The 72089-nt window shown below is 37.6% G+C and overlaps 1 long non-coding RNA gene across 2 annotated transcripts; it reads right to left on the bottom strand.

The window, feature by feature from the left end:
- Window positions 1–8380: 8380 nt before the first annotated feature.
- Window positions 8381–50052, bottom strand: LOC134484611 (uncharacterized). 2 transcript variants are annotated; one of them, NR_190880.1, is given in 4 exon segments: window positions 8381–8526; window positions 8718–8805; window positions 11298–11355; window positions 49841–50052. It is a non-coding gene; the product is annotated as an uncharacterized LOC134484611 (long non-coding RNA).
- Between the last annotated feature and the right edge of the window lie 22037 nt (window positions 50053–72089).

The following is a 72089-nucleotide window of genomic DNA, read 5'->3' on the forward strand; positions in this document are numbered from 1 at the left end:
GACATTTGAAATGTAAGCAAATAAATAGATTATTTTACATATATAATGTATATAATTAATATTTTTTAACAGCAGAGATATTCCCATCTGTCTCCTTAAGGACTGTATATTGCATTATCTGTACTATAGCTTTATTGATAGTTGAAATCCATAAGTACTGTGAGTTTCTTATTATTGAAATTTCACATAGAAACACCCAATCAATGTTTTATCTTCTGTCCTTATAGCTTTAAATCTTTAGTTTGACAAAAAACATAATTAAATAAAAAAATAGTTTTTATTTCTGTTGCATATGGTTTTCATTCAATGCCTCAAACGTCTCCCAATTTAACTGTACATCTCTGCATTCCCTCCATTGTCATACTCTTCCCACTCTTTTCACATTTGACATTCCTGTACCTGACAGTGTTCCTCTGCAATCCATAAGTACATTTGTACATCACAAAGTGAGGATAGTCTGGACCACATCCCTTGACTTTTACACTAAACTAATCAAACTGATACAGTGTGGAGAATTAATATTCAGATTAAAGTGAAAATATATCCCATTTTTCTCTTAGGTCCGGATTATCTCATCTATGATGACTTTCACATGATCCATTCATTATCCTGAAAATTACATGCTTTCCTTTTCAATCTGTAAAAGCACCACATTTTCTTTATGCATTCATTTGTTAAAAAACAACGTGAATATTTCTAAATATTCAAGAGTCTCTATACTAGCATGAATCAACATTTGGATATATTTTCCTCTTGTTATATCTTTAGGTGCATACATTTCCATGTTCCTGAAGAAACATCATACTGATTTCCAAAGTTGCTGTTGAAGTTTGCATTCCCACCAGAAGAATATCATTGTTCCCCTCTCCCCATAACACAGCAAACATAAGTTGACTCATGTGTTATAAAACTAAAATTTCTGAAAGGGAGGAAAAAAATATCAGAATAATTTTGATTTGCATTTCTGTATTGTATAAGGATGATAAATATTTCACTTTCAATTCTTAGTCACTTGAGTTTCTTCACTTTTGAATATTTTGCTTAGACATGTAGCCAAATTTAATTATGTTTTCTTGATATATAGTGTTTTAGTTTTTTCTATTATTATTATTTATAGAAGCCCGTTTTTGAACATGTACATGGAAATAATGCTTACTATTTTTGAAAATAGCCACTTTAAACTTATTAAGATCAAATTACATAATGCACATATTCAACTCACAGAATTGGCAGATCTGTTTTAACCAAGCGAAATCATAAGGTCGCTTCATGAAGTATCCCTATATAATAAAATATTTTCTATGTACATAACATTGAGGAATAGAGTTCATATATTTTATTCTTTGAGAATTTCCGCCAATGAATTTTGATGATAATCTTTCAATTTATTTTACCCACTCACTCTATTTCTTTGAATCCTAAATTTGTATATCTTCTACATTAAAGTACTGTTTAATAACTCTGTTATAAACCCTTACAAATAATTTTTTATGTACAGCAGTTTTTAGGCCTTTTCACTGCATTCGTGACTGTTGACTGGCTTGAAGCTTTGCAGGAAACCACAGCTGCTATGTGACATGAGGGCAGCACCTCTTGTATCAAGAAGACGCTTTATGTCTGATCCCATCCACAATTTTGGGGACCTATAGTCTCTTTGCATCTTGTTTCAGGATGGCTTTTTAGCCTTGGGGAAGGGGTATAGCATGTATATCCAACTCATCATGGCTGAAATCAATAAAATGTAGACAAATGTAGACAATATAATGAATGAAAGGAAGGGGTCACTCTTGGAAAGTATTAACAGGATCGTCATAACCTCTGGCCATGTTAGGTAATGAAAGGTTTGAATTAATAAAATGAAAGAGAAAATCGGAAACATGGAGAAAACACAGATTATTTATATTTACAGTCCAAAATCTAGAATTTTTTTAAAGCATTCGGATTTACTGTGGGGAGCGGGTATAGCGGCAATCCCAAAATGGAGCCCGGGACTGCTGCCGCGTCTCATTAATAGCACCTGAAATTAAGCCATTCCCCATCGTGAGAGCTGCGCAGGCGCACCATGACGATATATCAGACCATGTGACGTGGACCTAGGAATGGAGGTCACGCAGACTGGACGGTTGAGGTGATTGAGGGAGGATACAAGGGAGTGGGCTCGGGGGCTGGATGGAGGCATTGTTCCTGCTTGCAGACAAAAGGGTTCCTGAAAAAACTGCTTTGAGAAGAATGTGTGGTGTCTCTCCTTTCCTGCTGGTCGGGGTTGGAAGTGACAGTAAATACTAGATGTATTTATATACCAATATTAAATCAGCTCATTTTGCATAATTTAAAAAGCTCTATACTAAACAATTACAAAGAATCAGGTTTTTAATTTCTCCCACCTGAAATATCATAGGACCACATGTATTCAGTTGAAAAGAAATGAATATACATTTAAATAGCATTTAAAGTGTCTAAGACTATTCAATAAAGTAGACAAAAGGATTGAATACATTAAAATTGTATTTTGAATCTGGTATTATCTAACAATGACAGACAAAATAAGGAGAGAGAATGAGACATGGGGACAATGAGGCAAAAGGGAAGGTTATGAGAGAGGGAGAAAGAGTTACAAACGACTGACACAAAGAGAGGAAGAGAGAGAATTACACACTAATTTACACATATACACACATATTCTCAATAAAATACTTGTGAACAGATTCAAGTCAACATTAAAAATAATCTTCTACCAGATAAGCTTTCTTCAAATCCCAACATAAAAGTTTGATTCGTCCTGGGGAAGCTGTAGATATGGAGGATATAGTTCAACATATAAAGGCAAGGTACAAGAAGCCCAGCACAAGCATCGTGCTAAAGAGAGAAAAATTCAAAGCAGTTCCACTACAAGCAGGAAGAAGACAAGAATAAACACTGGTTTCACAACTATGTATTACAGTATGTGTAATTTTAGCTAGAGCAATATGACAACCGAAGAAGATCCAGGGAATAAAATGAAAAATGAAGAAATGAAAGTGTTCTCATTTGCAGATGTCATGATACCATTTTAAAAACTCTAAAAATATGTCAGTCTCTTAAGACTGAAAAATACAGTCATAATAGCAGAATATCATACGAACACACAACATTCCTTAGCCTCCTTTATGCCAATCCAAACCATACTGTGAGGAAATATGGGTGAAATTTCCCTCACAATACTCTGAAAATACAAAACAAAATATTGTGGACGAAAGTATTTAAAATGCAAAGAGCACTATGAATTAGCTAGACGTGATCCTGAATAGAGACAATTTTTCTTTAAAAGATTAAGTTTCTTAAAGCTGAAAATGCATTCATGAAATAGTAGAATTCAAAGTGAACACTCAAAACACGTTATCTTTTTGTTTTCCAATTTCAAACTATGGGCGAGTCATCAGGGAAATATTCCACTTAAACACTCTTAAAATATATATCAAATACCCTGAATTCGCATTGTTAGAAAGAACACAGTGAGTTAGAAGACATATGAAGTAACCATGATACATCCAGATTATACATAAGAACGTTCCAGCTGATGTTCTGAAGGACCTTAAAGCCTTGAATGAATCAAATCTTTTATAGTTTTAAGGAAAACTAGATAGTATAATAATGTCAATTTTTGATTAATTAATAAAGTTAATGCAATAAATATTGATTAGAATATTTTACTACTACAAATCACCCACTTTTATGAAAATCAAAAATTTGACTATACTATTTCTATGGGACATAAGATAACTTAAAACGACAAAGTGCTAACATGTTTAGGGAGATAATTTTAAAGAGAAAAATGTGGGAGGAAAAATATGAGATTAAAAAAGTAAGTTACATACACAGTGTGATTTTGTTGGCAGAGTGAATATGTCAAAAGTTTGGAGTGACTTGGATTTATTTATTAATTTAAAAGGGTAGGTTACATGCCAGCAGGAGGATGGACTATCAGATCAGATCTCAAGAAAATGCCAAATGTTCCAGTTAGTATGACTATGTTATAGTAAACATAAAAATGCCAGTGTGGGAAATTGAAGGTTTAATTCACCTCACAAGTTCCAGTTCATAATCAATGGAATCCAAGAAAAGAACACAAGGCAGCAGCATGAAAATAAAGAGGAACTCTGCTTACTAATCTGCTCAGCTACCTTTTCTCTGTAACCTCCTCAGCTTACTAGTGCTGTTACCATCCACAGTGGGCTAAGTCACCTTACATAAACTAACCATCAAGAAAATGCAAAATACTGATGCCCGCAAGCCATTGTTATGGAGTCAGTTGCTCAATAATGCATTATTTAGACAGTCACAATAAGCAATCACAGCAAGCCATAAAAGCAAAATAGAAAACTTAGCCAACGAAAGATAAGAGTACCCCTTCATGAATGGAATTTGAGGTCAAAGTGAAGTTCTATGTGAGGAAGAAATTAGAAGGAATTATGCCAGATATCACACTTTATTTAAAATAAAAAGTGAAAAAAAGACAAAGCCACAATTAAAATATTGTTATGTTTGACACTTTGAAACCTCTTCTGGATTGCAGGGTAGAGTCAGGACTTGGTTTTTGGCTGGCAGCTCAATTGATAGTCCAGTATTTTGGTGGAGGATTTTGCATCAGAAGCCTTAGCTTTACCACAGAGGCTAGATCCAAGTTAAAAATCATGGTCAGTCAACAGTTTGCCAGATCTTGTGCTCCAAAGAAAGGAGCAGTTCATTTAGTGATGATTTGGTGATGACTCTAATTCATTTCAGAGTCATAGATATTGCCAGCATATAGAAAACCACAAGACCCATTGTCAAACACCAATATTCTCTGCATTGCCCACAGTCACCATAGTAATATCAGTGTTGAGCTCTACAGTATGATTTTTTTTCTCTTTCCTGTTGTTGCAGCTTATAAACCTTGTTTCTTTGACCCACAGAGAAGTTTCAAATAAAATAATGACAAACTTTTGCATTGAAAGCTATTGGTGACTTGTAGTTGTAGTTAAAAATGAGGACCTCAAGCAATCTTCACTCAGTCCTCTTCTTTTAGGATTGGGTTGATTAGCTATTGCTTTTGCTTTTGGTTTCATTTTGGTGATTTTTTGTTTTATTTTGTTTTCTTTTTCTTTTTGTTCTTTTCTACATGCAGAGATCAAGAGTGGTTAGAAGAATTTCAAGTACAAATTCAGATGGCTGGAAAGAGACCAGTCTTTCTAACAGGTCCACATTGTTTGCTGTACTAGGGATTTTTCTCTTGCCTTTAATGTTGTCCATTTCCACTTTTTGGATCCTTTTATCCTGGCATAATTAATACTACATATATATTATAATTATTTAAATTTCAACTCTGAATCAAAGTGCTCTATCTCCCTCCCAAAACCAGAGACATGGATTGAGTCTTGTTTGCTATTGTTTTGATTCGTAGATCGGGAATCATCCTGCGAACACTGAAGGTCCTGTTCCCAAATTGATTCTCTATAGTTCAATAAAGATGCTCTTGGCCAATCAGTTGTGTGGATTTCTACCAACAGGCTAGTAGACACAAGGGTGGAGAAAGGATTTAGGGTGGAGCAAGAGTTACCAGTCATGTGAGATCTAGTATGGAGTGGCCATTGGTGTAGCAGGCAGGATGTTAAAAACACAGTAAGATGAGTGCATATTTGGGGTGCTGAGCTATGACTAATGTCAATTGAGAAATTGAGTAGGGCAGATTTAGAGGTGTTGAGAAGGGGGTAAAAAGGACAGCTTGCTATTTGGTAGAGGCTTAAAAAAACCTGACAATAGAGCTAAAGCACATCAAAAGTTCCTAAGCATATGTGGCTTTCAAGTGCATTGTAAGGGAACTTGAACAGCTCTTGTAGCTTGGAATTCCTGGAGCTTAAAGTGAGGCAGTAGGAACAACCTTCTGCAGAGTATTATGAGAGCAATCCATGACCATAAGGAGCATGTGCAAAGTCATCTTGACCATGAGAGTTAGACTGTCCCACATGTATCTTTTGATTATAACCATTTCTTCTTTGTGATCTTTTAGTGTTCCATTTGCTTAAAACTATTACTGAAAAGGGTAAAATGATTCTAAAAGCTACTCTTCATTGTCAACTATTCATTGGAGATTAATTAAACCCCAACGATAGAGGGAATATGTGAAGAATTTCTGCATAATATAAGGTCAATGTCAAATGAACTTCTTATATGTATCTTTGTGGCAGGATGTTTCAACTTTAACCTAGATCTTTATCAAGAAATATTCTTTCTATTATTTTTTCAGGCATCTGCAGATACATCCTTTTGAGGAATGAATTCTTCTTACTGGAGACTATAGAGGGGACCTGCATTTCAGTGATAATTAAACGTCACTTCAAGACACCAAAGCAAAATATCAAAGTGAGAATGGAATAAATTTATTAAGACAGTGTTTTGCAAACAACTTCTTTCACAAACATCTTTGGCAGGAGAATTCTGAAATTTTGCATTTCCTATTTGACTTTGCTGGTACTCTGACAGAATCAACTCTCAATTGTTTGGGACTTTACGGGGAATTAAACACTACAAACAGAGATGAATGCATCATATGCTCTGCCATCTGTGTTAATATGGCTTCAGTGAAGAACAACTATGCTACAGCTATTCTTCTGTTTTTTCAAATATTATCCTCATACAAAGTGTGGAATCTAAGGGTTGCTGGATGGATAGGTCGAGAACACTGGCTGAGAGCTACAAATGCAGAAGTGGGATGGTACATGCTTGGGGCGTAAAAAGCCTGTGTGTAGATCATAAACAACTTCAAAATATTCATTGCTTTAATAATTACTTGGAAGTGGACTTCTGTAAAATGACTTCAGCAGACCAGCATGGTAGAGAAACAATAACTGATTCCCTGGAGATTTAAATGCACTGGATTGTGAAACATGGACTTTGAGGTAGAGACAAGTCAGTGAATGAAGACTGGATTATCAATCCTCTGTTGTCTCTTAAGTTTCCCTGCCCCATGGTTTGAGGCCTACAGCAACAGATTTTTTTGGAATGAGGAATAGAACGAAAGCCACTTTGTTGAAAATCCCAGTCATAAGAAAATACTGACATCATCTGTGACAAACATCAAGTCTCAGCATGGCTTCAGCATGTCTGAATGTCTGCTGTCAGCATGGGCTTTTACTGCCATCCCTTTAATAAATGCAGAGCTCCAATCTGCTTCAGCCACATCATCATCTCTTCATTCTGTTGCAGGTAGATTAGATCACTGTGTCTGCCTATGCAGTCTTTCTCTACATATAAGGACCCAAGGAACAATTCTCACTCCAGGGAGCTGTTGAAAGTAATCTTGAATTGCATTGGTGTTGTTAGTAGATGTAATGTCTTCAAATCCCAGAAGACCATGTTTGCAAAGGAGTTGATTGAGGAAGTCTTGGGTATTTCAGTATTAGGGGCAGGTTGGATCGATGAACAGGACCGCCTTCCCAGACTAGATCTTGCAGTTCACATACACGTGAGCCATGCTGACAGGGTGCAGCTTCCAAGAAAAGAATGTTTAGTTGAAGATATTGGTCTGTTTGAGAATGGCAAACCCAATGTATTCTAAACCATGCATTCTATTTGAATCCCCGTAGAAAACATGGAAGAAAGAAGCCTTTACTTTTCCATTTTTGCACTCACAGTGATACCAAATCCTCATAGACATTAGAATCTGCATACTGAATATTTATCCATATGTCAATGACCAGATAAGACATCTTGCCTTTTGGACTAATAAACTAATGGATTCTAGGACTTTAAAAATAGTCAGTCATTGTTAAATTATGTGTTCCATAGTCTGTGATCATTGTGACTAGTCCGATTTCTCTGTACAGAGAGATTCATCCTTTACTGTCTGTTGGGGAACACCAACTACTGCACCAGATATCTAGAGAAGACCTTTTATGGCATTTTGTCTCTAGTAAGAGTTTCAGGTCAGTTACAAATTTCCAATGGCCACATTACCTTAGTCGGATTTTCATATGATGCTTTGATACAGTCCTTCTTTTTTTCTATAGTTCTTGGCAACATAATTAAAATAGCAATTGTAACCTATTAAAGAAATGCACAGTAATCTATTTGCATGAATGCAGCAGAGAGGATTATAGGATAAACAAGAATTGGAAAGCAAGATATCCTTCCTTCCTAGGACCAAGACCAGGAAATCTTAACTACATAAAAATCTGAGACAAGTTGTCTGAAGTTTGTTCTTTTCTTCAATCATGGGGATCCTAGTGAAGGAGCTCAAGTCTGAAGAGTTGGCAAAAATTACCTTCATTTCTGATCCAGGTCAACTGCTGAATACCTCATTCATGGACCTGAAGAAACTCTGTATCCATCCTTCTATAATGTGTATATATCAATGTATCATTCATAGAATGGACACTTTACTGTTGGTTTGAAAGCAACAATTTGTCCCTGGAGAGACACAGATTTCTTCTTTCGCACATTATTTGACAGGCTGATGGTGGGTCTCATAAGTTCATTCCGGGATTTGCTTTACAATAATCATTCAGTTATCTGGAAGAAACACTTTTTAATGTAGTGAGATCTACTAGAACAATATCAACCATCATCTTCCATTCCCAGTTTAATGCTGAATCATTCTCCACTAATTGTCTGTGGTCTCTGATGACAGCAGCATCTCCACAGACTAGTCTGAATATTGCTCTTAGCACTGCATTTAGGATACATCAATGTGATTTCCTTACCACTTTCATTCCCAGGAGAGTTTTTCAATTCATTTCATCTGATGCGTCTAATCTACATTGTCAGCCAGGATGAGTTTTGAGAGTTTTTCTAAAAAAATAAAGAAAAAATGGAAGAAATGAAAGAAAGGAATCCGGCAAGTATATCTCACCAATTGACTCAGAAATCTAAAGTGTTAGTCAGTGGAAATACTAGTGGAAAGTCTGAGATCATGAAGTCTCTACTAGAAGCGCTTCTCTCTCCAAGGTATTAGTGTAAGAGAGAAACTGCACTATTGGTATCCAAAGCATGGAGAAGTTTACTCTGAGCAGAGGACACAATACTTGCCTTTTATTTCTTACTTAGGACCTTTTTATAATTGACAAAAAGAATAAATGCAATGAGCTCTCAGTAAAACATCTGTTACCTTCAAAATTCTTGGCATTTGGAATAAAGAAATGAATGATATAAAAACTCTGACTTCCAGGAGCCATAAGAACTGCGAAGTCCAGCTGAGAGGCTCGCAGCTCTAGATTCCCATATGCAGAAGGCTCAGAACAAGTCTATCTCTTCAGTGATTCTACTCAACTCCTACAAGGACACACTGAGCTTTCCGAAGTACCATGTATTTCATCCTTTTTTTATAACAAGACAGAAGACCACCTTCCTTCTTCCCATCTCTGATCTCATCATCCTCTTCCTTCTCACTCCACAATGACTGTTTACTCTCGATTAGAGTTAAATTAGTAAACACTAGAGGTACTGAGGGGATATCTGAAGGGAGTTGCAGTCACGACAACACTTGTGACATCACAGAAGAAGCTAGTCCTCTCCAGGTTTCAATAGATGTTTCAGGGAGGGCCTACTGATTATGTCATTGTGATGTGCCATGGCTTACCTGTAAAACATCTTTCCTTACATTGACCAGATTCAAGGGTGCCCATTCCACGTATGTCTCATGTGACACAGTAGAAACCATTATGTACTCCATCTCTCTAAAGCTAGAGACTTCTCTTTGCTTTATTAGCAGTTACAAACTTGGGATGGAGAAAGGTAGTCAGTGGCTTGGCATGGGTAGAAAAGATTTTGGAACATCTAGTGTAGAAGATTCTTCTAGATAATATTTTTATTCTCAGGTTCATTCCTGAGATATAGAGTTCAATTTTCTTGGTTATCTATGTATCACAAAGGCCAGTATTTTCCCTACAGACCTTTAATTAAATGAATATTGTATATCACTTTCTTATTGTACTTTCCTTGACAGGGGACTTCATAAATATTCCTGAATGTGTACTGAAAAATTCTTTCTTCCTATTCCATTATCTGCAACAAAGTGATTTTGGCAACAAAGTGTGCCCAGCTATAGAGTGAGCATAACAGTGTGAGTACTGTGTACTCACTTCAATTAATAAACTCCTAAAAGCTTCTTTTATGTAAAAATTACCAGGCATCAGAAAAGCAAAGGGCAACATGGACTACAGAATTCGGTTCTCTAGTCCCATTCGATATCAAACCTGCACTACCTATCTTCCTGTGTTCCCATGGCCAGAATTAAGGGTTTTGGATGTTTTATCATTATTCGTCCTTAAGTAGCAACCTTAGATACAGGAGGATAGGCAGGGAGAAGAATGACATGTTTATCAGTCAAACCTCAAACTCAATATGTTCATAATACAGGAGGGAGTCTATTTGACATTGTCATTTCTGAATTCTACATTCTTGACCTAGTTTGGCAGATTCTATGTTAATATTCCAACGAACCACCTAGCTGTAGGAGCCACCAAAAGTGTATGTGTATATATATATATATATATATATATATATATATATATATATATATATATATATATATATATATATATATACACACACACATCTGGCACCAAATGATATAAAATCGATGAGCCTAAGAACTGCAATCGGCCAGGAATCATATATAGACATTTCCTGAGAGACACTGCTAAAGTATGTGAAATACAGAGGTAAATGATAGTGGCAAACCCATGAACTGAAAATGGACTTCTTGTTGGTAAATGTTGAGAAAGGATTACAAGATCTGAATGGGGCTTTAATCCCCACAAGGACAATGCCAATACACGAAACCTTTCTGGTACTAAATCAATATTCAAAGACTGCTCATGGGCAGACCAATGTCTCCAACTGCAAATGTAGCAGAAGATGGCCTTCGTGACACCAATGAAAAAAGAGGCCCTTGGTCCTCCCTAGATTTGATTCCCAGTTCAATGGACTGTCAAGAGGCAGTAAGGGGGGTTATTGAAAAAGGGGAGGGGGACAGGTTAGGGCTCTTATGGACAGGAAACTGAGAAAGGAAATTACATTTGAAATGTAAATATAGAAGTATCCAATTAGAAACGCAATAAAAATTCCTAAAGAAATGATAGAGTTAAAAGAAAAGAAAACTGTCAATGAATCACACATATTGATACAGAAATCTAAAGGGTAACTGTCATGGAATGGTAATCAGAGAAATACTAGTGGAAAGACTGAGATGATGATGTCTGAACTAGATGCACATCTCTGTCCCAGATATCTGTGTCAGAAACAAAGTGCACTATAGGAATCCAAATCAAGGAGGAGTTTACCTTGAGATGACATGACGATACAATACTTGTTGTCCCTCCTTCCTCAGGACTATTTTTCCTGGGGAAAAAGAATGAAAGCCATTAGCTCTCAGAAAAACAACTGTAAACTTCCGAATACCTGACTTTTGGAATAAAGAAATTAATGATAAACAACCTCTGACTTCCAGGAACCATAACAAGCAATGAAATCCAGATGCTACCTAGAGGCTCCCAACTCCTGAATCCCATATTGGGAAGGCTCAGATCAAGGCTATGTGTTCAGTGAACCCTCACAACCCCTACACAGCACTCCTTGTGCTTTCCCATGTACCACATATTTCTTCGTTTTTTGAACTAAAACTTCCTAGGCCAACTTCCTTCTCCCCATCTCTGATATCTACATCTTCTTTGATCTTCCTCACAAATAGCTGTTTACACTGAAATAAAGGCCAATTAATAAACCCTAGAGGTACTGAATGAATGTCTGAGAGGCAGTTGCAGTCTGGAAAACACTGTGACATCACAGGAGAAGCTAGGGATCTCCAGTATACAAGAGATTTTTCAGGGCCAGCCTAATGATGATGTCACTGAGAACTGCCATGGCCTACCTGCTAAAGAGCTTTCTTTATATTGACCAGATTCTAAGGTGACCTTTCCAGGTGTGTCTCCTTTGACACAGTGGACACATTTATGTAGAACATCACTCTAAAGCTAGACAGTTCTCTTTGCTTTATTAGTGGTTACATGCTCTGAATGGAGAAAGTTATTACGGGTTTTGCATGTGTAGAAAAGATCTAGGAACATGGGATGTAGGACAATCTTCTGGATTATAATTTTATTCCCAGTTCCATTCCTGTGACAAACAGTTCAATTTCCTAAGTTCTATCTGTTTCCCAAAGGCCATTGTTTCCCTACAGATATTTAATTGAGTGGATTTTGTATTTCATTTTCTAATTGTTCATTCCTTGATAGGGCACATTATAGATATTCCTGAATATGTACTCAAAAATTCTGTTTTGCAATTCTAGTTTTTTGCAATGATTTTCGCAACAAAGCTGCTCAAGCTAAAGAGTGAATGTAATAGTGTAAATATTGTGTTCCTACTTCAAGTGATAAACTCCCAAATTTTTATTTTATGCAAAAATTACCAGACATCAGTAAATCAAAGGACAGCATGGACTATAGCATGCGGTTCTGTAGTCCCATTAGGTATCATTTCTGGAAAATCTACCTTCCTGTGTTCCAAGGCTGAGACTTCAGGCTTTTAGATATTTTACCATGATTCTTTATTCAGGCCATACAAAAGATACAGGATGATGGGAAGGGAGAGGAATGCCTTGAGGCCCAGTAAAAGTTCAACTTCGATAGGCGCATAAGAACAGGAGGGAGTATATTTGGTATTGGCATTTGTGGATTCTCCATTCTTGACCTAGGACCTCAGAATCCATGTTAAAATTTCAACTAATTTCATAGATGTATAAGCCATCAAATATATGTACATATATATAAAAATAGATATAGATAAATAGATATAGATATATAGAGATAGAAAAGAGATAGAGCTAGAGACAGAGGCAGAGATAGATAGATAAATATATGCATAGATAGATAGATAGATAGATAGATAGATAGATAGATAGATAGATAGATAGATGGATAGATAAATAAATAGATCAGACACCAAAACTAGATACGATTCAGATTAATAAAGCTAAGAAGTGCATGCTGCCAGTAACAGTTTATAGATCTTCCCTGAGAGACACAACTAGAGCATGTCAGTTACCGAAGTGAATGCTAGTGGCAAACCAGAGAATTGTAAACGGACCTCTTGTTGATAAATTTTCAGAAAGGATTACAAGAGCTGAAGAGGCTATCAACCCCATCAGAACAATGAACAAGAACTTTCTGGTACTATACAGATAATCAAAGACTGTACATGGACAGGCCTATTGCTCCAACTGCATATGTAGCAGAGGATGGCATTGGTGGACACCAAAGGAAGGTCCTCCCTAGGTTTGACTCCCAGTTCAAGGATATGTCAAGGGAGAGTAAGGGTGGTTTAAATGTCAAGGAATGGAAACATTTAGGTCTCTTATGGAGAGGTAACTGGGAAAGGAAATAACATTTAAATGTAGATATAGAAATATCCAAAAAATATTAAAATTAGCTTAAATTAAAAAAAAATTATGAAAGAGATAAAAGTAAATAAAACTGCAAGGTAATCAGACATATTGATTCAGAAATCTAGAGGGACACTGTTAGGGAATGGTAGTCAGCATAACACTAGTGGAAAGACTGATATGATTAAGTCTGAACTAGAAGCATTTCTCCCTCCCAGATATCAGTGTCAGACACAAACTACAGTGTAGAAATCATGTACACGAAGGAGTTTACTCTGAGCTGAGGATACAATACTTGTCTTTCCCTTCCTCCTCAGGACGTTTTCCTTCTGGAAGAAAAAATAGAAGCCATGTGCTCTCAAAAAAAAAAAAAAAAAAAAAAAAAAAAAAAAAAAAAAAAGCTGTACCCATCCCAACACCTGACTTTTGGAATAATGAAATTAATGATAAAAAAAAAAAACCTCTGACTTTCAGGAACCATAACGAGCAAGGAAATCCAGTTGCTACTAAGAGGCTCCCACTTCCTGAATCCCATATGTGGAAGGCTCATGTGTTCAGTGAACCCTCACAAACCCTACACAGCACTCACTGCACTTTCCCATGTACCACATATTTTTTTCATTTTTTTCAAACTAAAACAGAAAGCCAACTTTCTTCTACTCATTTTTGTTATATACATCCTCTTTGTTCTCTTTTCCAAATGGCTGTTTGCACTGAAATAGAGGCCACTTAGTAATCCCTAGAGGTACTGCAGGAATATATGTGATGCAGTTTTTTGTGACATCACAAAATTAGGGCTCTCCTGGGTACAAGAAATTTTTCAGGGAGGGTCAAATGATGATGTCAGTGAGAACTGCCATGGCCTACCTCCTAAATAGCTTTCCTTACATTGACCAGATTCGAGTTTGCATTTTCCAGGAATGTCTACTGTGACACATTGGTAACATTTATGTACTACATCTCTCTACAGCTGGAAACTTCACTTTGCTTCATCAGTGGTTACAGGCTCTACATGGAGAAACTCAGTTAGGGGCTTGTATTGAGTAGAAAAGATCTAGGAACATGGGATGTAGGAGATTCTTTTGGATAATAATTCTATTCCCAGTTCCATTCCTCTGACAAACAGATCAATTTCCTATTTTTTCCCTGTTTCCCACAGGCCATTTTTTCTTTACAGATGTTTAATTGAGTGAATATTGTATTTCATTTTCTAATTGTTCATTCCTTGAAAGGGGTCTTTATAGATATTCCTGAATGTGTACTCAAGTATTCTGTTTTCAAATTCCAGTTTTTTGGCAATGATTTTGGCAACAAACGTGGCTAAGCTATGAAGTGAATTTAACAGTGTAAATATTGTGTACCTACTTAAAATGATAAACTCCCAAATTTTTATTTTGTGCAAAGAAATAACTGCCTGAGTAAATCAAAGGACAGTGTGGACTATGTAGTCCCATTAGATATGATCTCTGTAATATCAACCTTGTCGTGTTCCAAGGGTGAGATTTCAGGGTTTTGGATGTTATAAAATGATTCTTTCTTCACGCCAAAGATAAGATACAGGAGGATTGGCAGGGAGGGAAGAACTAGAGGTCCAATGAAACCTCAACTTCATTAGGGTCATAAGAATAGGAGCGAGTCTATTTGGCATTGCCGTTTGTGGATTCTACCTTCTTGACATACCTGCTCAGAATCCATGTTAAAATTGCACGTAATCTCATAGTTGTAGGAACCACCGATATATATATATATAATCAGCCACCAAAACTAGATAACTAGATAAGATTGATGAACCTAAGAAGCACATTCTGTCAGGAACCAGATATAGATCTTCCCTAAGTGACACAAAAAGAGTTTGTCAAATACAGAAGTGAATGTGTTGTTGCAAAAATATAAAAATAAAAAAGTTGTCTTATATCCCGCTATCTCTGGCACTGTAGTTTCCCAAGTCTCTGCTAGATATCTTGGTTGAATACATCACCACTCCTCAGCTGCCCAGTGTCTCTTATTGCCACACATGTTTTTACACTCAAAACCTCACATGAAAGAACACACAACACAATAATCTTTGACCCAATTGATAAGATATAGTAGCCCACATAAGCATACAAAGCCTGGTACGATCCATACCTTAGGGACAATAATAACAACCAGTAAATACACAGAGCAGTATCTTAAATTCACCTGCCATGGCTTCTCACCCTCTCCTATTCCTGTCTCTCCTTTTTCCTCTAGTCTCTTCTACCTCCTTCAAACTTCATTCCTGCCCATACTTCCTTCTCTTCCAATGATAGGCCTGCTTCTATCCTGTACCTGCCCCTCACCTGTACTTCACAAATTTAATGTGAAAGCTGTTCTGTAGAATTCACCTGAGTTCTGAGTACAGGACAAGGCAGCTGTCCTTGGAGCAGTGGATTAGCATCAAAATACAGATAACTTTAGTGTAAACAACGTTTCCCCCTTTTTGTCCAGTTAAACAGACATTTCATTTATATATATCAATTGAGTAAGATTATTACTATTCTACAATTTATAAAGCATTTGATATACTCAAAACCCAGTCTGTCACTATATCAGTTAGAAAGAGCATTTAGTTCTTCATTCCAGCTTCAGAAAGGCTTAAAATCTATATTATGTCTTGGCTAGCTTGTATACTATCTGATAACTATCCAGTAAAATATGTATATTCAGAGTTATACAGCCTGATAAGCAATGAGGCTATAATCCGTCTCCTACTCCGTCAGAAATCTGAGAGTGACAAAATATCTATACACATAGGATGTCTTAGAGGGCTTCTAGAACTGAGAGGTTGTAGAGACAAATCTCCAATAGCACAATCCCCTGTTAGCAACATGTGAGCTTAAGTCTTCAGCCTCCTGACACAAGATCAACTGACAGCCTATTGAAAGGCAGACTTGGAAGGGCTGATTACCCTGTATTGGCAGGGTTTAACCCTCAAATCCTCTGCATAATTTGTCCTTTTCTGGATAGTATTAATCTGCATATGAAACAGGCATTTTTTCCAGTGACTGCCTAACCACAAAGTATTGCCTCATTTGGAGGTAGAGATGTTCAAATTCTTCATTAAATTTGCCAAAGGGGAACAGTTAGGAGAAGATATGACTCAACAAAAGATACGTAATAACTTTAAATCTCAAATTTTGTGGATTTCTTACATTTTTGAAAAGCATCTATCTATCTAAGACAATCTGGACTGTTGTCTTTATATCTTAATTTTTTCTTGATAGTACTCTTACAAAGTCAGATGCATGACTTTAATATTTCAATCTTGACTCACAGGTTTAATCAACTCAGAAGTGTGTAATGACAAAAATAATAGAACTGGCTCTTGTAATTTTAAATTTTTTTCCAATTATTTCTATACCCAAACAAAGATAAGATTAAGCTTAGTTACCAAATACGATTATGACTGTATAACTAAATCTAGCTTATTCCTCCCTGCTAAATTTCAACCAATTTTCAAATCTTTATAAAAACATCTTTAGAATAACCACTTCCAGCCCCACCCCACAAATTCCAGGTAATTGAGACAATGGATCCACCATAACTTCTTCAAGTTGTACATGGGCGTTGAGATATCCTTAGGTGTAGGGGTTAGGAAAAATGAAACAAATGCGATAGCCGATATGTCCTGACTGGACCCAGCTGAAATTCACTGAAACCAGGATTCCAAGTAGGTACACTCTACAAAATACAACTCTCAGGAAAAAGGTTAAGAATCGATATATCTTTTGTTTGATTCTCCCGAATATATATTTGATAGCCGTCTACTGATATCAAACCTGATCAGTATGACTCTGTGAGGTTTCCAGAATCCTAATCACAATTTTTAAAAACACAAGGACAAAATCTTTCTTCCAAAATACTCTGTTTCTTAATCTGAAACCAGAGAAGCTTGTATCTTGCACTCTCTCCCAGAGTAATAATATAAGCATAAAACTCAAAGTCACACCCATCCTGAAGATTAAACAATTTTTTAAAAAAGGAATTTATGTATAAAATGAGCCTGATATAACTCAGTACTTGGTGATATCAGGAAATAAACCCAAAGTTACCATGGAGCCCACGTTAAGAGAATTTGAACTTGCTATTGTCGTAAATATCAAAAGTAACCACAAATCATCGCTAAGCGTCATCAACGAGCCATATAGTGGGATAATTCATAAAACTAATCGAATACCGTCTATCAATTCTAATATCAATAAGAAAACTTCAAACCAGGACTTTTGCCCAAAATATCTCAGTCTGTTAAGCTCTCTACCTGAAGCCACAGATTTTTCTTTATCATTAATAACTTCTACAATATATGTCTGCATTCACTTTCCCTGTTGTTACAGACATTTCATCAAAACTCTCTACTTGGTAGTGCCTAATTTTTCCCTAAGTTCTGAGCAGTAGATGAAAATCCCCACCTGATTCAGGTAATCTCTCTACTCTCTTCTTTCTTTTTTTTTTTTTTATTAACTTGAGTATTTCTTATATACATTTCAAGTGTTATTCCCTTTCCCGGTTTCCGGACAAACATCACCCTCCCCCCTCCCCTTCCTTATGGGTGTTCCCCTCCCAAACCTCCCCCAATTGCCACCCTCCCCGCATAGTCTAGTTCACTGGGGGTTCAGTCTTAGCAGGACCCAGGGCTTCCCCTTCCACTGGTGCTCTTACTAGGATATTCATTGCTACCTATGGGGACAGAGTCCAGGGTCAGTCCATGTATAGTCTTTAGGTAGTGGCTTAGTCCCTGGGAGCTCTGGTTGCTTGACATTGTTGTACTTTTGGGGTCTCGAGCACCTTCAAGCTCTTCCAGTTCTTTCTCTGATTCCTTCAACGGGGGACCTAGTCTCAGTTCAGTGGTTTGCTGCTGGCATTCGCCTCTGTATTTGCTGTATTCTGGCTGTGTCTCTCAGGAGCGATCTACATCCGGCTCCTGTTGGTCTGCACTTCTTTGCTTCATCCATCTTGTCTAATTGGGTGGCTGTATATGTATGGGCCACCTGTGGGGCACGCTCTGAATGGGTGTTCCTTCAGTCTCTGTTTTAATCTTTGCCTCTCCCTTCCCTGCCAAGGGTATTCTTTTTCCTCATTTAAAGAAGGAGTGAAGCATTCACATTTTGATCATCCGTCTTGAGTTTCCTTTGTTCTAGGGATCTAGGGTAATTCAAGCATTTGGGCTAATAGCCACTTATCAATGAGTGCATACCATGTATGTCTTTCTGTGAGTGGGTTAGCTCACTCAGGATGATATTTTCCAGTTCCAACCATTTGCCTACGAATTTCATAAACTCGTTGTTTTTGATAGCTGAGTAATATTCCATTGTGTAGATGTACCACATTTTCTGTATCCATTCCTCTGTTGAAGGGCATCTGGGTTCTTTCCAGTTTCTGGCTATTATAAATAAGGCTGCGATGAACATAGTGGAGCACGTGTCTCTTTTATATGTTGAGGCATCTTTTGGGTATATGCCCAAGAGGGGTATGGCTGGATCCTCAGGCAGTTCAATGTCCAATTTTCTGAGGAACCTCCAGACTGATTTCCAGAATGGTTTTACCAGTCTGCAATCCCACCAACAATGGAGGAGTGTTCCTCTTTCTCCACATCCTCGCCAGCATCTGTTGTCACCTGAGTTTTTGATCTTAGCCATTTTCACTGGTGTGAGGTGAAATCTCAGGGTTGTTTTGATTTGCATTTCCCTTATGACTAAAGATGTTGAACATTTCTTTAGGTGTTTCTCAGCCATTCGGCATTCCTCAGCTGTGAATTCTTTGTTTAGCTCTGAACCCCATTTTTTAATAGGGTTATTTGTTTCCCTGCGGTCTAACTTCTTGAGTTCTTTGTATATTTTGGATATAAGGCCTCTATCTGTTATAGGATTGGTAAAGATCTTTTCCCAATCTGTTGGTTGCCGTTTTGTCCTAACCACAGTGTCCTTTGCCTTACAGAAGCTTTGCAGTTTTATGAGATCCCATTTGTCGATTCTTGATCTTAGAGCATAAGCCATTGGTGTTTTGTTCAGGAAATTTTTTCCAGTGCCCATGTGTTCCAGATGCTTCCCTAGTTTTTCTTCTATTAGTTTGAGTGTGTCTGGTTTGATGTGGAGGTCCTTGATCCACTTGGACTTAAGCTTTGTACAGGGTGATAAGCATGGATCGATCTGCATTGTTCTACATGTTGCCCTCCAGTTGAACCAGCACCATTTGCTGAAAATGCTATCTTTTTTCCATTGGATGGTTTTGGCTCCTTTGTCAAAAATCAAGTGACCATAGGTGTGTGGGTTCATTTCTGGGTCTTCAATTCTATTCCATTGGTCTATCTGTCTGTCTCTGTACCAATACCATGCAGTTTTTATCACTATTGCTCTGTAATACTGCTTGAGTTCAGGGATAGTGATTCCCCCTGAAGTCCTCTTATTGTTGAGGATAGTTTTAGCTATCCTGGGTTTTTTGTTATTCCAGATGAATTTGCAAATTGTTCTGTCTAACTCTTTGAAGAATTGGTTTGGTATTTTTATGGGGATTGCATTGAATCTGTAGATTGCTTTTGGTAAAATGGCCATTTTTACTATATTAATCCTGCCAATCCATGAGCATGGGAGATCTTTCCATCTTCTGAGGTCTTCTTCAATTTCTTTCCTCAGTGTCTTGAAGTTCTTATTGTACAGATCTTTTACTTGCTTGGTTAAAGTCACAGCGAGGTACTTTATATTATTTGGGTCTATTATGAAGGGTGTCGTTTCCCTAATTTCTTTCTCGACTTGTTTCTCTTTTGTATAGATGAAGGCAACTGATTTATTTGAGTTAATTTTATACCCAGCCACTTTGCTGAAGTTGTTTATCAGCTTTAGTAGTTCTATGGTGGAACTTTTGGGATCACTTAAATATACTATCATGTCGTCTGCAAATAGTGATATTTTGACCTCTTCTTTTCCGATCTGTATCCCCTTGATCTCCTTTTGTTGTCTGATTGCTCTGGCTAGAACTTCAAGAACTATATTGAATAAGTAGGGAGAGAGTGGGCAGCCTTGTCTAGTCCCTGATTTTAGTGGGATTGCTTCAAGTTTCTCTCCATTTAGTTTAATGTTAGCAACTGGTTTGCTGTATATGGCTTTTACTATGTTTAGGTATGGGCCTTGAATACCTATTCTTTCCAGGACTTTTATCATGAAGGGGTGTTGAATTTTGTCAAATGCTTTCTCAGCATCTAATGAAATGATCATGTGGTTCTGTTCTTTCAGTTTGTTTATATGATGGATCACGTTGATGGTTTTCCTTATATTAAACCATCCCTGCATGCCTGGGATGAAGCCTACTTGATCATGGTGGATGATTGTTTTGATGTGCTCTTGAATTCTGTTTGCCAGAATTTTATTGAGTATTTTTGCGTCGATATTCATAAGGGAAATTGGTCTGAAGTTCTCTTTCTTTGTTGGGTCTTTGTGTGGTTTAGGTATAAGAGTAATTGTGGCTTCATAGAAGGAATTCGGTAGGGCTCCGTCTGTTTCAATTTTGTGGAATAGTTTGGATAATGTTGGTATAAGGTCTTCTATGAAGGTTTGATAGAATTCTGCACTAAACCCGTCTGGACCTGGGCTCTTTTTGGTTGGGAGACCTTTAATGACTGCTTCTATTTCCTTAGGAGTTATGGGGTTGTTTAACTGGTTTTTCTGTTCCTGATTTAACTTCGATACCTGGTATCTGTCTAGGAAATTGTCCATTTCCTGAAGATTTTCAAGTTTTGTTGAATATAGGTTTTTATAGTAAGATCTGATGATTTTTTGAATTTCCTCTGAATCTGTAGTTATGTCTCCCTTTTCATTTCTGATTTTGTTAATTTGGACGCACTCTCTGTGTCCTCTCGTTAGTCTGGCTAAGGGTTTGTCTATCTTGTTGATTTTCTCAAAGAACCAACTTTTGGTTCTGTTGATTCTTTCTATGGTCCTTTTTGTTTCTACTTGGTTGATTTCAGCTCTGAGTTTGATTATTTCCTGCCTTCTACTCCTCCTGGGTGTATTTGCTTCTTTTTGTTCTAGAGCTTTTAGGTGTGCTGTCAAGCTGCTGACATATGCTCTTTCCTGTTTCTTTCTGCAGGCACTCAGCGCTATGAGTTTTCCTCTTAGCACAGCTTTCATTGTGTCCCATAAGTTTGGGTATGTTGTACCTTCATTTTCATTAAATTCTAAAAAGTTTTTAATTTCTTTCTTTATTTCTTCCTTGACCAGGTTATCATTGAGTAGAGCATTGTTCAATTTCCACGTATATGTGGGCATTCTTCCCTTATTGTTATTGAAGACCAGCTTTAGGCCGTGGTGGTCCGATAGCACGCATGGGATTATTTCTATCTTTCTGTACCTGTTGAGGCCCGTTTTTTGACCAATTATATGGTCAATTTTGGAGAAAGTACCATGAGGAGCTGAGAAGAAAGTATATCCTTTTGCTTTAGGATAGAATGTTCTATAAATATCCGTTAAGTCCATTTGGCTCATGACTTCTCTTGGTCTGTCTACATCTCTGTTTAATTTCTGTTTCCATGATCTGTCCATTGATGAGAGTGGGGTGTTGAAATACTCTCTTCTTTCTTAAATAAAACTTAATCACTTGTTAATAATACCTTAATAGAAGAAGTATCTTGTGTAACTAGGATTTCCACACAAAATTCCCCTGTGGAGCCTATGTTAAAAAGAAAATGTGTATCCTGAAAGACTTACTAAACAACTCTCATTAAAAAGCAGCTTTAATCTCTTAACTCTCTGAACTGCCATTACTTATCACACAGCAGGGGACCAACAGCCTGTCAGCCCTTGCTTCTTCCCCATTTTTGTTTTATATTCTGCTCTTAAGTTATCAAGAATTAATATGGCACAGGTGTCCTCTTACTTAGAAAATAAAAAGGTTCTCTCAACTTTTTGATTACTAGTGGATTCTTGCCCATCACCTTGTTTTGCCATCTGTTGTTGTAAAAAAAAAAGAAAACTTGTCTTTTACCATGCTATCACTAGCACCATAGTGTCCTAATATAATAGGTAGATATCTTGGTGAAAACACATCCCTATTCCCTGTCAGCCCAGTGTCCCTTGCTGCCACACAATTTCCTATACTCAATCCCTCACATAGAAAACACACATCACAAAAATTTTGACCCAATTGCTAAGATATAATTGCGCACTTAAATATACAAAGCCCTTTACCATCCATCCCTTAGGAACATTAATAATAACCTGTAAATACACAGACCATAATTGTAACCTCACCTGCCATGACTTCTCACCCTCTCCTCTTCCTATCTCCCCTTTTTCCTCCAGTCTCCTCCTCTTTCTTCAAACATCTCTCTCACCCATTCTTCCTTCTCCTCCAATGACCTCCTTCTTTACATGGTAAAGAAAAGTTCTTTACATAGTACAAGTAAAGAAAACAAATTACTCCCAAAGCATCCTTCTATCATGTACCTGCCCCACACCTGTACTTTACAAATTCAATAGGGAGGTGATTTTGGTGAAGTCACCTGAGTTCTGAGTACATGAGTAGGCAGCTGTCCTTGGGGCAGTGGAATTAGCATCAAAATACAGATAACTTCAGGGCAAACCACAGCAAATAGCTTTGATATCCTAGTGAAATCTTTCAAGCCAAGTAAAACTGCAAATGTGATAATGTTCTAGTTTCTTCTCATGCTTGATGCTGAAAAGAGTGATAGTGTATGAGAAGAAATATTACATAGTACACGTAAAATAAACAAATTACTCCCAAGGCCAACAAGGCTCATAAGTAAGCAATTTGTTATAGAGTAACAAAGAGTAAGCAAAGTAGTTTTCTCATTCGGTTTCCCTTCACTGTAGGCAGCATTTTGAATTTACAGAGAAATGGTTGATATTGTATCATTTATCTTTAAAAGTACTCTAATAAGAATCTTTTAAAAAGCACAAATCTAAATATGTGTATAAAAATGTCATATCTACTTTAAATGATCAGAATGCACACCTGTGATTGTCAATCCTTATTAAATCCTATCAGAGAGCTGAGGGTACAACTGGGACAGAAATCAGTCCTCAACAGTCCAGCATGTGTGACAGTCACACCATTAGCCTGTGCCACCATTGTTCTTGATCCCTGGCCTTAAAAAGTCCCTGTCTTTTCGAACTTCAAATTGTTCCCTAATTTTTTTTTTACATCAGAGGCAGTAGTTAAAACATGTTAGCCAGCTTAACAAACAATTTTATTTTTCCAAATGCTTTTTAAGGGTGCTGGTCGTCACTAATTATTCTACATTTCCTTTGGTGATGGTGGAAGCACTGGTCTTCCACAGAGGAAATTCCTAAAAGACCTCGACCACTATTATTGCAAATGCCAATGATGTTGCTCCCTGAGTGGTGGTAAGCTCCAGGAGGATTTTTATGTACTTCTTAGAATTAGAGAGATATGAGGGGAACAACCGAGCGAAACGCTGCATGAAGTTCTCAGTACAGTTGGTCCTTGGGGCTATGACTCACCAAAGAGCAATGAGGCTGTTCTAAAGAGTGGGCCATACCCCAGGATTTTTAAAATGTTGTGCCATTCCTCCTTCACAGCACTTGGCAATACTCCATGTCAGAACCAAATTTGAACCATGCTTTTACCCTGGATAGAATTTCAAATACTATACTGAATAGGGAGAGTGGGCAGCCTTACCTTGTCCTTCACTTTAATGAATTGTTTTAAGTTTCTTTATATTTAGCTTGACGGTCATTACAGGTTTCCTCTCCCTTGCTTTTACTATGTTTCTCCATAGGACTTGTCTCCCTTATCACTCACCGTCTTTTATCATGAAGTGGGGCTGGAATTGCTTTTTCTGCATCTAATGAGATTATCATGTAATTTTTCCTTCAGTTTCACTTATAGTGGATTATAGTGATGGATTTTCAGAATTTGAACCATCCCAACCTCCGACTAGAAATTAAAAATTACACAGCATAACCTACGGAAGTACTCGCCTGCATGCTCTAACAACCCCCCCCCCGAAAAAAACAAAAACAACATGCAAACAAAAAAAAATCATTCACCCTACAGAACAGATTTTATACTAACATACACACTCAAACATCCCACCCAAAAAAAACAAAAAACCAAAATACATGCAAGCAAGAAAACCCTGCACCCACAACATCAAAATAGCATGAAGTTAATATCACTGGTCATTAATACCGTTAAGCATTAGTGGCCTCTATTCAACAACAAAAGGACAGAGGTTAAAATAATGGATGTAAAAACAGGATCTGTCATTCTGTTGCATTCAAGAAGCACACTCCAGCAATTGAGATAGACATAACCTTAGACTAAGGTGTTGGAACATATTTTCCAAGAAATAAAACAAGAAACAAGATGGTGTAGCCACTCTAACATCCAGCAATCAGACTTCCAAACAAAAGTAATCAAAAGAGAAGGGGAAGGACACTTCATATTTATTAGAGGAAAAACCCACCAAAATGGCATCTCAATTCTGGATGTCTATATCCCAAAGACAAAAGTAGCAACATTGGTGAGAGAAATATTGCTGAAGCTCAAATATCACATCGAACCTCACACATTAATAGTGGGGGATATCAATGTCCCATCTCACCAAGGGCAGGCCATTGAGACAGAAACTAAAAATAAAACAATAAAAATAGAATATATAACTGCCAGGGGTTTCAATTAATCTGACCTCATTCATATCTACAGAATATTTCACATGAACACAAAAGTACACACTTTCTTTTCTGTACCTCATGGAACATTATCCTGAACTGATCATGTTCACCCTCAATAAACAAGTCACAACAGACACAGAAAGACTGTGCTAACCATTGGATCTTCTCAGATCACCATGGATTTAAACTGGACTTCAACAATAACAAAAAGTCTATAAACTCATGGATATTCAATAGCTTGCAACTGAAGAACCACAAGTTCAGAGAAGACTTGAAATAAAAAGTTCCTAGAATTCAATGATAATGATGGCATATTGTCTCCAAACTTAAGGTACATAAGGAAAGCAGTGTAAGAGGAACGTGCACATGCAGCACAGAGCAATTTTATAAAGAAACTGGAGAGACCCCATACTAGCAGCTTCCCAGCACACATGAAATCTCTAGAATAAAAAGAAGCAAACACATATTAAAGGAGGGGATAGAAAGAAATGATCAGACTCAGGGTGAGAGTGATCCACCAGAAACAAAAAGAATACTAATATTAACAAAAACAAGAGCTAGTTCCTTGGGAAAATCAACCAGACAGAAAAACCCTTAAATAGATAATGTAATACGAGGTAAGACAGCATCCAAATAACAAAATCAGAAATGAACAGGGAGACACATCGATAGACAAAGATGAAAGTCACAGAATCCTTAGGTCTCACTTCAAAAACCTGCTTTCTACAAAATTAGAATCTCTGAATTAAATGGATGTTTGTGTAGATGGATAACACTGACCACAGGTAAACTAAGGTAAGATAAACTATGTAAATAGCTGTACAACCCCTAAAAAGACACAAACAGTAATTGAAAGTTTAACCACTGAAAAATTCTCAGGGCCAGTTTCATTGAGCGCAGACTTCTACCAGATTTTCAAAGAATTCTCAACCTACTCCAAAACACAGAAACAGAAGGAAAATCACCAAACAGATTCCACGACACCACTGTCGCCTTGACACCGAAATCACAAAATGACTCAACAAAGAAAGAATTTCAGACGAATTTTCTTTACAGACAATGGTGGAAAAAATACTAGGTAAAATGCTCAAAAACAAAATGAAAAGCATTTCAAACTGCCATTCAGTGCAATCATGTAAGCTTTCTCCTGAGGATGCAGGAGTGGATCAATCTATGAAAACCCATTAAAGTGATTCACCATATTAACAAACTTAACTGAAAAAAAATTGTGCCCTCTGCACTTCAAATTAACGTGGGAGCTCCCCTTGGATTTAACTTTTTGGTAGTTGCATATCATAATATATATTTTTTTAATAAAATACATATATATTTTAATAAAGTAACATTAAATTGTTATATCCTAACATCATAATATATAACTAATATTAATATACTATGTTAATATTAACATGTATTTATACATTAAATTATTATATTAATAAGGTAAATATAATTAATATTAATATATTTTTTACTATATTAAATTAATATATATTGATATAATAATGTAACTGATATATTACATTAATATATCAAAAATAATATATTAATTATTAACATATTTAATATGATTTATTAATATTCACTATTACTCAATGGTGTGAAGGAGCAGAATTAAAGAAAGAAGGAAAAAATGCAAGACTATCTCTTAAATGCTGAAAATGCTTTTGACAAAATCCATCGTCGTTCCATATTTAAGGTCTCAGGGAGACCAGGGATGTCAGGCACATACCTAATGTAATAAAATACTAAAATAAATACAAAAAATATTACATAAAATGCAATATAGCAAGCCAACAGTTAATATCTAAATAAGGGGTAGGGAAGCAAAAGGCAATTCTACTAAATTGGAGAATGAGAACAGACTGCACACCTCGCAGCATCCTTTCAGTAAAGTCCTTAAATTCCCAGCTAGAGCAATAAGACAACCAAAGGAGGTCAAGGGGATGATATCGCAAAAGGAGAACTCAGTGTATCACCATTCACACATCATATAATAGTGAACATATGTGATCCAAAAGTTTTACCAGAAATGACCTACATATGAAAAACACCTTCAGCCAAGTGGATGGATGAAAAATTAAATGAAAATAATATGCCATGCAAATGACAGAGAGGCTGAGAAGAAATTATGGAAGACATGCCAATCACAATGGATATATATATATATATATATATATATATATATATATATATATATATTATGAAATATAAATTAACTCTAACCTAGCACATCAGAAGCATTTCTGGTGTGAACTCCAAGTCTCTGAAAAGAGACACTGAGGAAGGTAGCAGAAGACAGAAAGACCTCCCATGCTCACAGACGGGTAGGATTAAGAGAGTTAAAGAGGCCATCTTAGTTTTGGGTGTAGATTCAAAGTTCCTATCTTGCAGTCAGGATGACATGGTTGCCAAGGTGCATGCAGGAGAAGAGGCAATCTTGCAGTCACATGTGGAGTCAAAGATGACATCATCTTGCTGTTTGGGTGTCATATGGTTGCTCATTGTGCACATGTGACATCATTGGCTGTGGAAGCAGGGTCAACCTGAAACATCTCTGGCTTTCTACCATGCAGATGGTGTTACAATTTCTAAATCACATCAATCACCAAAAATAACCAGGGTAAAAACCTGTGACAGAGGGATGGCAGCCATTACTGGAGAAGGAAATGGCTTTGATGTCCCTAAGAAAAAACTGCTCATGCCATGGCCATTCAGGCCAAGCAAGCATAATGGGATGAGGAGATCTAGATTTAGAGACTGAATGTTTAATGTTTTCTTGTGAAATTTTAGCCTACTCATGACGGTTCACTGTTATCAGAAAATTTTTAAAGTGGAATAATATGCAGGTATGAGCAATAAGGACATTGTGAAGCTGCAGTTAACTAAGTGGAACAAGTTGAGAAACCTGAAACTCCTCTGGGTGAGATCATTGAAAACCTTGAGAAAAAGGAACACTGGGCATGGATCACTGAAGAAACAGATATCCACAGAAAATACAAGAGACATGACTGAGGAAGAAACAGCTGTATCTACTGGACTATGGAGCAATAGTTAGAGCCCCTACAAGGGGTGATCTCTATTAACAGAAAATTTGATTCAGAAATACTGTTGAGGAAAGCTTGTTGGAATTTCCAAACCCAATGACCCATAAAGAAAACACACAATTTGGTTATTATAATTATAATCTATAAACGTGTATTGGGTAGATCCAACGTTATCATAACTTATACTCCAACCATAAAACCCCTGCTACATGTGCATTCTTCAGGCCACATGGATTGTTTCCATCATTACTTCCTCCTCTTTTTCTTCAGTCCTCTCCCTTCCCCTCTTACCCTCTTCTGCCTCTCTACCAAACCCCACTGTCATACCTTCGGTACCAACTTTCCCCTCCGGCTATCTGTAATAGGCTCTAGCATTTACTGACCGGTTAAAATGGGAAGAAGTTTCATATGTGATCACCAGTGTCCATGATAGAGGGCTAGTTGGTGGGGGGAGACCTCCTTTGAGGAAGCAAATAAATATCAGGATACAAATTGCATTTGCTTGGGAAGAGCAAATCTGTATAATGCTATCAATATCTGTCCAGTGGATTGTGAGAAAATGGGGAATATTCTTCCTAAAGACCCAGCTATACTACACCTGGTCTTATATCTGAAAAGACCTCTGCCATGCAGAGAGTACATGTGCTCCATCATGTTCCTAGTGGATTTCTTCATAATGAACAGAAAATAGAAATAAGCCAGATGCCCCTCAACCAAACAGTGGCTACAGATAATTTAGTTCATTTACACTATGAAATACTATACACATATGAAAAATAAGGACCCCAGCTCTGAAAAAAAGAAAAAAAAAGAAAGAAAAATAAGGACATTGAGAAGCTGCGGTCAAGAAGATGGAGTGAGAAAGTATTGTCCTGAATGAAGTAATTGAGACCCAAAATAACATGTATATATTCATTAAAAGAGGGTATTAGCCATTAAGTACAGAATTCACACACTAAGTTCTATGGAACCAAAGAGGATAAACAATAAGAAAGGGCCAAGAAAAATGTTTGAATTTCACTCAGAAGGAGGAACAAAGTAATGAGAAGAGGCAGTTGGAAGGAAAGGATTGGGTGACTGAGGGGATGGGAAGGTAAATAGGGTTTGAGAATCATTTCTTGGGAGAGATGAGCAAGAGGGACAGAGCGCCAAGAGAATAAACTGAAATCAGTGACTGTCCAGGGTTGGTACTATCTCTATGATTTGCCAGCAATCTGGAATGGGTGAGGATACCCTGGCGTCCATGAGGGTGACTTTAGCTGAGACTCATAACAGTGGGGATACGGACACCGAAATGGTCAATTTCTGTAGCCACAGAGGACCCAAGGTGGAAGGATAAGGAACCAAACACATCCCCAAAATTTTGACCCAGAAATTGCCCCCTCTATAAGAGACACACGGAGAGAGATGGAAGAGGAAATGAGGAAATGGCCAAAGGAAAAGTGGCCGGATGTGAGACTTATCCTATGGGCAGACGGCAAACACTGACATTATTAATGGTCCTTTCTTATGTTTGCAGACGGCAGTGTAGCATTATTGTCCTCTGCAAGGCTCCAACGAGCAGCCGACTGATACAGATGCACAGGCACAGGGCTTGATATCAGACAGTGCTCAGTGAGTCTCACTAAAGAGCTGAGGGAAGGACTGAGAGAGGTAGAGGAGCACAATGGTTCTCACATGAGTTCAGTAAACCCGTCGCCTGTCTGTGGATCCTGTTCTCCTACCCGGGCTGCGTTTTCAGGACCTAGTGGGAGACGATGAGTCTAGTCCTGCAGAGACTTTATGTGCCAGGAGACGGGGTGTACCCAGAGGGGTCCTCTACTCAATAAGAGTAGAAGGGGAGAGGATAGGAGGAAGAACTGTAAATGGTGGGTGCCTGGAGGAGTCTGGTGACAGGGCAGAATTCAGAATGTTACCTGGTGAATATATACAACCATTCTAACAAGGGGCCAAGGCATGACATCATGGGGGTGGGGCATGACATCATAGGGGTGGGGGAATGACATCATAGTGGTCGAGGCATGATATCCTGAAGCCAAAGAGAAAATAGATGAAACTAGAAAAAAAAATCAGCCCAAGAGGGAAATGAGACCTAGAGACACAAACATGGCAGGCGTTTACCTATGAATGGTATCGGCTGTGAGATAAATCATATTCCATCTACAATCCACAAATGCAGAGAGGACAAAGGAAAGGAGAAGGCACCTTGAGAAGAAAAGCATCGACCTATCTGAAAGGAAAAACTGGAACAGGTTCTGTGAGTGAGTGAGTGCGACTGAGGACAGGAGCAGAAGTTCAGAGGGGAAGATGGAGGGATAGCGGGGTGTAGAGAGAACCGGCCAGAAATAGAGGACATACGGGTTAATGCAGAAACTCGATGGAAGCACTGGTTAATTCATGATGTCTAGAGGGCCACGTTCCTGAGGATTTATTCTGACAGAGAATGCAGAACATGAACCTGCAATCCTTTGAAATCGAGCAAGTAGGACCTCAGGGTTGGGTATGGGGCACATTCAGTGGAGTCGATTTCTGAGTAGGTAAAATGGAGATCACTGAACAACAGACCGATGCTGGGTCAGAGATTATAAAGATATAGCAATAGAGGACTTCCTGGTACCTTAAGCCTGCAACTGATGTAAGTGCACACAAAAATCCCTTCCTGCTCTCCAAGGTTCGTTTAGCCCTTTTGACCCTGAGTAAATTATATGCACACAACCATAGCGTGTCCCTGAATACCTTCTAACAGAGCTGTGACACTGAAATCCTTGGAAGACACCAAAATTCACTTGCACGCAGACCAATATTCTGCTGACTAACTGTTTCCTGGGTCCACTTCATCCTTTCACACGTTTTATGCACCTGGACACTCTAGGTAGGAGACAAGAGATGAGTGTGTGTGTGTGTGTGTGTGTGTGTGTGTGTGTGTGTGTGTGTGTGTGTGTGTGTGTACATAAGTGTGTTTGTGTGTGTGTGTGTCTGTCTGTGTCTGTGTGTGTATCTGTATATTGGTTATCGTCTCTGTGTCTGTGCTTCTGAATATGTGTGTGTGTCTGTGTGTTTGTGTCTGTTTATGTGTGTCTGTGTCTGTGTGTTTGTCTGTTACTGTCAGTCTCTCTGTGTGAATGTCTGTTTGTCTAACTGTCTATGTCTCTTTCTGTGTGTCTCTGTGTATCTGTGTGTGTGTACATACATATGTGTCGGTGTGTGCGTTTGTGTGTTTGTGTATATGTTGTGTGTGTTAGCCATGCATAAGCTAACCATCCTCACACAGAATATCTGGATTGCTTTTCTTTATAGAATGTTGGCGAATCTTTCTCTTGTCCTAAAAGACCACTCTGGTTCTCAACTCTCTCTGTGAAGCCATGACAGTTTGAGTGATTTTCATGTGAGAGGAGTCTGTCCTATTGAAAATTGCTTTCCTGGATACAATATCACTTAAAAAAACACATCTCAACATTTATTTTCCTTATAACGTGATCCCTCGAGGGGATTTTTCCATCATCATCATCATCATCATCATCATCATCATCATCACTATTATTATTATTACAGGACTATTCCATTATATTGTTATCTGTGTTGTTACCAGTGTGCTAAAGTTCATTGATGGCACAAAGAAAGATATTGTTTCATGTGGGTCTTGGACAGCCACGATTTTGTTCTTGAAACTGAAAGATTTATTTGCATGCTCCCATGAGTAAATACATGCAAGTACAGAAAGTTCCTTGGTCTTCTACATGAGAGTGACATCCTCACATAGTCCTCAGATCTACATGAGAAACAGAGAATTTAGATGGGCAATGAAAAGTAGGGTGATCAAAAACCAAGTTGGGGAGAAATAAGACAGTTTTCCACAATGTTTCAGGCTTTGGGGATTGGTAGACATTACATAACCATCTTATTATTCATAGCAGAAATAGTCAAAATTAATAAAGGCAGAAATTTTAACAACATATTTATGCTGGCTAATTTAAATTCCCATATTTCATCTGTGGAACATTATATATTCTCTTTCAGGTTCTTCTTGAAATTATTTGAAGAAGTGAAAACTGGTATGTGTTTATCTATTCACATTCATAAAGCATCACCGTTGCTCTAGTGATGAACAGACTGCACAACTGTCAAGAGACAGACTGACTTTCTTGCCAAAGAAAAAAATCTTCACCTTCATGGAGGCAGTTTCATTCTTAGGTGCAGAAGTTTAAAATCCCCTGAGAATGCTTCCTACAGGTACCATTTCCTGTATATTGTAATATCCTAGAAAATGGGTTTCTTTTTGCATTTTATTTCAAGTGTTAAGATCTACAAACAAGTTTTGAGTGCGTGTACTATTTGTAGATGTAGTCTTTTTTCTTTCCTATAGATGGATTCTGGTTTGTGGACTCTCAGGCATTTTCTGATCCATCTCTCACAGCAGGGGCTGCAAATGAGATGAGTCTTAATCAGGAATAAAGGAAAGAAGAAAGGTAAGGTAATAGATGATGCCCTTATGTATTTAACACCTCTGAGTCTGAGATGGCTGTTGTCATCAACCTGTATATCTAAACGTTAATTTGAAACAAAGTACACTCACATGAGTTTAAGCCTTTGTACTTTTCATTGTGTAAATATATGCAATAAAGAGAGCTTTCAAAGTAATAAAGTTGTGTGATGTGTGTTACTCATTTAACAGATGCCCTTGTATAACTTAAAAGAATATATAAATGGTTTTCCTTCATGTTGAAGGTAATGAAGACAGTGTCTCTTCTAACAGTATATGTAGTAATTTTGACAACTATTAAATTAAATATGTTCATATCTTGACAAAACATCAACCACAATTGCTTATGGGATACTTCCTATACTTTCTCAGTGTTTTTTCCTAAATATTGACTTTAAAATGCAGTTAGCAGAATTGATATTGAGGAGAATGGCAGGAGAGAGGAAACTGAATGAGAGGGGAGGTTGGGAAGGGAGTGGCCTTTGCAGGAATTAGGTATAGGGAAAGCAGGGAAATGAGAATGGAAGATAACCTCATACTAATACTGTCCAAACTCTTCCACAAAATTGAAACAGATGGAGCACAACCACATTCCTTATATGAATCCACAATTACTCTTATACCTAGCCCACACAAAGACTCAGCACAGAAAGAGGACTTCAGACCAATTTCCCTTAGGGATATTGATGAAAAAATTCTCAATAAAATTCTTGCAATCCGAATATTACAACACATCAAAAAAAATCATCCATCATGATCAAGTAGACTTGAACCAAGGGATGGAAGGATGGTTTAATATAGGAAAATTCATAAATGTAATCCATCATGTAAACAAACTCAAAGATAAGGAGCGCAAGGTCATTTCATTAGATGGTGAGAAAGCATTTGACAAAATTCAACAACCCATGTGAATAAAAGTCCTGGCAAAATCACGAACTGAAGGCTCATATCAAAATATAGTGTAAGAAATATACAGGAAACCTGTAGCTAACATCAAACTAAATGGAAAGAAACTTGAAGCAATCCCACTAAAATCAGGGACTAGACAAGGCTGCCCACTCTCTCCCTACTCATTCAAAACAGGACTCCATGTTATAGTCAGAGAAACCAGACCACAAGGGGGTCAAACTGACACAAATTGGAAGGGAAGATATCAAAATATCACCATTTGCAGATGATATGATAGTATATACTTAAGTGACCCAAAAGTACCACCAGAGAACTTCTTAACCTGATAAATAACTTCATCAAAGTGTCAGGGTATAAAATTAACTCAAACATACCAGTAGCCTTCCTCTCCTCAATGGATAAACAGGCTGAGAAAGAAAATATTGAAATCACACACTTCACAATAGTCCCAAATAATATAAAATATCTTGGTTTAAGTTTATTCAAGCAAGTGAATGATCTGTATGACAAAAGATCAAGTATCTGAAGAAAGAAATTGAATACTATCTCAGAAGATAGAAAGAGCTTACATGCTCATGGATAGACAGGATTAATATAGTAAAGATGACCATTTTGCCAATCAATTTAATTTTACACATTCAATGCAATCTCCATCAAAATTCCTACTCACTTCTTTAATAGAGATAAAAAGAGAAATTTCCAAATTTATTTAGAATAAGAAAAAACTAGAAGAGCTTAAACTATCCTCCACAAGAAAAGAACTTCTGGGGGAATCATCACCCTTGAACTCAAGCAGTATTACAGAGCAATAGTGATAAATACTGCATGGTATTGGTAAAGACACAGATGGATAGACCAGTGGAATAGAAGTGAAGACACAGAAATGAACCCACACACCTATCATTTGATATTTGGAAAAGTAGATAAAAACCATTCAAAGGCAGAAACATAGCATTTTCCAAAAATATTTCTGGTTCAACTGGAAATCAGCATGAAGAAGAATGCAAATTATCTCATTTATGACCATGTACAAAGCCTAAGTCAAAGTGAATCAAGGACCTACACATCAAACCAGAGGGAGAGGAGAAGGAGGAGAAGAAGAAGAAGAAGAAGAAGAAGAAGAAAAAGAAGAAGAAGAAGAAGAAGAAGAAAAAGAAGAAGAAGAAGAAGAAGAAGGAGGAGGAGGAGGGAGGAGGAGGAGGAGGAGGAGGAGGAGGAGGAGGAGGAGGAGGAGGAGGAGGAGGAGGAGGAGGAGAAGAGGAGGAGGAAGGAGAACAGGAAGAAGAAGAGATTGAGGAGGAGGAAGAAGAGCAGGAAGAAGCAGAAGAGGAAGAAGAAGAAGGAGGAACAGGAGGAAGACAAGGAGGAGGAGACGGAGGAAAAGGAGATGAAGATGAAGAAGAAGGAGGAGGAGAAGAAGAAGAAGAAGAAGAAGAAGAAGAAGAAGAAGAAGAAGAAGAAGAAGAAGAAGAAGAAGAAGAGGAAGAAGGAATTTAAACAGAAAGAGAACTAAACTTCCATTCTTCCCCATTCCCTCTCTTCCTCTGCTGTTGTTTAGGCAGTTGTGTTAGTGAGACGTTAACAATGTAATTTCTGGTGTTACTTTGAGACACCAACTCATAGTAAATTTTAGTCTCTTAAAATCTTTTTTCATGAAGTAAGACACCCATGGCTACATCATTCTCTCTTCTCCAGCACTTCACTTAGTTCTTTTGAATAGGCAGTGTCAATATTATATAGGGTCTGTTCAGATAGATGTAAGTATTTTGAGTTCTGGAGGGCCACAATTGTATCATGCTCAGTGGACAGCACCTCACAGATCTCCTTACCTATTAATACGCCCTTGAAAGAACCCAAGGCCTGCATATGACCTTATCTCTAATTTGGAAATTATCTCCATTGGATAATCATGTGAAAATGAAAACTTAGTTTTCTCCAAGGGAATATCACTGGGTACACAAACTAATTTTAAGGGTAGACTGCGTATAAAGCACTAAGGGAACTGAACATCATCTTTGGAGGATCCTTGTCTCATAATGGGTCAGGACTTTTTCTTCAGAATGTCTTTTTCATTTTGTTTTATGTTTATTTATCTATTAATTTTTTCTCTGTATGTTTTGTGTATATATTTTTCCTGGTTTTATGTTTCCATGGAATTCCAGAGTGTGTGAATGGAAGTCTGGGTCTCCGTGTCTGTATCTGATTCTTGACCCTTGTTTTGGCTCTTTTCTATATGCTTGTTTTGTTCTACTCCAATTCATTAACTTTCATTTTATTTTTATCCCTTAGATGATGGTTTGTTTTGAGAGTCAGAAGGATGTAGATACAGATGATAGGAGAGGAATAGAAGGGGGGAATAGAGGGTAGAGTAATCATAATTCAAATATATTGCATGAAAAAGTCTAATTTTAAGAAAAGAATTTTAAGAACATACTTTCTGGGGCCTGTCTGCCCCCTTTTCTCAAAATCCTTACTAGTTTCATATAAAAAGTTAATGAAAATATTTTAAATCTTTTCCAAGGCAAAGAAAATTGTTTGTTTACATCTGATCTGGAACTGCCACTATGGGAGTGAAGCTTCTGTAGAGTTGCAATAATGCAGTAGGAGAGTCTATAAATGCTTTCAGAGAAATCAATACACTGAGGTTCAGCGGGAGTTTCACATGATTGATGTTACAAATTTTCAATGGGAAGATATACATTTTCGATACTTCAGTTTTCATGAAATTCTTCAAGATCAAATTACAAGTAGTATGGAATACAATCATAAAATAGGTTTGTTCCTTTGAAAATTTCAAAATTACCCCAAATAATACTTAAATATCATTAATAAATCAGAACATTTTGTATCCTAAACCCATATAAACATGACAATTATGAAATAGAAGTAGATGCGTATTTGTGGATAAAAGCTGTTTCTGGAGAGGCACTATTTTATGTCTGGGATAATTTCACTTCATTGGTAGATGGGTTAAATCAAAGTCTGATAATGAAGACCTTGCTGTAAAAGACCATTCTCTCACTAAGGGACTCTAAAACCCTGTTGTATAGAGTGCTAGCATTTCAATGTATCTCTTAATGACATTCCATTGGTTAGATGTGCCATATTTCCTGTATTCATTCCTCTGTGGAAGATCATCTGGGTTCTTTCAGCTTCTGGCTATTATAAATAAGGCTACTATGAACATAGTGGTGCTCATGTCTTTGTTATATATTGGGGCATCTTTTGGGTATATGCGCAAGATAGGTGTAGCTGTGTCTTCAGATAACTCAATGTCCAATTTTCTGAGGAACCTCTACACTGATTTCCAGAATGGTTATATCAGTCTGCAATCCCACCAACAATGGAGGAGTGTTCCTCTTTCTCCACATCCTCTCCAGCATTTGCTCTCACCTGAGTTTTTGATCTTAGACATTCTCACTGGTGTGAGGTGGAATATCAGGGTTGTTTTGATTTGCATTTCCCTTATACTATAGTTGTTGAATATTTCTTTAGGTATTTCTCTGCCAATTGATATTCTTCAGTTGTGAATTCTCTGTTTTGCTTTGAACCCCATTTTTCAAATGGTTATTTGTCTCCCTGTAGTCTCACTTCATGTGTTCTTTGTATATTTTGGATATAAGCTGTCTATCAGTTGTAGGATTGGTAAAGATCTTTTTCCAATCTATTGGTTTCCATTTTATCCTAACAACAGTGTCCTGGACCTTACAGAAGTTTTTCAGTTTTTTTAAGATCACATTTGTTGATTCTTCATCTTAGAACATGAGCCTTTGGTGTTTTGTTCAGAAAATTTTCTCCAGTGCCCATGTGTTTGACATGTTTCCACACTTTGTCTTCTATTTGTTGGAGTGTATCTGGTTTGAAGTGGAGGTCCTTGATCCAGTTGTACTTATGCTTTCTACAGGGCAGTAAGAATGGATTGATCTGCAATCTTTTACATACTGACCCACAGTTGAACCAGCACCACATGCTGAAAATGCTGTCTTTTTTTCCATTGGATGGTTTTGACTTCTTTCTCAAAAATTAAGTGACCATGGTTGTAGGGGTTCATTTCTGGGTCTTCAATTCTATTCGACTGGTTTATTTGCCTGCCTCTGTCACAACGCCATACAGTTTTGTTTTTTTTTGTTTTTTTTTTTATCACTGTTGCCCTGTAATACTGCTTGAGTTTAGGGATAGTGATTCCCATGGAAGTCCTTTTATTGTTGAGGACAGTTTTAGCTATTCTGTGTTTTTTTTTATTACAGATGAATTAATGAATGTTCTGTCTAAATCTTTGACGAATTGGATTGGAATTTTGATGGGGATTGGAATGAATATGTAGGTTGCGTTTAATATAATGGCCATTTTTACTGTATTAATCCTGCCAGTCCATGAACATGGGAGATCTTTCCATCTTCTGAAATCTCCTTCACTTTCTTCAGAGACTTGAGGTTCTGCTCATATGCTCATATTTTTTACTTACTTGGATAATGTCACCCCAAGACATTTTATATTATTTGGGGCTATTGTGAACGGTGTCATATCCCTACTTTCTTTCTCTGCTTGTTTAGCTTTGTGCAGAGTTATTTTTATACTCAGCCACTTTGCTGAAATGTTTATCAGGCTTAGTAATTCTCTTGTGGAATGTTTGAGGTCACTAAGTATACAATCATATCAACTACAAACAGTGCTATTTTAACTTCTTCTTTTCCAATCTATATCCCTTTGACCTCCTTCAGTGTCTGCTTGCTCTGACTAAGATGTCTAGAACTATATTGAATAAGTTGTGAGAGAGTGGGCACCCTTGTTCAGTCCCTGATTTCAGTGTGATTGCTTTAAGTTTCTCTCCACTTAGTTTAATGTTAGTTACGGATTTGCTGTATATGTTTAGGTGTGGGCCTTAAATTCCTGTGCTTTCCAGGACTTTTTTCATGAAGTGATGTTGAATTTTGTCAAAATCTTTCTCAGCATCTAATGAAAGGATCATGTGGTTTTTATCTTGGAGTTTATATAGTGAATTATGGTGTTTGTTTTCTGTATATTAAAGTATCCCTGCAAGCCTGGGATGAATCCTACTTAAACATAGTAGATGATTGTTTAATGTGTTGTATGAATAGGTTTGCAAGAATTTCATTGAGTATTTTTGTGTTGATATTGATAAGAGAAATTGGTCTGAGTTATCTTTCTTTGTTGAGTCTTTCTTTGTTTTAGTTATAAGAGTAATTGTGACTTCATGAAAGCAATTTGGTAGTACTCCATCTGTTTCAATTTTATGGAATAGTTTGGACAGTATAGTTATGAATTTTTCAATGAATTTTGGATGGATTTCTGCACTAAACCCATCTAATCCTGGACTCTTTTTGGGTGGGAGAGTTTTGATGATTGCTTGTATTCCTTTGGGAGTTATGGGTTGTTTAAATGGTTTATCTTTTCCTGATTTAGGTTTGGTATCTTGTATTTGTCTGGAAAATTGTCTTTTTTTTTCCAGATTTTCAAGTTTTTTGAACCTAGACTTTTGTAGTACAGCAATTTTTTTTAATTTCCTCTGATTCTGCTGTTCTGTCTCCCTTTTTAATATTTGATTTTGTTAATTTGGACACACTCTCTGTATCCTCTGCTTAGTCTAGCTTTGGGTTAATATATCCTGTTGATTTTTTCAGAGAATCAGGTATTGGTTCTGTTGATTCTTTGTATGGTCCCTTTTTTTCTACTTGGTTGATTACAGCCCTGAATTTGATTATTTTCTGCCTTCTACTACTCCTACATGTATTTGCTTCTTTTTGTTCTAGAGCTTTTAGGTGTGCTGTCAAGCTGCTGATGTATGCTCTCTCCTGTTTCTTTCTGCAGGCACTCAGAGCTATGAGTTTTCCTCTTAGCACAGCTTTCATTGTGTTCCAAGAGTTTGGGTGTGTTGTACCTTCATTTTCAGTGAATTCTAAGAAGTCTTTAATTTCTTCCTTTATTTCTTCCTTGACCAAGTTATCATTGAGTAAAAAAATTGTTCAACTTCCATGTATATGTGGGCGTTCTTTCCTAATTTGTATTGAAGAACAGCCTTAGCCCATGGTGGTATGATAGGATGCGTTGGATTATTTCTATCTTTCTGTATGCTTTGAGGCCTGCTTTTTGACTGATTATATGATTAATGTTGGAGAAAGTGCCAGGAGGCTGTGAGAAGAAGGTTTATCTTTCTGTTTTAGGATAGAATGTTCTGTAAATATCTGTTAAGTCCATTTGGTTTATACCTTCTGCTAGTCTGTCTATATCTCTGTTTAATTTCTGATTCTGTGATCTGTCCAGTGATGAGAATGGGGTGTTGTAATCTTATACTATTATTTTTTTTGCGGTGCAATATGTGCTTTGATCTTTAGTAAGGTTTCTTATGTGTATGTAGGAGCCCTTGTAATTGGAGCATAGACATTTATGATTTTGAGTTCATCTTGGTGGATTTTTCCCTTGACGAATATGAAGTGTCCTTCCTTATGCTTTTTGATGACTTTTGGTTGAAAGTCGATTTTATATATTCTTCAGACCATTTGCTTGGAAAATTGTTTTCCAGCCTTTTACTCTGAGGTAGTGTCTGTCTTTGTCTCTGAAGTGTGTTTCCTGTAGTGCAAAATGCTGGGTCCTCATTACATATTGTGTGTCAATCTGTGTATTTTTAGTGAGGAATGAGTCTATTGATGTTGGAGATATTAAGGAATAGTGATGGTCACATTCTGTTATTTTCATAATTGGAGGTTAGTTTATGTTTGTGTGCTTCTCTTCTCTATTTGTTGTTGTGAAAAGATTAATTTCTTGCTTTATCTATGGTTTTACTTTAATCCTTGTGTTCGGTCTTGCCAGTTAGTGTCCTTTGTAAGACTAGATATGTAGAAAGGTATTGTGTAAATTTCGTTTTGTCATGGGATATCTTGGATTCTCCGTCTTTGTTAATTGAGAGTTTTGATGGATACAGTACCCTGGGATGGTGTTTTTATTCTCTTAGTGTCTGTATGACATCTGTCTATGATCTTCTGACTTTCATAGTATCTGGAAAGAATTCTGATTTAATTATGATAGCTTTGTCTTTATATATTACTTGACATTTTTCCTTACAGTTTTTAACATTTTTATTTGTTTTGTGCATTTGGTGTTTTGACTATTATGTGATGGGAGGATATCCTTTTCTGGTCCAATCTATTTGGAGTTCTGTAGGCTTTGTGTATGTTTATGGGCATCTCTTTCTTTAGATTAGGGAAGTTTTACTCTATAATTTTGTTGAAGATATTACTGTCCCTTGATGTTGACAGTCTTCACTTTCTTCTATACCTGTTAAGACTAGGTTTGATCTTCTCATTGTGTCCTGGATATCCTTTATGTTTTGAGCTAGGTCTTTTCTGTTTTACATTATGTTTGACAGTTGTGTGATTCTTCTGCTCCTTAGATTATGTCTTCTATGTCTTTTATCCTGTTGGTGATTCTCACTTCTATGACTCCTGGTCTCTGTCCTAGGTTTTCCATTTCCAGGGTTATCTTCCTTGTGCTTACTTTATTGTTTCTATTTCCATTTTTAACTCCTGGGTGGTTTTGTTTATTTCCTTCTCCTGTTATGCTGTTTTTCAAGTAGTTCTTTAAGGTAGTTTTGTGTTCCCTCTTTCTTGCATTATATTTGTTTACTTCAGTTTTTTCTATTGTCCTGCATTTTCTTAAGGGAGTTATTATTCTTAACATCCTCCATCGTCATGATAAATGTGAAATTAAATTTAGATCTTCCTTTTCTGGTGTGTTTAGATATCCAGTGTTTGTTTTGATGGGAGAATTGGGTTCTGTTGAGCCCAAGTAGTCTTGGTTTCTGTTGTTTGTGTTCCTGTGCTTTCTTGTGGCCATCAGGTGGTCTCTGGAATTAGCTTGTCTTGCTCTTTCTGACAGTGGCTTGACCGTCCTGTAGGCTCGTGTGTCAGGGCTGCTGTAGACCTGTTTTCCTGTTTTCTTTTACCCAGTTAAGGGAACAGAGTATTCTGCTCTCAGGCACGTAGTTGCTCCTGTCCACTTACTTTCAGCTGTCCCTGTGGGCGGGAACCAGAAGGAACTTCCCATACTTCTCCTAGGTCCCTCTGTGGGGGGAGGGGGCACAGATGGTACAAGGTGTTTTCCTTTTGAGTCAGTAATCTGGGCAGAGAGTAGTCTCCTCTGATTTCCCAGGAGTGTCTGCTTCTCTGAGGCTCTAGTTACCCCACCATCATGATTTGGGTACAGGGAGCTGTTTGACAAGGTCAGTTCCGATCCAGGCACAGTCTGGAACATGGTGCTCCAGTAGATTACTCCTCCTCTATTCCAGAGTCACTATGCAATTTTGTCTTGGGCCAGAGATGTGGGCAATTGTGGGCAGAAGTGGTAGTCTGTGTGCATTGTATGCTCAGTATTGCCCACACTCCTGGGTGATCAGCTCTCTCTCCAACAGTTTCTAGGAGAAGGGAGCTTTGTGCTGGAATCAGCAAGGTTCAGGAGCCAGCTAGAAACTGGAAATGCCTGACCCCAGAGGAGTTCTGCCTTTGCATGTCCTGAGTCAACCAGTGAGCTCGCTTCAAGCAGAAAAGTTGGAATCACCTCTTCTCTTAGGCCTGAACTCACTTGTTGGGCTGACTTTCAGCTTTCCATAAGGGCTGCAACCAGAAGTGTCTTGACCCTACTGCTCCTAGGTTCCTATGCACAGGAGGCCCAGATGGAGCTAGGTGTTTTTTTCTTGAGTCAGGAATTTGAGCAGAGTTCTCATGGGTTTCTGCCCCTCTGACAGTGTAATACTTCCCCACCCCTCATGACATTTGGGTGTAGAATACTGTTTGGACAAGTTCAGATTCAGCTGCAGTTTGGACTGCAGGGCTCCTGCAGATTGACTGCTCCTATATTCATGTGTCCAGTGGCACTATGCAGTTTCCTCTTGGGCTAGGGATCTGAGCACATGTGGGAAGAAGTAGCAGGGTCTCCTCGCTGAGGTCTCAGTATTGCACACTCTTCTGGGTGTTCAGCTCTTGTCCCACAGACTTTCCAAAGGATTTCAAATGTTCACTCCCTATCTTACAGGTCCTCAGTCTTTCCAGTTCTCCTCCAAATTTTGTTGGAGAAGACGCCTCTGGTTAAGGGGAGGTACAACAGGCCCAATCAGAAAAAAAAAGGGGGGCTGGAAATCTTCTTCTCTTAAAGGTAATCTCAGTGATTTCTCATATTCCACAAGTGGAATAAGTCCTGCCCCTTCTCCAGAAGAGACTTTAATACCTTTGCCAGCTGCCAAAGCAGGGCAGAGAGCTCTGTCCATTCACAAAGACAGTCAAAGATGTGCCCTATCTCCACCAACGTGCTTATGAAATCTGCTTCGGGTAAAATGAGTTTGAAACCTGATTCTGCTGACAAAGCGGATTGCAGAACTACCCTATTAAGCCAAGAGGACATTCAAAGTCCTCCACTATTAAAAATGCGCTTAAATCATCACTTATGATCCAAGGCGTACAAAATACAGTTACAAATACCCAAGTGAACCTCATAACACACATACCAGCCCAAGAAGAGACAAAATTTTCTGCATGTACACAATTAGATCAAGGACCATTGACAGTTTCAGAAGGGGCTCTTGAGAGTTCCACACCCACGCAAGATGTGGTAGAAATTTCTGAATCCACCGATGGAACTCCTGTGCCTTCTGCACATAAAAAATATGTTCTAGCAGCCTCATCATATCCCCCAGTACTTCAAATGTCCCTATATAATAGAGAATTATTCAAATATCCTCTACCACTGAAGGGACCCTCCTGACATCCCATTAGGCCCACAAAAGCCAAGTTTATCAAAACACACTGTCAATGAGCCATGCAGACTCCATATTTATACAATGTGCAGAGAAGATAAAATATCCCCTACCTCCTCAGGGGACTTTAAGTCGTTCTGTACTGAAATCAGAGGCTCCAAAATTTTCCACATATACATCAGAGATGCTAGAACTTCCCAAAACTGAGCAGTATTCTCTGAGTATTACTCTATCTCAAAAAGAGACTGTGGGACAAGAAACTTCTACAAAAGGAGGTCTACCCATAGCCACATCTTTAGAAATGTCTTGTGGATGTGACACATATACAAAAGATATTCTAGGACAGATTCCATCTGTAGAGAAGGTTATGGACCCAACCATATGTGAACCATGAAATGCGAACACCAGAGTCTGTAGCATCCTCAACAACTGAGGAAAGGGATTCCTTGTATTCCATTAGTGTAAAAGAATGAATACGACCTCCACAAATTCCACAGTAGGCTATAGGAACTTCCTTATCTCCTCAAAATCAGCCATCTTCCCCAACTACAGAAGATGCTACACACTCTTCCAAATATTCAGAAAAGATTGCCATTCCTTCTTTATACCCACAAGCAGACCCAGAACATCTGCCAAATACCTCAAAAGCTCTGGATTTTACCTCATCTTCTGAAGGGGCTTTAGAGCCTGTTTTGCCTCTCAAGCAGGCTAGGGAACCTGACACTTCTATAGGAAAGTCGGTTTCCACTTCTCCAGCAGAAGAAAAATTCTCTTGGAACGTCCACAGTTACAAAACAATATCTAGAATATGTCTATGATGCTCAGGGAGAGGTCACATTTTCAGAGGTAGCTCTAATACATACCCTCCATTCTGATATCACAGTAAGGATTCTACACGTATACACGGTACATTAAGACCTTCCTCATCTGAGAAGGATGTCTTAGGATCTACTGCATCTGAACAGCATGTTTTAGAACTATCCCCATATACCTAAGTAGATTTATTTAACATGTCCACTCTGGGGATAAAGAGGCGACATTCTCCCTCTACCAAAGGGGACCACAGGCATCCAGTTTCTATAAAAAAAAGGTTAAGATTTGATCCTTCTGATGTAGTCTTGAGAAATTTCCTCTAAAGAAGATAGTTTCAAACATCCCCCTTCTGCCAAAAGGGATCTTGTGCCATCTTCTGCAGCCAAAGAGACAGCAAAAGCTACATCTTCTCCTCAGGTGAGTCCTAACCTTCTCCATCTGTCCAAAGGGCCATGGAATTTCCAAAAAATATTAAGGAATTTTGCAAAGATGTCATTCCTTGAAAGGACTTGCTGGACATTCCATATTGTCCCAAGATGCTCAAGTAACTCCTCCTTCTACAAAAAAGGCATGTTCACCGTCTACCCTAGGGTTTAAGAGAATTTCTTCACCCCTCTCTAGGGCTCCAGAAAGTGTTCTCCATGCTCAAAGTGGTTTGTCATTGTGCAAATTAGACTTCAAACATATAAAACCTTTTTTTTATATTACCAAAGGTCTGAGGGAAAGTCCACATCGAAAAAAAAATCATTTAGACCTTGTGCCATTAGTCCAAGTATATCAGAAAAATTCCATGTCTTTTAAAGCACCTAAAAATCTATCTTGCTCTAGCACTCGTCCTAGAAAACAATTACCTTTAGTCATACAATCCCTAGGATCATTGAAATACAAAAAGGGGTATCTAGAAACTTTACCATCTGCCAAAAGGTCTTTAGGATGTTCACCAACTTCTCCAAGAGCTCGGTTAACCCATAGAAGAACAAAAGAACTAAAGCCATCTGCTCAGGGTGTTTTCCAAAAACCACTTATTTCTTCTTTACTTTTATACCAAGACAAGAGGCCAGCTTCCTCATCCCCATCTCTGATCCCTTCTTCCTATTTGTTCTCTCTCCCAAATCGCTCTGTACTCTGAATTAGATGCCAATTACTAAACCATAGACATATGGAAGGAGGTAGTTGCTGTCAAAACAAAACTTGTGATATCACAGAAGAAGCTACGGCTCTCCAGGACACAATTGAATTTTCAAGGAGGGCCTAATGATGATGGAACTGCCATAGCCTACCTGCTCAAGAGCTTCCTTGCATTGACCAGATTTGGTTGTGCACTTTCCAGTAGTGTCTCCTGTGACACAGTAGAAACATTTACATGCTACATCTCTGTACAGCTAGAGCCTTCTCTCTGCTTTATTAGTGATTACATGCTCTGAATGAAGAAAGTTAGTCAGGGGCTTGTCATGGGTAGAAAAGATCTAGGAACACAGAAGGAAAGATATTCTTCTTGAGATTAATTTTATTCTCCGGTCAAATCCTGTGACATAAAGTTCAATTCCCTAGGTTTTCCCTGTTTCGCTGGTGCCAGTATTTTCCCTACAGAACTTTAATTGAGTGAATATTGTTTTATATTTTCTGATTGTAAATTCATTTACAGGGGACATTATATATGTTCCTGCATGTGTATTCAAAATTTCATTTTTCAAATTCCATTTTTTGCAATGAATTTGGTATCAAACGTGGCTCAGCTATAGAGTGAATATAAGAGTGGAAATATTGTGTACCTACTTCTAATGATCAACTCCCAAATCCATATTTTATCCATTAATTACAAGACATCAGTAAAGCAAAGGACAACATGGAGTATAGAATGTGGTTCTGAAGTTCTATTAAATATCAGTCCTCTAATATCTACCTTCTTGTGTTCCCAGGGATAGGCTTGAGGGTTTTGGATGTTTTACCATGATTCTTTCTTCAGGCCACACATCAGTTTCTGAGTGATGGGCAGTGATAGGAATGGCTTGTGGTCCAATGAAACCTCAAATTCAATAGGTTATAAAAAACAGGAGGGAGTCTATTTGCAATTGTCACTTGTGGATCCTATAGTCTTCACCTTGTTATGCAGAATCCATCCAAATATTAAACCAAAATTCCTAGTTGTAGGATCCACCAAAATTGTATATATATATATATATATATATATATATATGTATATGTATATGTATATGTATGTATATGTATGTATATAAATGTATATATATGTATATATGTATATATATGTATATATATGTATATATGTGTGTGTATGTATTCACTTATATATATATATGTATGTATGTATTCATATATATATGTATGTATATATATATATATGTGTGTGTATATATACATATACATACATATATATATATATATATATATATATATATATATATATATATATATCAGGCACAAAAACTAGATAAGATTGATGAAGATAAAATTGCATTCTGCCAATAAATGGTTTTAGATCTTTCATGAGAGACACAGCTAGAGCATGTCAAATACAGAAGTGATTGCTAGTGGCAAACCAGAGAACTGAATACAGACCCCTTGTTTGTAGATGTTGAGAAAGGATTACAAGAGCTGAATGGGCTTTCAACCACCATAAGAACAACAAGTTCAATTAACCAGGACTTTCTGCTATTAAACCAATATTCCATGACTGTTTATGTACAGACCTGTGGCTCCAACTGCATATGTGGCATAGTATGGCGATGTTGATAATCAATGGAAGGAGAAGCCCTTGGTTCTCCCTAGTTAAAGGGAATGTCAAAGCACAGTAAAGGTTATAGATAAGGATAAGGGGACCAGCTAGGAATATTAAGGACAGGAAACTGGGAAAGGAAATAACATTTGAAATGTAAATATAGAAATATCCAATTAAAAAAGGTATATACGGGGCTGGGGATTTAGATCAGTGGTAGAGCGCTTACCTAGGAAGCGCATGGCCCTGGGTTCGGTCCCCAGCTCCGAAAAAAAGAACCAAAAAAAAAAAGGTATAAAATTTGCTAAAAAAAAAGGAAAAAAAAACAAAAGATAATTAGCAGCTAATCAGACCTATTGAGTCAGTAATCCAAAGGGTTCCTGTCAGGGATTTATAGTCAGAATAATACTAGTGGAAAGATTGAGATGATGAAGATCAAATTTGGAGCACTTCTCTCTCCCAAATACCAGTATCAGACACTTACTGCTCTATAAGTATCCAAATAATTGAGGAGTTTACTCTGAGCTGAGGAAAGTATACTTATTTTTCACTTCTTCCTTAGGACCATTTTCTTCTGGGCAATAAGAACAAAAATCCATGAGCTCTAAGGAAAAGAACAGTGTCCTTCCAAACACCTGGCTTTTGGGAGAAAGAAATTAATGATATAAACTCTCTGACTTCCAGGAACCATTAGAAGCAGGGAAGTCCAGATTCTTCTGAGAGGCTCCCAGCTCCTGATCCCATGTGTGGAAGGATCAGATCAATTCTATCTCTTCAACTTACATATTCCACTCCTACCAAGGCTTCAGTGAGATTTCTCAGGGATGATGTATTTCTTCCTTCTTTTATACCAAGACAGAAGACCAGCTTCGTTCTCCCCATCTCTGATTTCTTCATCGTCTTTGTTCTCCCTCCCTAATGACTGTTTCCCCTGAATTTGAGGCCAATTAGTAAAACCTATAGGTACTGAAGTAATATCTGAGAGGCATTTGCAGTCAGGACAACACTTATTACATCACAGAAGAAGCTAGTGCTCTCAAGGATACAAGAGATTTTTCAGGGAGAGCCTAATGATATTGTCACTGAGAACTGCCATGGCCTGACTCTAAACAGCTTTCCTTACATTAACCAGTTTTGAGGGTGCCAATTTAGGTATGTCTCCTGTGACACAGTGGAAACTTTCGTTCTCCATCTCTCTAAAGCTAGTGACTTCTGAATGGAGAAAATGAGTCAGGGGCATGGCATGGATAGAAATTATTTAGGAACTTGGAGTGGAGGAGATTCTTCTGGATAATATTTTTATTCCCAGGTCAATTCCTGTGACATACAGTTCAATTTTCTAGGTTTTCTTAATTTTATAAAGGCCAGTACTTTACCTACACACCTTTCGTTGAATGAATATTGTATTTCACTTTCCTATTGTACATTCCTTCATAGGGGACATTATAAATATTCCTGAATATGTACTCAAAAATTCTGTTTTCAAATTCCATTCTCTGCTATGATTTTGGAAACAAAGTGGGCCCATCTATAGACTGAGAATAACAGTGTAAATATGGTGTACCTACTTCAATTATAAATTCCCAAATCCTTATGTTATTCAAAAATTACCAACATCAATAAAGCAAAGGACCACATGGAGTATACAATTCTTTTCTCTATTCACATTTGATATCTGTACTACACTATCTACTTCCTGTGTTCCCATGGCCAGACTTGAAGGTTTTAGATGTGTTGCCATGATTCTTCCTTAATGTCATATATAAGAAACAGGAGCATGGGCAGGGGGAAGAAAGACTTGAGGAATAGTGAAACCTCAACTCAATACCTTCATAAGTACAGGAGGGAGTCTCTTTGATATACTCATTTGCAAACTCTACATTCTTGACCTAGTTGTGCAGAATCCATGTAATCATTCCACCTAACCTAATAGGTGTAGGAAGCACCTAAAGTATATATATATATATATATATATATATATATATATATATATATATATATATATATATATTCAACCACCAAAACTGGATAACATTGATGAAGCTAAGAAATGCATTCTGCCAGGAAACAGATATAGATATTTCCTGAGATACAAAGCTAGAGCATGTCAAATACAAATGTGAATGTCAATGGCAAACCAGTAAACTGGAAATGGAGTTCCAGTTGGTAGATTCTGAGAAAGGATAATAAGAGCTGAAAAGGCTTTCAACCCTTAAGAACAAAAATGCCAATGAACCAGATCTTTCTGGTACGAGACCAATATTCAAAGGTGGAAAATGGAAAGACCTAAGGCTCCAACTGCATTTGTAGTAGAGGATGGCCTTGTTGGGCACCAAAGGAAGGTTAAGCCCTTGGTCCTCCCTTGGTTTGACTTGCATTTAAAGGGAATGTGAAGGGACAGTAATGGGATGGTTTATAGAAGAAGTGGAGAGGGACCTGTTAGGGATCGTACGGGAGGAAATTCTAAAAGGAAACAGTATTTTAAATATAAATATATAAATATACATTTTAAAAAAAGAAATAAAATTTGTAAAAAATAAAAGATATAAGAAATAAAAGAAAAGAAAACTACCAGCTAGTTACAGCTATTGACTCAGAAATCTAATGAGTCACTATCAGGTAATGACAGTCATAGAAATAATAGTTGAAGGACTGAGATGATGATGTTTAAAATAGAAGCTCTTCTCTATCCCAGATATCAGGGTCAGGCACAAACTGCACTATAGGAATCTAAAGCATGGAGGAGTTTACACAGAGCTAGGGTTATAAAACTTGTCCTTCCTGTGTTCTTTAAGTCCCTTTTCTTCTTGTCAAAAAGAATAAAGGCCATGCACTCTCAGGAAAACAACTGTGCCCTTTCCATCCCTTGGCTTTTGGAATAAAGAAATGAATGATATAACCTCTCTGACTTCCAGGAACCATAAGAACAGGTAAGTCCAGATGATTTTGAGAGGCACCCATGTCCTCTTTCCCATATGTGGAAAGCTGAGATGAAGGCTGTCTCTTCAGGGAACCCACTAAACACCTACCCCGGACTCACTGAGCTCTCAAATGGACCAGGTAATTCTTCCTTTTTGATACCAAAACAGAAGGGAAGCTTTCTTTGAACATCTCTGATTTCTTCATCCTCTTTGTTCTCCCTTCAAAAATGTCTGTTTATTCTGAATTAAAGGCCAATTAGTAAGCTCTAGGGGTACTGAAGAAATATCTGAGAGGCAGATGCTATCAGGACAACACTTGTGACCTCACAAAAGTAGCTAGGGCTCTCTAGGTTACAAGAGATTTTTCAGAGAGGGCCTAATGATAATGTCTCTTAGAACGCCCATGGCCTACATGCTGAACAGCTTTCCTTACATTGACCAGTTTCAAGAGTGCCTTTTCCAGGAGAGTCTCTTGTGTCACAGTGGAAACATTTACGTACTCCATCTCTCTATAAAGTTAGATACTTCTCTTTTCTTCATTAGTGGTTACATGCTCTGAATGGTGAAAGTTAGTCAGGGGCATGTCACGGGTAGAAAAGATTTAGGAAGATGGAGTGGAGGTGATTCTTCTAGATAATATTTATACTCCCAGGATTATTCCTGTGACATACAGTTCAATTTTCTAGGTTTTCTCTGTTTCGCAACGGGCAGTATTTTCCCTATAGACCTTTAATTTATTGAATATTGTATTACAAATGTGATCATATTCTAGTTTTCTTCTCTTGCTTAGTGATGAAAAAAGTGATACCCAGTACTGTATTAGAACAAACATTATATAGTACACCTAAAGAAAACAAATTGCTCCCAAGGTCAACGTAACTTCATAAGTAAGCAATTTGAATTCACAGAGAAATGGTAAAGTATTGTATTATTTATCCTTAAAAGGATACTTGTAAGAATCTTTTAGAAACAGAAATCTAAACATCTGTATAAAAATGTTATATCTGCTTTAAATGATCAGAATGCACATCTGTGATTGGCAAACCTTATTAAATCCTATCAGGAAGCTGAGGGTAAAACTGGTTCAGAAAGCAGTCATCAACAGTCCAGCATTTGTGACAGTCACACCATTAGCCTGTGCCGCCATAGTTCTTGATCCCTGACCTTAAAAGATCCCAGCCTTTCCGAACTACAAATTGTTCCATACATTGTTTTTTATATCAGAGTCAGTAGGGAAAAGATCTTAGCCAGCTTCACAAACAATTTTATTTTTCCAAAAGCTTTTAATGGGTTGTGGTCCTCGCTAATCATTCTACATTTCCTCGGGCAATGATAGAAGCAATGATCTACCCCAGAGGCAATTGCTAAAAGACCTGTATCACTCTTATTGCAAATGCCAATGGCACTGCCCTCTGAGTGGTAGAAAGCTCCATGAGGATTTTCATGCACTTCTTAGATTAAGAGAGGATGAGTGCAATAACTGAGCACCACTCTGCCTGAAATCCTCGTGGGGTTCATGACTCACCAAGGTCCAACGAGACTGTGCTGAAGAGTGGGCCATACCCCAGGATTTCTAAAGCTCTGTGCCATTCCTCCTTCACAGGCCTTGGCAATACTCCATTTCAGAACCAAATTTGAACTATGCTTTTACCCTAGATATAATTTCAAATACTATACTAATTAGGGAGAGTGTGCAGCCTTACATTGTCCTTGACTTTAATGGAATTGCTTTACATTTCTTTCCATTTAGGTTGATGCTGGGTACCGGCCTGCTGTCCATTGCCTCTATTATGTTTCTGCATAGGACTCGTATCCCTGATTGCTCTCACCCTTTTAAAATGAAGGTGGGTTGGAATATTTTTGCAAGCTTTTTAAATATCTAATGAGATTATCATGTGATTTTTCTCTTTCAGTTTCATTATATAGTGAATTATATTGATGGATTTTCAGAAATTGAAACATCTCTGCCTCCCCCTAGAAATTAATAATTACACAGCATAACCTACAGAAAGGATCTCACATTCACATGCATACTCCAATAGCTCCCCAAAAACACAAAAAAATACAAACAAAAAAAAATCATGCACCCTACTGAACAGATGTAATACTCACATACATACTGAAACATCCTAATCGAAAACACAAAAACCAAAAAAACATGCAAGCAAGCAAAAAAAAAAAAAAAAAAAAAAAAAAAAAAAAAAAAAAAACCCTGCTCCCGCAACATCTCATTAATACCTTTAAGCATTAATGTCCTCTACTCAACAGTAAAAGGACACAGGCTAACACAACGGATTTAAAATCAGGATCTATCCTTCTGTTGCACTCAAGAAACACAATCCAGCAACCAAGATAGACACAACCTCAGACCAAGGGGTTGGAAAAGATTTCCAACCTAATGGACACAAGAAACAAGATGGTGTAGCCATTCTAACATCCAGCAAATCAGACTTTCTACCAAAAGTAATCAAAAGAGACGGGGAAGGATACTTCATATGCATCAGAGGAAAAATCCACCAAAATGACATCTCAATTCTGGATGTATATAGGCCAAAGACAAAAAGCAGAAATATTGGTGAGAGAAATATTGCTAAAGCGTAAATATCACATCGAACCTCACACATTAATAGTGGGTGACATCAATGTCCCATCTCACCAAAGGCAGGCCATTGAGACAGAAATTAAAAAAATAAATAAATAAATGATTTAACAAACACGGGGTTCAATAAAATTGACCTCACTGATATCTACAGAATAGTTCACACAAACACAAAAGTACACACTCTCTTTTCAGTACCTCATGGAACCTTATCCTAAAATGAACATGTTCTCCCACTCTAAAGAAGCCACAATGGATACAGAAATACTGCACTAACCATTGGATCTTCTCAGATCACCATGGATTAAAACTGGACTTCAACAATAAGAAAAAGTGTATAAACTCATTGAAATTCAATAGCTGGCAACTTAAGATCCACCAGTTCACGGAAGAGATGAAAAACAAAAAGTGCTCCTAGAATTTAATGAAAATGAAGGCACAACTTCTCCAAACTTACCTGCATATGCAGCACAGGGTGCTTTTATAAAGAAACCGGAGAGACCCCACACTAGCAACTTCCCAGCACACCCTAGATCTCTAAAATAAAAAGAAGCAAATACATATTAAAGGAGGAGACAGCAAGAAATGATCAGACTCAGGGTGATCCATCAGAAACAAAGAGAATACAAAGATCAAAAAAACAAAAAAAAAACAAAAAAAAAAAACAAAAAAACAAGAGCTGGTTCCTTGGGAACATCAATCCGACAGACAAATCCTCAGACAGATAATGTAATAGGAGGAGAGAGCATCCAAATAACAAATTCAGAAATGAACAGGGAGCCGTATCAATGTACAATGATGAAAGTCACATAATCATTAGTTCTCACTTTAAAGTGGATGATTGTGTAGACTGATTGCACTGACCACAGGTAAATTTAGGTAAGATAAACTCTGTAAATAGCTCTACAACACCTAATGAGACACAAACAGTAATTAAGTTTCCCTACTGAAAGAGCCCAAGGGCCAGATTGTTTGAGTGCAGACTCCTACCAGGTTTTCAAAGAATTCTCAACCTACACCAAAAAAAACAGAAACAGGAGGAAAACGCCAAAATGATTCCATGACACCAGTGTCGCCCTGACACATAAATCACAAACGACACAACAAAGAAAGAATTTCAGAAGAATTTCCCTTACCAACATTGGTGGAAAAAATACTAGGTAAAATGCTCGAAAATAAAATCCAAGGGCATATCAAAACCGCCATTCAGTGCCATCATGTAGGCTACCTCCTGAGGCTGCAGGAGTGGATCAATCTATGAAAACCCATCAAAGTGATCCACTATATAAGCAAACTGAACTGAAAAAAAAATATTCTGCCCTCAGCATTTCACATTAACGTGCGAGCTCCACCTGGAGTTAACTTTGTGGATGTTGCATACCATGCAGTATATATATAAACACATATATATTTATATTGTATATAAATACATATATATATACACATATATAAAATATTATTATAATAAATTAATATATTAAAGTGATATGTACAATCATTATAATAATATAATTAATAATATACTATATTAACATATTAAAGAATATTATTATTAAAATAAATAATATAGTCATATTTTATTAATACATTATATTATTATATATTTATATCATAATAAAATATAATTGATACTAATATATTATGTTAGTATATTAAATTATTATATAGTAATAAACTATACCTCTCTTACCCTCTTCTGACTCTCTACCTAACCACACCCTCAGTACTCCAGTATCAACTTTCCCCTCTGGCTCACTGTCATAGGCTTTAACATTTAAAGAACAGTTAAAAGGGACAGAAGGTTCATATGCGATCTCCTTAATCCATGAAAGAGGACTAGTCAGGGGCAACCTCCTTTGAGGAAGCAGATAAATATCAGGATACAAATAACATTTGCTGGGGGAAGATCAAATTCGAATAATGACTTTGCATATCTATCCAGTGTATTCTGAGAAAATGGGGAATATTCTTCCTAAAGACCCAGCTATACTACTCCTGGCCTTATATCTGAAAAAACCTCTGCCATACCGCAAGGACATGTGCTCCATAATGTTCTAACTGCTTTCTTCATAATGAGCAGAAAATAGAAATAACCCAGAAGCCCCTCAACCAAAGAATGGCTACAGAAAATGTGGTTCATTTACACTATGGAATACTACACAGTTATGAAAAATAAGGACATTGTGAAGATGCAGTGGAGTAGATGGAATGAGAAAGTATTGTTCTGAATGAGGTAACTGAGTCCCAAAATAACATGTACATACTCACTTAAAAGAGGGTATTAGCCATAAAGTACAGAATTCAAACACTAAGATCTAAGGAACCAAAGAGGCTAAACAAGAAGAAAGACCCAAGAAAAATTATTGAATTTCACTCAGAAGGAGGAATAAAATAATGAGAGGAGGCAGATGGAAGGAAAGGAATGGGTGGCTGAGGGGATGGGACGGGAAATGGGGTTTGAGAATCATTTCTTGAGAGAGACGAGCAAGAGGGACAGAGGGCCAAGAGAATAAAGAGAAATCAGTGACTGTCCAGGGTGGGTGCTATCTCTAAGATTTGCCTGCAATCTGGGATTGGTGAGGCTACCCTAGCGTGTATGAGGGTGACTTTAGTTGAGACTCGGAGCAGTGGGGATACAAATACTGAAATGGTCACTTTCCATAGCCACAGAGGACCAAAAGTGGAAGGATAAGGACACAAAGCCACCCCCAAAATTTTGACACAGAAATTGCCCTCTCTATAAAAGACACAGGTACAGAGATGGAAGAGAAATGAGGGAATGGACAAAGGATAAGTAGCCGGATGTGAGACTTATCCTACGGGCAAACCTCAAACACTGACATGTTTGCAGACGGGAGAATAGCATTATTTTTCTCTGCAAGGCTCCACCGAGCAGCCGACTGACACAGAAGCAGAGGTGCACGGCCAAAGATCGGATAGAGCTCAGAGAGTCTAACCAAAGAGCTGAGGAAAGGACTGAAAGAGGCAGAGGAGCACAGTGGTCTTCACGAGGGTTCACTAAACCCGTCGCCTGTCTTTGGATCCTGTTCTCCTACTCGAGCTTCGTTTTCAGGACCTGGTGGGAGATGATGAATCTAACCCTGCAAAGACTTGATGTGCCAGGGGAGAGGGTGCACTCATTAGGGCACTCCACTCGCTCAGAGAAGGTGGGGAGAGGATAGAAAGAGGGACTGTAAATGGTGGGAGCCTGGAGGAGTGTGGTGACAGTGCAGCATTCAGAATGTTACCTGGTGAATATATACAACCATTCTTGCAAGGGGCACAGGCATGACATCACGGGGATGGTGGCGTGACATCATGGGTGTGGCTCATGACATCGTGTAGGTGGGGCATGACATCATGGGAGTGGGGCATATCCTCATGGGGATGGGGTCATGCTATCATGAAGCTTCATGGAAAATAGTTGAAACTAGAAAAAAAAAAAAAAAAACAGCCCGAGAGCGAGCTGAGACCTAGAGACACAAACATGGCGCGTGTTTACCTATGGATGGTATCAGGTGTGAGGCAAATCATATTCTATCTACAATCCACAAATGGAGAGAGGACAAAGGAAAGGAGAAGGCCGGTGAGAGGGAAAGCATCAACCTCTCTGAAAGGAAAACTGTAACAGATTCTGTGATTGAAGTGCGGACGACTGAGACAGGAGCTGAAGGTTGGTGGGGAAGAAGGAGGGATAGAGCTGTGCAGAGAGAACCGGCCAGAACTGGGGGACATATAGGTTAATGCAGAAACTCAATGGATGCACTTGTTAGTTCATGGCGTCTAGAGAACAACCTCCCGAGTATTTAATCTGATAGAGAACGCAGAGTCCGAACCTTCAATCTTTTGAAATCAAGCAAGTGGAACCTCAGGTTTTGGGATGGGGCACATTCAGTGGAGTCGGTTTCTGAGGAGGTCAAATGGAGATCCCTGAATAACAGACCGATGCTGGGACAGAGATTATAAAAAGATTATAAAAGCTCAAGCAAATGAGCCCTTCTGGTACCTTAAGCCTCCATCGATGTAAATCCACCCGAAAACCCCTTCCCGCTCTTCAAGGTTTGTGTAGCCCTTGTTCAACCTGAGTAAAATATATGCACACAGCGCGTCCCTGAATACCTTCTAACAGAGCTGTGACACTGAATACCTTGGAGCAACCCCCAACTCACTTGCAGGCAGACCAAGATTCTGTTGACCGACTAGTTCCAGAGGCCACTTCATCCTTTTGCACCTGGACACTCTAAGAAGCATACATCAGAGATGTCTGTGTGTGTGTGTGTGTGTGTGTGTGTGTGTGTGTGTGTGTCTATTTGTCTGTGTGTGTGTCTGTGTATCTGTGTGTCTGTCTGTGTATCTAAGTGTCTGTCTGTGTGTCTGTGTGTGTATTTTTATGTGTGTGAGTGTTTGTGTGTGTTTGCATCTGTGTGTGTCTATCTCTGTGTATGTGTGTGTATGTGTGTTTATGTGTGTGTATGTGTGTTCCTGTGTTGTGTCTCTCTGTGTGTATTTTTATGCGTGTGAGTGTTTGTATGTGTGTATGTCTCTCTGTGTGTATGTGTGTGTATGTGTGTTTATGTGTGTGTATGTGTGTGTATCTATGTGTGTGTATCTGTCTGTTTGTCTGTGTCTCTCTTGGTGTGTCTGTGTGTATGTGTGTGTGTCTGTGTGTGTGTGGATATGTGTGTGTGTGTGTGTGTGTGTGTGTGTGTGTGTGTGTGTATGTGTGTGTGTGTGTGTGTTAGTCATGCACAAGCTAACCATCCTCACACAGACTGTCTGGTTTGCTTTTCTTTTTGGAAAGTTGGCAAATCTTTCTCCTGTCCTAAGAAAAGACCACCCTTGTTCTCAAATCTCTCTGTGAAGTCATGAAAGGTTGAGTGATTTTCATGTATGAGGAGTCTGTCCTAGTGAAAATAGCTTTCATGGGTAAAATAACCCTTGAAAAACATGTCTCAATATTTACTTTACTTAGTCTGTGATCCCTTGAGGGGATTATTCTATTATTATTATTATTATTATTATTATTATTATTATTATTACTATTCCAGGATTATTACATTATTTTATTGTCTGTGCTGTTACCAGTGTGCTAATGTTCACTGATGGCAGGAAGATTATTTTCCATGTGTGTCCCATTCGACGGCCATGTTTTAGTTCTTGAAACTGAAAGTTTCATTTACATGTTCCCAAGAGCAAATACATGCAAGTACAGAAAGTTCCTTGGTCTTCTACATGAGAGTGACACCCTCACATAGTCTTCTGATCTATTTGAGGAACAGAATTTAGATAGGCAATGAGAAGGTTGGTGACCAAAGACCCAAGTTATGCAGAAATAAGACAGTTTTCACAATATTACAGGTTTTGGGGGTTGGTAGACATTACATAACCATCTTTTCATTTATAGCAGGAAGAGTCAAAATTATTAAAATATTGTAGGCAGAAAATTTTAACAACATATTAATGCTGGCTAATTTAAATTCCTGTATTTTTTTCTCTGGAACATTATATATTCTCTTTCAGGTTCTTCTTGAAATTATTTGAAGATGTGAAAACCGGTATGTGTTTATCTGTACACATTCATATAGCATGGCCGTCACTCTAGTGAAGGACAGACTGCACGACTGTCAAGAGAAAGACTGACTTTCTTGCCAAAGGAATAAACCTTCATGTTGACGGAGGCAGTTTCGATCTTAGGTGCAGATGTTTAAAATCCCCTGAATGCTTCCTACAGCTACCGTTTCCAATATGTGGTTATAACCTCGGATGTGGTTTGTTCTTTGAATTTTTTTTTTTAAAACTACAAGAAAGTTTCGATTGCATATACTATTTGGAGATGTTGCCTTTTATCTTTTCTATCGATGTACTCTGGGTTGTAGACCGTTAGGCATTTTATGATCTATCTCTCACAGCAGGGGCTGCCGATGAGTTGAGTCTTCATCAGGAATAAAGGAAAGAAGACAGGTAAGGTAATAGAGAACTCCCTGATGTATTTATCCCCTGTGAATCTGAGATGGCTGTTGTCATCAACCCGTATATATAAACTTTAACTTTACAACAAAGTATACTCACATGAGTTTAAACCTTTGTACTTTTCATTGTGTAAATATTTGCAATAAAGAGAGTTTTCAAAGTAATAAAGTTGTGTGATGTGTGTAACACTTTTAATAGATTCTCTTGTATAACTTAAAAGAATATATAAATGGTTTTCCTTCATGTTGAATATAATGTAGACAGTGTCTCTTCTAACAATATATGTTGTAATTTTGGCCTCTATAAAATTAAATATGTTCATGTCTTGCCTAAACTTCCACCACAAGTACTTATGGAATACTTCCTATACTTGCTTAGTGTTTTTTCCTAAATATTGACTTTAAAATGCATTCAGCAGAATAGATATTGAGGCGGATGGAGGGAGGGAGGAAACTGAATAGAAGGGGAGGTAGAGAAGGGAGTATGTTGGAGGAATTAAGTATAGTGAGTTTGGAAGAATTAGGTATAGTGATTGCAGGGAAAAGGGAATGGAAATCACAAGTGTGGGGTGCACATCTCTAGAAATTGCCAGAGAATGGTAAAAGGCGAATCCCCAGGGTGTCTATTGGGGTGAGTCTAGCAATAGAGATACAGAACCTTAATTTGCCATTTCTGTAGCCAGGCATGACTCCCAATGATGTGACACGGAAGAAAACACACCCACAAAACGTTCAAACCAAAATGAACACAGCCTACAAGATCTTCTGAGACAAATATAGATACAACAGACATGGAAGGAACGTCCAACCAATGGTTAGCATAGATTGAGAACTACCTCGTGGTCAAGCACCGATCCCTGACACTATTAAAGATACTCTATCGTGATTGTAGACAGATTCCTAGCATAACTGTCCTTTGAGTGACTCCACCCAACAGCTGAGAGAAACAAGTGTAAAGATTCATGACCAAACACTAGCTGGAGCTTGGGAAATCTTAAAAAAAAAAACAAAGAAAAACAGGTGAAGAATTGAGGCCCAGATGATATGAGGGACTCCATAGGAAGAACAATAGAGTCAACTCACAGTGATTCTTGTGATCTGCCAAAGACTGAACTACCAATCAGAGAGTGAAAGTTGACAGAACCTGAGCCCCCAGGACATAGGTAGCAAATGTGTAGCTTTGTCTTTTTACAGGTGCCATCGAAAATGAGTGTTGCCATCCCATGAAGACGGAGCACCGATTTTTGGATGTAAAGTGAGTAAGTAAATAAATGAATTTTAAAGAAACAGATATCCCATCAACAGACAATATGTTTTGGGAAATTCCAATTCTAGTTGTTAGGTATCCACATGAAGACAAAGACTGTGGAGTGCCTATGTCCTTAGAGGCCATAAACTTTTTCATTCTATTCTTCCATCAGAATCCCCAAGCTCCAACTGTGGTTTGACTAATGGGTTTTTGCATCTGACTGAGTGAGCAGATTTGTGGAGTCTCTGAGACTAGACTCCTGTCTGCAAGCATAGCAGAGTGTCATTAATAGTGTCAAGGATCGGTGCTGATCCATGGGGGACTTCTCAATCTGTACTAACCATTGGATGACCATTCCTCACTCTCTGCTCTATGCACGGACCCAGCATTTCCTGTGGTCAGAATACATTTTGGGTCAAAAGTTAGTGTCTCTATCACTCCATTTTGGTTGCTCTCTGGCTACAGGAGGAGGGCTCTTCAGGTGGATATCACTGAGGCTGTGAGTCTCAAGTAAGGAAAAACCCATTGATTCATGGGCAACATTCTTACCCCAGGTCTAGGCCTCTTTCTGTATATGACCTCAACCTCCCCACCCCTATCCATCTAGACTGATGTGTCTGGACTCAGTGGCAGAGGATGTGACTAGCATCACAGAGACTGGACATGCATCATGAAAGAATAACCCTGTGGGGTCTGAAACTCCTTAGAGGAGAAAGGGCTGGGAGATAGATTGTGAGAAGTGTGAACTAGAGGGGGCCAGAGTGCAGTATGTAAAGTGCATAAATAAACAAATAACTATATAAATAACTAGGTCTACTTGAAGGAAGGATGCAGTTGTGTGTGTGTGTGTGTGAATGTGTTGTCTGTGTGAGAATATATATATATATATATATATATATATATATATATATATATATATATGAAGGTAAGAAGCAATTCTGTGAATTTAATATTAAATTATCACATTTGAGACAACAGTGGTCTATGCAGAAGACAGGCAGCTTAGGCACTATATTTACAAAAAAAATGGCGTTTGCTGAATATGAAGAAATGATTCGGTGATTAATAGCACTATCTGTACTTGCAGAGGACCCAGGGCCAATCCCCAGCTCCCATGTTACAGCTTACAGGTGGCTGTAATTTCAGCATCACGGAATCTCACATGCTCTTCAACCTCCTGGGCAGAAGGCATGCATATGTCTCACATGTAGACAAGCAGGTAATACACTTACATAAGTACAACAAAAAGTACTAAGCTGTTCCTTGTTGAAATCATTTGATTTACGTGAATATTCAAAGTGATAATCACAGTCAAATAAAAATTGTATTGATCCATAATAATCAAAGCCAGAAAAAGTTAGCAATCACCTGAGTCACTTTAAATCTATTTATTTAAAAAATTGTAATAAAAATTTGCAGTAATAAAATTTAAATTTTATTAATATACATATAATATACCTTAGTATACTCATACATAGCTGAAAAATTATACTTTCCACATATTTGTTTAACTTTTATAAAGGTTTCAGTTTGTGGTTAGTTTTTGTTGGATATTGTAGGTGTTTATTTTCAAGTATTAGCTCATAGAGTCTCTAAACTCATGCAGAATATATTACAGGAACTGAGGTCCTCTTCTGTTGAATCCAGGAATGCTGCTATCTGTTTTTCTTGTTGTCTGATCATTTTTCTCTATGTATATATGAACAAGGATATTCATGTTCTGGATTTCTTCCAGTTTTGTCAAGCTGATACCTGATAGCTGATAGCTGATAACTGGAGAATATATAATTTTTGAAGATCATTTTAGGAACTATTTCTGATATCTGCACTATCAATGTTGTAGACTTTCTAATACATGTTCAAATGAATGGCTATTCAGGGAGTAAACATGCCTTAGTTACTGTTGTTTTGTCTTTTTAAAAGAAGAAATGTGAAAGGGATGGGGGTTGAGGTAAGGGACTCTGATGGGGAAAATAGGAAGGAGGGCAGCATTTGAGACATAAAGAAATTAATAAAATGAATAAATACAAAAAATAAGCAGAAGTCAAAATATACAGAAAAATATCAGATTTAATTGATAGGAAACAATACTCTTTTGTATCGTACCCCACTCCTGAATTTTATATTACATAATCCATCTAATAACTAATTCTCAAAAATTAGATAATTGAAAAAAAACATATTACAAGTACCACAGTAGGTTGACCAAATCATAAAAGCAATGTTTGTACTACTGTACACTTTCTATATTCTATGCCCATATCCAATCCAGAAATCCATTGACATTCAATTATTACATACTGTACGTTATTCTATTCTGTGATAATTCATTACTATTTTTATCTTCTATGACCAGACCTTTGAAGAGAAATAATTACTTTGGTAGAATGTCTCTGATTTTGGATTTGCCTAGCGTTTTTTTTTCTTTTTTAGGTTGAGATTGTATGTACTTGATGCAGATACCAAAAATTGTTTCCTGCTTTTTTTGTCTCAGTTCAGCACTAGGTGGACACCTGGCATCTTAATATCGCCCCATTAGGGAGCAATGAAATTATTTTAAATTATTTTCCTTTGATAGTTAAAAATATTTTAATGTATTTTTCTATTGGATTTCCTTTTAAAGTAATAGAAGTTTTAGAAGAATTACTTAAATACTATGAAAAGACTGTGTGTCTCTTCAAAATTTTAGGCTTTGTTTTCAGTTTCTCGGTCATTTTTTTTCCAAAACTTGGGCCTTAATGGCCCTTCCTACCTCTAAGTAGACACAAAACAAGACTTCTGAGGAAAATATAATCAATGTCTTAATGTTTGGGTGACTCATGACTCAAACAATACTCTAGTTTTAGTATCACTGTAATTTATATTTTAAAATCTTCCGTATTGTCTGCACACCAAAATGGAATTCTATTTTTCTTTCATTACACACATAAAGACCCAAGATTCTAATTTTATTTTATTGGGGAATAACAACCAGTATCTAATTTTCTAACACTAGCTGACCTTTTATATTAGTCTTCTGTCACTTGTAAACTCACTTATTTTCCTTTATAATGTGTGCATGCATGCAGATGTGTTTGTGTGTGTGTGTGTGTGTGTGTGTGTGTGTGTGTGTTTGTGTTTATCTGAAACTATGATGTTGATTTTGAGAATCACCTGGCTGAAATTCTTTTCCAACACCCTGTTAGAAATCATAAAAGGGAAGAATGATTACTCCTGTTCCAAAATCATAGGCGCTGGGTGCCCAAATCTGACATGTGGACTGACCAAATGGTACACAAAGCAGAGTCTAACAATTCACTCCCCTGAGAACTACTTAGGAGTTCCAGTCCAGTGAAATGAATTTCCATGTACTGAGGAATATGGAATTGTAGCAAAATGAGCTGAGATCACTTGGAAGTATTTCTTGGAAGATCTCCAAATAGCTAAGAAAGGTTACAGAGAACTTTCAAGGACCCTGAGACATTAGCATGTGGTTTAAACTCTGCCCAGATCAAAATATTTAAGTACTGGACTAATCTACTAAACTTATTTAATAGTAATCGTACTTTACCACTGTTTGCAATTAAGAATGGTGGTGAATGTAGAGAACACTCTAAAACAAAGTTATGTTTCTAAAAGTTTGTTTCAAGACAGCCAGAAAGAGCACAGTGGTTTTGTTTTCTTTCTTTCACAGACTATGCACCTTTTTGAAAAAGCACTTTGTGATCCTCAATTACCTATTTGTTATCACAACTTTCTTCAGACCCAGAGTTTTTCTCAATGCAGCCTTGACTTCTTGTTTATTTAGGCTTTAGATGATGGTGTTCATCATGAATGTCACTGCTGTATAGACCAAGAGATTATCAACTCCTGATGGGTGATTAGATTTGGGCCTCAAGTAGTTTTGTCCCAAACCTACAGGGCATCCCATTCTCCATGAAATAATTGCCAAATGGACACACAGACCGCGACTCATTTGGGTTGCATAGTGAAGCTGGGCCATACGCTGGGCAAAGGCATGGGTGCCAATATGCATCACTCAGTTATACCAAAAAGTGTGAAGAAAAACATCTGTGTGGTACATCCCTCCTGAGAGAGTCCTAAGTACAAGGCTCTCCACACCTTAGGTGTGACAAAGCCCATGTAACCAATTTCCAGGATACATAAGTTCACCAGAAAGAAGTACATGTGGGTGTGTAGAGATGGACTGGTGAAGATAGCTAAGGCAATGAGAGAAGAATGTGGGTGAACAGAAGGAAGCATTCTCCAGGGACCTCAGAGAACTTGGCATTTGCAAAGCATTTGACAGTCAAGCCCTTCTCCTGCCACAAAGAGCAATTGACATAATTGACACTCATCTCCAGAAACACAGAACAGTAAGCAATTTTTAGGATTATTGTAGATGAGAGATATTAATTTTTTAGTATTTTAAAGCCTCAGTTACTTCAGAGTCAAAGTCAGTCTGCAGTTACAAAAATCAAAGCTTAGAAAAGATTTTTTTCTCATATAATTTCATATCTTATACTTTCTCTCTTAACACCAGGGAATTTTTCAAAGTGTGCTAAGCATTGAGCCAAGTGTCCAAATATTTACAAAAGAATTTGGAAACATGTAGTCCTGGACTAATTATGCTCAGGCGGAAGATTTACCTTCGGTTTAAGTTCAGTTTCACAGGCTGTATAAGCAATCATTCAAACGAAGGAAAAGAAAACCTTGAGTGTATCTCGATTTTTACACATTCTTATCATTAACTAGTTATCAATGTTATACAGAAAAACTGATCCACCCACTCATCTCTATGCTTTCCTGATGCCACAGGTATAGTCTCTCCAACCACCCTGTGTGTGTGTGTGTGTTTGTGTGTGTGTGTGTGTGTGTGTTTGTGTGTGTGTGTGTGTGTGTGTGTTGGGCCCAGATTTTTCTCTGTTTGCCATTATGAATATTCAAACCCACACAATAAAGTTATCATTTCCTCAAGACTCATCATTTTTGAAGATGAATTAAAATCAAATAATCATTGGATAAATAAATAATTACTGGTTTACATACATAAATTTAAAGGCAGTGAACATCTAGATGTCTGCACAATAATGATGTGGACAGAAACAAATCTTAAGAAGTGTAAAATGAGCCATGAAAGAGAAGAAGGATCAACCAAACAACACCATAATTCTTCATGATGCATCGTTCAATATGGCAGCTGTTATCTGTAACTTAATAGTTCCAGTCTCTTTTTTTTTTGGTTCTTTTTTTTGGAGCTGGGGACCGAACCCAGGGCCTTGTGCTTCCTAGGCAAGCGCTCTACCACTGAGCTAAATGCCCAACCCCTCCAGTCTCTTTATAGAACATGTTTTCTTAGAGAGAGTATGATTGCGTAGGCTTTAAATTACTGTTTTCTTAATATTGTTCATGATATTCTATCAATCAGACTATTGATTTATATTTTAAAAAAGAGAAAAAAGAGGTGGTGTCTTGATATGTATTCCAGGCTAACCTGAAATTCCTAGTTCCTCTCCCTCGGTCTCTTAAATGTGGGTATTGTAAGAGCAAGACATGGAGCCTTGCTTGATAGAAATTTCTTCCTATTCTTTCATCTCAACATCTTAAAATTCTACCAAATTGCCTGTATTTCTGTACACATAGTATCTATGCAGTTCATTCCTCTTTGCTCACTTTTGCATCAGGCAGCTGCTGTATTCTTGCTTGGTTACTTACATGGAAAACTGTTCAGTTCCAGCACAGCCTTGTCTGTTTTCAGATAACATCCTTCTCTTCTGTCTACAGTTAAACTCTGTATTTCATACTGTAACTGATAAAGTAGTTGTTAGCACTGTGGTGGTGACTACATTTCACCTTGTTCAAATTGTAGCCTTATATGGATATTGAATATGGTCTGCAAAGTTCTTATCATTATTTTTACCATACTTACCAATCCGTGAGCTCTCATGTAATGAGAATTTCCAGTGTTTAGCTTATTTTGGCTCCTTAGAGATTCTGTCGGTCCCATCCCATTATATCTTCTGAAGTTCAATCTCATGTCTCTCAAGCATTGAAGATGTGTCAAACTCATTTTTCTCCCAGTTGATATCTTTTCTCTTCAAATGACATAACCTTACCTGTTTTTTTGGGATGTGTATGTCTTTGCTGAAGTTTGGCTTTTCTTGCCAAAAAATACTTTCTCCTTACAAGGGTAGAATAGGAGATACCACCTGCCTATTAGCTTCTCTCTCTATTCACTTGATATAATGGGATTTCAGAGATTTGTGAGTAGATCAGTCACATGGTTGATCCACAAATCAAACGTGAGTTTCAGTATATCCAAATTATATATACACATGTTACCTATGTTTACAAATACCATATAAGACACACACACACACACACATACACATGCACATGCACTCACATGTATGCCACATACACATGTGTGCCTATATATTCATGCAAAACACAGACACAGAGAAACAAAATAGAGAAAGAGCACATGGAGATTGAACATGAATTAAAATGTTAGTATAAACAAAAATGCAGGGTAACAGTATTTGTTTACATCCCATTTCACCATTAGATCACTTAAAGAAGCGACTAAGAAAAAATATATTCCCCATTGGATTGCTTCTATGTGAAATAAGTTAATTTCCCAAATCACTTAAGTTGATCTGGAGTTGAATTCTTGTCAGCTACATGAGTCAAGAGCATGTGTGCATGTCTACCAACACACATTTCAGATTTAACTTTGTGTACACTCTGTTTTGGGGAACTTCTCATCATCATACATAATTTTCGTTTCTATTCAATAATTCATCACTAGATTAATTTTCTATTGGGGATAATGAAAAAGATAGCTCCCCAAACATCAACAACAAAAGAGCAAAACAATACGTACTTTCTCATGGGGGCAGGAGACATAATCACGTATACTAGCTTATTAGATCTATTACATTAGATCTGCACCCATTCATGCAAAAGTTATAAAAATCTAAGTGTAGAGAACATGAGACAGACTTAAAGCTCTGACAATTATTAAGCAGTATGTTTGTTGTACATAGTTGACCTCTCAGTGGACTTTGCTCTTGTAGAAAAATTACTGGAATGCAGAGGATTCTATTGTGATGGATTTCACACTTATTTTGATGTTTTTTAAATATGTCTCAATTTTCAATTAAAACAAACAAATTAACAAAAACAAATAAACAACCTTCCCACAGCTAACACAGAAAATGAATACATTTATAATTTGAAATATTTTTAAAGAAACTTCCTTTTCTTTTTTTCTGTGTGTATAATAGGGCAACATATTTATTGTTCAGAGATATAAAGTACAGACTACTGAGAAGCTAAGATGAAATAGTTATAAACCTGTCACATTATCAAAATATTCCATTTGCATAGCAGCATGGAAAGGTCGGTATACATTGTGACCCATTTTTTTCAATTATTTTTATTTATTTAATACTTAATAATAATTCTTTGGTTTCCGGGCAAACATCCCCCTCCCCCCTCCCCTTCCTTATGGGTGTTCCCCACCAACCCTCCCCCCATTGCCACACTCCCCCAAACAGTCTAGTTCACAGGGGGTTCAGTCTTAGCAGGACCCAGGGCTTCCCCTTCCACTGGTGCTCTTACTAGGATATTCATTGCTACCTAAGAGGTCAGAGTCCAGGGTCAGTGCATGTATAGTCTTTAGGTAGTGGCTTAGTCCCTGGAAGCTCTGGTTGCTTGGCATTGTTGTACATATGGGGTCTCGAGCCCCTTCAAGCTCTTCCAGTTCTTTCTCTGATTCCTTCAACGGGGGTCCTATTCTCAGTTCAGTGGTTTGCTGCAGGCATTCACCTGTATTTGCTGTATTCTGGCTGTGTCTCTCAGGAGCGATGTACATCAGGCTCCTGTCGGTCTGCACTTCTTTGCTTCATCCATCTTGTCTAATTGGGTGTCTGTATATGTATGGGACACATGTGGGGCAGGCTCTGAATGGGAGTTCCTTCAGTCTCTGTTTTAATCTTTGCCTCTCACTTCCCTGCCAATGGTATTCTTGTTCCCCTTTTAGAGAAGGAGTGAAGCATTCACATTTTGATCATCTGTCTTGAGTTTCATTTGTTCTAGGCATCTAGGGTAATTCAAGCATTTGGCCTAATAGCCACTTATCAGTGACTGCATACCATGTATGTCTTTCTGTGATTGGGTTAGCTCACTCAGGATGATATTTTCCAGTTCCAACCATTTGCCTACGAATTTCATAAAGCCGTTGTTTTTGATAGCTGAGTAATATTCCATTGTGTAGATGTACCACATTTTCTGTATCCATTCCTCTGTTGAAGGGCATCTGGGTTCTTTCCAGCTTCTGGCTATTATAAATAAGGCTGCGATGAACATAGTAGAGCACATGTCTTTTTTATATATTGGGGCATCTTTTGGGTATATGCCCGAGAGAGGTATAGCTGGATCCTCAGGCAGTTCAATGTCCAATTTTCTGAGGAACCTCCAGATTGATTTCCAGAATGGTTGTACCAGTCTGCAATCCCACCAACAATGGAGGAGTGTTCCTCTTTCTCCGCATCCTCGCCAGCATCTGCTGTCACCTGAGTTTTTGATCTTAGCTATTCTCACTGGTGTGAGGTGAAATCTCAGGGTTGTTTTGATTTGCATTTCCCTTATGACTAAAGATGTTGAACATTTCTTTAGGTGTTTCTCAGCCATTCGGCATTCCTCAGCTGTGAATTCTTTGTTTAGCTCTGACCCCATTTTTTAATAGGGTTATTTGTCTCCCTGTGGTCTAACTTCTTGAGTTCTTTGTATATTTTGGATATAAGGCCTCTATCTGTTGTAGGATTGGTAAAGATCTTTTCCCAATCTGTTGGTTGCCGATTTGTCCTAACCACAGTGTCCTTTGCCTTACAGAAGCTTTGCCGTTTTATGAGATCCCATTTGTCCATTCTTGATCTTAGAGCATAAGCCATTGGTGTTTTGTTCAGGAAATTTTTTCTGGTGCCCATGTGTTCCAGATGCTTCCCTAGTTTTTCTTCTATTAGTTTGAGCGTATCAGGTTTGATGTGGAGGTCGTTGATCCACTTGGACTTAAGCTTTCTACAGGGTGATAAACATGGATCAATCTGCATACTTCTACATGTTGACCTCCAGTTGAACCAGCACCATTTGCTGAAAATGCGATCTTTTTTCCATTGGATGGTTTTTGCTCCTTTGTAAAAAATCAAGTGACCATAGGTTTGTGGGTTTATTTCTGGGTCTTCAATTCTATTCCATTGGTCTATCTTTCTGTCTCTGTACCAATACCATGCAGTTTTTAATCACTATTGCTCTGTAATACTGCTTGACTTCAGGGATAGTGATTCCCCCTGAACTCCTTTTATTGTTGAGGATAGTTTTAGCTATGCTGTGTTTTTTGTTATTCCAGATGAATTTGCAAATTGTTCTGTCTAACTCTTTGAGGAATTGGATTGGTATTTTGATCGGGATTGCATTGAATCTGTAGATCGCTTTTGGCAAAATGGCCATTTTTACTATATTAATCCTGCCAATCCATGAGCATTGGAGATCTTTCCATCTTCTGAGGTTTTCTTCAATTTCTTTCTTCAGTGTCTTGAAGTTCTTATTGTACAGATCTTTTACTTGCTTGGTTAAAGTCACACCGAGGTACTTTATATTATTTGGGTCTATTATGAAGGGTGTCGTTTCCCTAATTTCTTTCTCGGCTTGTTTCTCTTTTGTGTAGAGGAAGGCTACTGATTTATTTGAGTTAATTTTATACCCAGCCAATTTGCTGAAGTTGTTTATCAGCTTTAGTAGTTCTCTGGTGGAACTATTGGGATCACTTAAATAAACTATCATATCATCTGCAGATAGTGATATTTTGACTTCTTCTTTTCTGATCTGTATCCAGTTGACCTCCTTTTGTTGTCTGATTGCTCTGGCTAGAACTTCAAGAACTATATTGAATAAGTAGGGAGAGAGGGGGCAGCCTTGTCTAGTCCCTGATTTTAGTGGGATTGCTTCAAGTTTCTCTCCATTTAGTTTAATATTAGCAACTGGTTGGCTGTTTATGGCTTTTATTATGTTTAGGTATGGGCCTTGAATTCCTATTCTTTCCAGTACTTTTATCATGAAGTGGTGTTGAATTTTGTCAAATGCTTTCTCAGGATCTAATGAAATGATCATGTGGTTTTGTTCTTTCAATTTGTTTATATAATGGATCACGTTGATGGTTATCTGTATATTAAACCATCCCTGCATGCCTGGGATGAAGCCTACTTGATCATGGTGGATGATTGTTTTGATGTGCTCTTGGATTCGGTTTGCCAGAATTTTATTGAGTATTTTAGCATCGATATTCATAAGGGAAAATGTTCTGAAGTTCTCTTTCTTTGTTGGGTCTTTGTGTGGTTTCGGTATAAGAGTAATTGTGGCTTCACAGAAGGAATTCGGGAGCGATCCATCTGTTTCAATTTTGTGGATTAGTTTGGATAATATTGGTATGAGGTCTTCTATGAAGGTTTGATAGAATTCTGCACAAAAATCGTCTGGACCTGGACACTTTTTGGTTGGGAGACCTTTAATGACTGCTTCTATTTCCTTAGGAGTTATGGGGTTTTTTAACTGGTTTATCTGTTCCTGATTTAACTTCGGTACCTGGTATTTGTCTAGGAAATTGTCCATTTCCTGTAGATTTTCTAGTTTTGTTGAATATAGGCTTTTATAGTAAAATATGATGATTTTTTTTTAATTTTTCTCTGAATCTGTAGGTATGTCTCCCTTTTTATTTCTAATTGTGTTAATTTGGACACACTCTATGGGTCCTCTCGTTAGTCTGGCTAAGGGTTTATCTATCTTGTTGATTTTCTCAAAGAACCACCTTTTGGTTCTGTTGATTCTTTCTATGGTCTTTTTTGTTTCTACTTGGTTGATTTCAGCTGTGAGTTTGATTATTTCCTGCCTTCTACTCCTCCTGGGTGTATTTGCTTCTTTTTGCTATAGAGCTTTTAGGTGCGCTGTCAAGCTGCTGACATATGCTCTTTCCTGTTTCTTTCTGCAGGCTCACAGCGCTATGAGTTTTCCTCTTAGCATAGCTTTCATTGTGTCCCAAAAGTTTGGGTATGTTGTACCTTCATTTTCATTAAATTCCAAAAAGTTTTTAATTTCTTTCTATATTTCTTCCTTGGCTACGTTATCATTGAGTAGAGCATTGTTCAATTTCCACGTATATGTGGGCATTCTTCCCTTATTGTTATTGAATACCAGTTTTAGGCTGTGGTGGTCTGATAGCACGCATGGGATTATTTCTATCTTTCTGTACCAGTTGAGGCCCGTTTTTTGACCAACTATATGGTCAATTTTGGAGAAAGTACAATGAGGAGCTGAGAAGAAGGTATATCCTTTTGCTTTAGAATAGAATGTTCTATAAATATCCGTTAAGTCCATTAGGCTCATGACTTCTCTTAGTCTGTCTACATCTCTGTTTAATTTCTGTTTCCAAAATCTGTCCATTGATGAGAATGGGGTGTTGAAATCTCCCACTATTACTGTGTGAGGTGCAATGTGTGTTTTGAGCTTTAGTAAGGTTTCTTTTACGTATGTAGGTGCCCTTGTATTTGGGGCATAGATATTTAGGATTGAGAGTTCATCTGTTGGATTTTTCCTTTGATGAATATGAAGTGTCCTTCCTTATCTTTTTTGATGACTTTTTATTGAAAATTGATTTTATTTGATATTAGAATGGCTACTCCAGCTTGCTTCTTCTGACCATTTGCTTGGAAAGTTGTTTTCCAGCCTTTCACTCTGAGGTAGTGTCTGTCTTTGTCTCTGAGGTGTGTTTCCTGTAGGCAGCAGAATGCAGGGTCCTAGTTGCATATCCAGTTTGTTAATCAATGTCTTTTTATTGGGGAGTTGAGGCCATTGATGTTGAGAGATATTAAGGAATAGTGATTATTGCTTCCTCTTATATTCATATTTGGATGTGAGGTTATGTTTTTGTGCTTTTCTTCTCTTTGTTTTGTTGCCAAGACGATTAGTTTCTTGCTTCTTCTAGTGTACAGCTTGCCTCCTTATGTTGGGCTTTTCCCTTTATTATCCTTTGTAGTGCTGGATATGTAGAAAGATATTGTGTAAATTTGGTTTTGTCATGGAATATCTTGGTTTCTCCATCTATGTTAATTGAGAGTTTTGCAGGATACAGTAACCTGGGCTGGCACTTGTGTTCTCTTAGGGTCTGTAACATCTGTCCAGGATCTTCTGGCTTTCATAGTTTCTGGCGAAAAGTCTGGTGTGATTCGGATAAGTCTGCCTTTATATGTTACTTGACCTTTTTCCCTTACTGCTTTTAATATTCTTTCTTTATTTTGTGTGTTTGGTGTTTTGACTATTATGTGACGGGAGGTGTTTCTTTTCTGGTCCAATCTATTTGGAGTCCTTAGGCTTCTTGTATGCCTTTGGGTATATATTTTTTAAGTTAGGGAAGTTTTCTTCTATGATTTTGTTAAAGATATTAACTGGTCCTTTGAGCTGTGAGTCTTCACTCTCTTCTATACCTATTATCCTTAGGTTTGATCT

The sequence above is a fragment of the Rattus norvegicus genome, chromosome Y (assembly GCF_021556685.1).
Source record: "Rattus norvegicus strain SHRSP/BbbUtx chromosome Y, alternate assembly SHRSP_T2T, whole genome shotgun sequence".
Classification (NCBI taxonomy): Eukaryota; Metazoa; Chordata; class Mammalia; order Rodentia; family Muridae; genus Rattus; species Rattus norvegicus.